The sequence below is a fragment of the Acartia tonsa genome, chromosome 9 (assembly GCF_053477335.1).
Source record: "Acartia tonsa isolate MP-2025a chromosome 9, ASM5347733v1, whole genome shotgun sequence".
Lineage (NCBI taxonomy): Eukaryota > Metazoa > Arthropoda > Copepoda > Calanoida > Acartiidae > Acartia > Acartia tonsa.
In genome coordinates this window covers 22177400-22244464 of record NC_137268.1, presented here as the reverse complement: position 1 = coordinate 22244464, position 67065 = coordinate 22177400, and the positions used below count along the sequence as shown (strand labels likewise).

At 35.3% G+C, this 67065-nt stretch overlaps 4 protein-coding genes across 5 annotated transcripts; 1 reads left to right on the top strand and 3 right to left on the bottom strand.

Moving 5' to 3' along the window:
• Positions 1-8097: 8097 nt before the first annotated feature.
• LOC145327437 (glutamate receptor ionotropic, kainate 4-like) lies at positions 8098-13263 on the bottom strand. The gene is made up of 8 exons (XM_080170987.1): positions 13157-13263; positions 12712-12785; positions 12064-12156; positions 11363-11513; positions 10949-11292; positions 10533-10545; positions 9752-10181; positions 8098-9473 (listed from the first exon to the last, which is right to left on the bottom strand). The coding sequence occupies exons 1-8, from the start codon at positions 13212-13214 to the stop codon at positions 8150-8152; spliced, it is 2487 nt and encodes an 828-aa protein (XP_080027113.1). The 5' UTR covers positions 13215-13263; the 3' UTR covers positions 8098-8149.
• Positions 13264-16528: 3265 nt separating this feature from the next.
• LOC145328508 (transmembrane protein 8B-like) lies at positions 16529-29904 on the bottom strand. The gene is made up of 23 exons (XM_080172218.1): positions 29767-29904; positions 27026-27130; positions 26581-26674; positions 26048-26163; positions 25596-25697; positions 24954-25038; positions 24592-24649; positions 23623-23740; positions 23010-23054; positions 22638-22701; positions 22453-22514; positions 22193-22248; positions 21509-21614; positions 21075-21172; positions 20791-20929; positions 20316-20381; positions 20095-20203; positions 19329-19437; positions 19025-19107; positions 18908-18951; positions 18622-18702; positions 18063-18132; positions 16529-17698 (listed from the first exon to the last, which is right to left on the bottom strand). Exons 1-23 carry the CDS (start codon positions 29887-29889, stop codon positions 17580-17582), a joined length of 2052 nt encoding a protein of 683 aa, XP_080028344.1. The 5' UTR covers positions 29890-29904; the 3' UTR covers positions 16529-17579.
• A 292-nt stretch (positions 29905-30196) lies between these two features.
• On the bottom strand, positions 30197-65150 carry LOC145327773 (uncharacterized). The gene is made up of 17 exons (XM_080171328.1): positions 65027-65150; positions 64873-64913; positions 64027-64141; positions 62171-62295; positions 61832-61937; positions 61651-61704; positions 61338-61461; positions 60944-61054; positions 60588-60703; positions 59898-60068; positions 59441-59532; positions 33847-33895; positions 33395-33495; positions 32875-32987; positions 32368-32444; positions 31897-31959; positions 30197-30384 (listed from the first exon to the last, which is right to left on the bottom strand). The coding sequence occupies exons 1-17, from the start codon at positions 65115-65117 to the stop codon at positions 30272-30274; spliced, it is 1662 nt and encodes a 553-aa protein (XP_080027454.1). The 5' UTR covers positions 65118-65150; the 3' UTR covers positions 30197-30271.
• Positions 46496-58540, top strand: LOC145327772 (uncharacterized). Of its 2 annotated transcripts, none has more exons than XM_080171326.1 (19): positions 46496-46591; positions 47306-47377; positions 50300-50376; positions 50734-50786; positions 51286-51377; positions 51695-51791; positions 52640-52741; positions 53396-53475; positions 53766-53829; positions 54182-54281; positions 54620-54682; positions 55086-55149; positions 55448-55498; positions 55780-55903; positions 56354-56420; positions 56954-57033; positions 57481-57545; positions 57811-57850; positions 58448-58540. In XM_080171326.1, exons 1-19 carry the CDS (start codon positions 46583-46585, stop codon positions 58495-58497), a joined length of 1350 nt encoding a protein of 449 aa, XP_080027452.1. In that variant the 5' UTR covers positions 46496-46582; the 3' UTR covers positions 58498-58540. The 2 variants fall into 2 exon arrangements, with proteins under 2 accessions (XP_080027452.1, XP_080027453.1); XM_080171327.1 differs by lacking the exon at positions 46496-46591 and adding an exon at positions 46698-46774.
• Positions 65151-67065: the final 1915 nt, after the last annotated feature.

Below are 67065 nucleotides of genomic sequence, written 5' to 3'. Positions count from 1 at the left end.
CAAAAATCACACATGGAGGTCCAAAAATTAATATGGGGTAATTTTTTCATGATGGGGTAGCTTCAAGTGCTTATATCTGGAGAACCGTAAGAGATAGAGGCCTAGTTGCTTGACTGTGGTAACTCAGATTTACACAAGGAAGCCATTTATGCACATGGGGTGTCAAAATTTGATATGGGGTATTTTTTTCATGATGGGGTGTCAAAATTTCATATGGGGTATTTTTTTTAAGATGGGGTAGTTTCAAGTGCTTATATCTGGAGAACCATAAGAGATAGAGGCCTAGTTGCTTGACTGTGGTAACTCAGATTTACATAAGGAAGCCATTTATGTACATGGGGGACCAAAATTTGATATGGGGTATTTTTTTCATGATGGGGGTAGTTTTAAGTGCTTATATCTGGAGAACCGTAAGAGATAGAGGCCTAGTTGCTTGACTGTGGTAACTCAGATTTACATAAGGAAGCCATTTATGCACATGGGGGACCAAAATTTGCTATGGGGTATTTTTTTCATGATGGGGGTAGTTTCAAGTGCTTATATCTTGAGAACCGTAAGAGATAGAGGCCTAGTTGCTTGACTGTGGTAACTCAGATTTACACAAGGAAGCCATTTATGCACATGGGGGACCAAAATTTGATATGGGGTATTTTTTTCATGATGGGGGTAGTTTCAAGTGCTTATATCTTGAGAACCGTAAGAGATAGAGGCCTAGTTGCTTGACTGTGGTAACTCAGATTTACACAAGGAAGCCATTTATGCACATGGGGGACCAAAATTTGATATGGGGTATTTTTTTCATGATGGGGGTAGTTTCAAGTGCTTATATCTGGAGAACCGTAAGAGATAGAGGCCTAGTTGCTTGACTGTGGTAACTCAGATTTACATATGGAAGCCATTTATGCACATGGGGGACCAAAATTTGATATGGGGTATTTTTTTCATGATGGGGGTAGTTTCAAGTGCTTATATCTTGAGAACCGTAAGAGATAGAGGCCAAGTTGCTTGATTGTGGTAACTCAGATTTACACAAGGAAGCCATTTATGCACATGGGGGACCAAAATTCGATATGGGGTATTTTTTTCATGATGGGGGTAGTTTCAAGTGCTTATATCTTGAGAACCGTAAGAGATAGAGGCCTAGTTGCTTGACTGTGGTAACACAGATTTACACAAGGAGGCCATTTATGCACATGGGGGACCAAAATTTGATATGGGGTATTTTTTTCATGATGGGGGTAGTTTCAAGTGCTTATATCTTGAGAACCGTAAGAGATAGAGGCCTAGTTGCTTGACTGTGGTAACACAGATTTACATAAGGAGGCCATTTATGCACATGGGGGACCAAAATTTGATATGGGGTATTTTTTTCATGATGGGGGTAGTTTCAAGTGCTTATATCTTGAGAACCGTAAGAGATAGAGGCCTAGTTGCTTGACTGTGGTAACTCAGATTTACACAAGGAAGCCATTTATGCACATGGGGGACCAAAATTTGATATGGGGTATTTTTTTCATGATGGGGGTAGTTTCAAGTGCTTATATCTGGAGGACCGTAAGAGATAGAGGCCTAGTTGCTTGACTGTGGTAACTCAGATTTACATAAGGAAGCCATTTATGCACATGAGGGACCAAAATTTGATATGGGGTATTTTTTTCATGATGGGGGTAGTTTCAAGTGCTTATATCTTGAGAACTATAAGAGATAGAGGCCTAGTTGCTTGACTGTGGTAACTCAGATTTACATAAGGAAGCCATTTATGCACATGGGGGACCACAATTTGATATGGGGTATTTTTTTCATGATGGGGGTAGTTTCAAGTGCTTTTATCTGGAGAACCGTAAGAGATAGAGGCCTAGTTGCTTGGCTGTGGTAACTCAGATTAAATTAAGGAAGCCATTTATGCACATGGGGATACATAAATTAATATCATTTTTCTCTGATGGTGGGTAAAAATTTAATATAGGGGCCAATTTTTTATGATGCAGTTGGGGGGTGAAATCAGGTTAGGTTAGGTCAGATCAGGTCATGTTAGGTAAAGTAATATTAAGGGAAAGGGAAAGGCCCCCTTGCAGGGGTTGGGTTAGGTTGAAATGGGTCAGGTTAGGTTAAGTTAGGTTAGGTTAGGTTAAAATGGGTTAGGTTAGGTTAAGATGGGTTAGGTTAGGTTAAGATGGGTTAGGTTAGGTTAAGATGGGTTAGGTTAGGTTAAGTTAGGTTAGGTTAGGTTAAAATGGTTTAGGTTAGGTTTTGTTGGTTTAGGTTAGTTTAAAATTGGTTAGGTTAGGTTTGGTTGGGTTAGGTTAGGTTAAGTTAGGTTAGTTTAAGATTGAGTAGCCCTGCAGGGCTACTCAATATTACCTAACCTAACCTAATTACCTAGGTTGGGTTTGGTTCGGTTAGGTTAGGTTAGATCAAGTTAGGTTAGTTTAAGATTGAGTAGCCCTATTAAATTTCAATACCCCATGTGCATAAATGGCTTCCTTATGTAAATCTGAGTTACCACAGTCAAGCAACTAGGCCTCTATCTCTCACGGTTCTCCAGATATAAGCACTTGAAACTACCCCCACCATGAAAAAAAATACCCCATATCAAATTTTGGTCCCCCATGTGCATAAATGGCCTCCTTGTGTAAATCTGAGTTACCACAGTCAAGCAACTAGGCCTCTATCTCTTACGGTTCTCCAGATATAAGCACTTGAAACTACCCCCATCATGAAAAAAATACCCCATATCAAATTTTGGTCCCACATGTGCATAAATGGCTTCCTTGTGTAAATCTGAGTTACCACAGTCAAGCAACTAGGCCTCTATCTCTTACGGTTCTCCAGATATAAGCACTTGAAACTACCCCCATCATGAAAAAAATACCCCATATCAAATTTTGGTCCCCCATGTGCATAAATGGCTTCCTTGTGTAAATCTGAGTTACCACAGTCAAGCAACTAGGCCTCTATCTCTTACGGTTCTCCAGATATAAGCACTTGAAACTACCCCCATCATTAAAAAAATACCCCATATCGAATTTTGGTCCCCCATGTGCATAAATGGCTTCCTTGTGTAAATCTGAGTTACCACATTCAAGCAACTAGGCCTCTATCTCTTACGGTTCTCAAGATATAAGCACTTGAAACTACCCCCATCATGAAAAAAATACCCCATATCAAATTTTGGTCCCCCATGTGCATAAATGGCTTCCTTTTGTAAATCTGTGTTACCACAGTCAAGCAACTAGGCCTCTATCTCTTACGGTTCTCAAGATATAAGCACTTGAAACTACCCCCATCATGAAAAAAATACCCCATAGCAAATTTTGGTCCCCCATGTGCATAAATGGCTTCCTTGTGTAAATCTGAGTTACCACATTCAAGCAACTAGGCCTCTATCTCTTACGGTTCTCAAGATATAAGCACTTGAAACTACCCCCATCATGAAAAAAATACCCCATATCAAATTTTGGTCCCCCATGTGCATAAATGGCTTCCTTTTGTAAATCTGTGTTACCAAAGTCAAGCAACTAGGCCTCTATCTCTTACGGTTCTCAAGATATAAGCACTTGAAACTACCCCCATCATGAAAAAAATACCCCATAGCAAATTTTGGTCCCCCATGTGCATAAATGGCTTCCTTATGTAAATCTGAGTTACCACAGTCAAGCAACTAGGCCTCTATCTCTTACGGTTCTCCAGATATAAGCACTTAAAACTACCCCCATCATGAAAAAATACCCCATATCAAATTTTGGTCCCCCATGTGCATAAATGGCTTCCTTATGTAAATCTGAGTTACCACAGTCAAGCAACTAGGCCTCTATCTCTTACGGTTCTCCAGATATAAGCACTTGAAACTACCCCATCATGAAAAAAAATACCCCATATGAAATTTTGACACCCCATCATGAAAAAAATACCCCATATCAAATTTTGACACCCCATGTGCATAAATGGCTTCCTTGTGTAAATCTGAGTTACCACAGTCAAGCAACTAGGCCTCTATCTCTTACGGTTCTCCAGATATAAGCACTTGAAGCTACCCCATCATGAAAAAATGACCCCATATTAATTTTTTGACCTCCATGTGTGAGTTTTAACCCCTTGCTTCAATGTTAATATCATAGCATTGTTTGCTACCCCATCTGTGTTTCTCAACCACTAATTATGTTTGATGACATCCAGAAAAATGTATATTATGTAGTTCAATAATCTGCCACTAGATGTTCCTATTTCAAACAAATTATTGTTTTTTTTTCTTCAATGGAGCCAAATTTTTATCTTAAAATATTAGGTGAAGTAAAGTATTAGAATATGTTGGTGATTTAGTATAAAAAAAGTCTTAAAAGAGAAATAAAAAAAATAAATAGAGGCATTTTTAAATTTTATTCAAAATATAGGAAAATATAGAAGAGTGAAAGGCATAGCTTCACTACAGTGGAGCATGGTAGCTTATGCTACCCTAATATAAATTCTTTCGCGCGAGGCTCACCTCGCAAACCCCTCTAGACTCTCCCCCCCCCCACCCAGATTTTATTTCCCCTTCTGCCAAACATGCCCCCATCTATCAAATCAGACCCCACCTTCCAATTCTGGCCTCATCTTCAAATTTAGACCCCATCCTTCATTTTTGTCCCCTGTTCAATAATTTATCCCTTCTCTAACATTATTTTGTTTCTCTTGGAGAGGAACAAAATATGAAGACGGGGATCAAATTACAAGATGGGGACAAAATCACACGATGGGGTATAAATTTCATGATGCCGGGGGGGGGGGGGTTTATTTTGATAGATGGCGGGGGGGGGGGGGGGGTTATTTTTTCAGATGGGGTAGAATCTCACTCCTCAACTGGGAAATTGCCAAACGGTTATTTTACGAAATATTTTTTAGATATTTTTGATTTTTTTTATATTTTTTTCTATCGAAATACGGCAACCCTGCATTCAAGCCATGAAGAACCTTCCCTTACACGAATTAGAAGGCCAACCTACTTTCACCCAGGGAATACGAATTTTTTCACTTTTGTAATTGTTTATGGTTGATTAAAGCTAGCTTCTAAAAAATAAGTAAATAACTTTGTCAATTTAATAAGGCATTTTTAAGCAATTATAAGAAATCTTTTAATCAACCAGCTAAAAGCTAGCTTTAAAAAAATTGTAAGAAAAAATAAATACCGGTTTAGGAGAACTTTTCCCCCGAATTTTTTAATAATTTTGCATTTAAAGAATAATTGTTAAAAAAGCTCGAACATTCTTTATTATTTGAAAGATATTGTAAATTAAATACAAATTCTACGGGTTAATTTTCGATTTTTCAAGTTTAAAAATCAATAAGAAATGTAAAGATTTGTTTGATTAAAAAATTTGGTAAAATTGCTTCATTTACATGGCCTTCTTCTTCTAACTTGCTATCGAAATCCGGCTTAGCTTAACTAACTGAACTCCCCTCGTAAAACGGGATTCTTTCTCAGGGAGGAGGGGGAGACATCGGGCTGTTTATTCCACTTGTCTCCAATGATATATTAACCGTTTTCTTATTCCTTAGCTTTTCAACTTTGGGAACTTTAATTGAATTTTGATTGCTTGGTGCATAAGTGGAGTGTCTAAACTTTTTACCACTAATTATAATCTGCAGAAGGGGTATCATTAATGCAATATAAAGTACATCGATTTATCGTTCATTATCTTATCCCTTTGGATCCCTGATTTTTTCTCCGTACCATCATATAAATTGGTATGTGGACTAAGGTACGTGTAACATATCCTTAAAAGTGCGCTTTAAATCTTATGCCTTTTCGAGTTATGAGCAAAAAAGTTCAGTTTTTAAACCGCCGCAGGTTGAATTATTTAACAGTTTATTTTATTTAGGCCTTCAAAAATCGGTCAATGTTTTTATAAATAAATTAGTATAAAGGATTTGTTTTGTCTTTAGCTTAAGATCGTTAATTTGGGCATGATAGAATTGACCAATAGATTCAAACTTTGCATGGTGATTTGTACGATTTCGAAGGCGTGGCAACTCTATAATATTGCTACTACCTGATAATCAATATCATCCTATTCATCTACGTTTTTAAATAATGATTTATAGGACAAAGTACTATTAAAAGCATAGCATCTCTTTAATAAAGTCCTTAAATGAAAGTAAATCCTTTAAATATATTCTGTATTTATGCAATTTAGCAACAAATGCATATATACAATTTTTTAAGGCTTATATAAATTTAAATTCTACATGTTAAGTTCTGACACATAAAGTGTTCAAGGCCTTGTCTCCCTTTGCCTTTTTTGAGCTTCGCTTTAATGGAATTTGTCATCCTTATTTTAAGATTAAAGGATTTTTGTTTTGATTTAAGAATAGTTATTTCTCGCATTGTATTATAGACAGCTTTCCGCGGATATAGAATGTACAATTATCTTATGATTTAACATTTTTATATTCGTAGAAAGCTGGATATAATACGATGCTAGACATATTTTTCCGTATGGATGAGAACCGGTTCCTATCCACCGGATTCGAATGAATACGAGAAATATAATTATTAAATATAAGGAATTTTTCTATTTAGTTTATTTACATACAGACTGACACTCTATAATACAAAGTAGCTTGATTCTATCCGTCTATCTGTCCGTCCCTTAAGATCTCGGTAACCACTGAACTAATCAGATTCTACTCTTCAGAGAATATACCTACTGGTCCTGTAGTGGTTCTAGGCTATTTTCTATTTTCCCAAAAAAAAAAAAAAAAAATCCCCTCATTTCTTTTTTTTTGCTGAAGATTTCCTTGGTCCTTTACTTTTTTATACCCCTGTCTACAAAATAATGACTATGGCAGCGCTCGGCCCCCTGGCCTATAACCAAACCTAACTAAGAAAAATAACTGGAACGAGGGGGGAGGGGGTGGATTGTATAAAAAAAAATTTAAAAAAAAAAAAATTGGGACTCCTGTGTTTGTCCACTCCGACGTTTGTCCCAAAAATCCTGCGTTTGTCCACTCAGACGTTTGTCCCACTCCTGCGTTTGTCCACTCCAATGTTTTTCCACTTCTACGTTTGGCGTGAAACCTTTTTTTTGATCACCTCTTGGGGCAAAGCCCCCTAGAGGCTAGGGGCGAAGCCGCTAGTTATCTATAATACAAAGTCAAAGGATGTCTATCTGTCTGTCTGAGAACCGATTCCTATCCATCGGATATGAATGAATACGAGAATAGTTATTTCTCGTATCGTATTATAAACGGCTTTTCGCGGATATAGAATGTACAATTATAAGATTAAAACTAGTTTTTTTAGCCCCGTGGTGCCGAAGGCACCGGCTAAAAAAACTAGTTTTAATCTTATGATTGTACATTTCTATATTCGTAGAAAACTGGATATAATACGATGCTAGACATAGTTTTTTCGTATGGATGAGAACCGGTTCCTATCCACCGGATTCGAATGAATACGAGAAATATAATTATTAAATATAAGTAATTTTTCTAGTTTATTTACAGACTGACACTCTATAATACAAAGTAGCTTAATGTCTATCAGTCTATCCGTCCGTCCCTTAAGATTTCGGTAACCACTGAACCGATTGGATTGTACTCTTTAAATATACATACTGGTCCTGTGGTGGTTTTACGCTATTTTCTATTGGAACACCCCAATCCCCCTCCAAAAAAAACAAACAAAAAATCCCCAATATTTTGTTTATTGTGAAGTCAGTGCCATAAAACTACTGGCAGAACCAGTAGTTCTTATTTTTTTTTGTTTAGAGGCAAGTGGCGAAGCCGCTAGTCTATAATACAAAGTAGAACAACAATGTCTGTCTGTATCCATCCGTCTGTCCCTTAAGATTTCGGTAACCACTGAACCAATTGGATTCTAATCTTCAGGGAATATACATACTGGTCCTGTGGTGGTTTAAAGCTATTTTCTGGGGGGCTGAGACATACCCCAATCCCCCCCCCAAAAAAAAAATTCCCCTCAATTTTTTTTCTTCTCGAAATGGAAGCAGGCTCACCCAATTTTTTATTTATTTTTTTAAAGTACCTCTTGGCGCAAAGCTAGGGGCGAAGCTGCTAGTAGCAAATAAAACATTTATAAAATATGAATGGTTTTATTATTAGTATCATTTTATGTTTTACAAACAACATTATAATTCCCAATCAAAACTTAGATAAACAAATTCTTTTTCTTACAGTGTATCCAAATTAATTCAATACCTAATGCTGCCAGACCTAAGAGAAGGCCCAGAAACAAAACAAGAAAGAGACCTCCCAGACTTCTCAGGCATAAAGTACTCACACCTTCCAATATTGGTTCCATATCATGGGAATGGCCATAATCATGATCTTTGTTATCCTTCCACCATTTCTGCTTGAGCCTGTCCAGTGTGCCATTTTGTCTCAGGTATATTATTGCACTTGTTATTGCTGGCCTCAGTAAAGATCCTTTCTTCATTGCTATACCATAACTAATGGAATTTAGATTTTCTCCAATCTTCACAAGGTTATGATTTCTCTCCGTATGGTATTCTATGCTTGTAGATTCCATGAAGAATGCATATTGACCCTGTTCTTCAAGAACTTTTTCCACGCCATGCTCAGTGGAATCTGGTAGACACTCATCACATTCTTTCATTTTGAAGTACATTCTTTTATAGAATGGATCTGAATGGTCATGAAAAAATTCCAGAGTTGATCCTGATTGTATTGATCCATACATGACATTAGACTTGGCCAGGTCATGGATAGAAGATATTGGCATTTTCATTCTTTCAATTGTTAGAAATGCTGCTAAATTTGCTGTATAGCATTCAATGATTATAACAATAAAGAACCACCAAAAGCATGCAATGGTTCTGGTTGAGAATGCAATGGGCATAAAGTTACATCCTTGTTGGACCCAGCTTGCCATTAGAAACCACATACAATGCCTGAGAGATGCAAAATCACTTTTACCTTCAGCAGAATCTAGTTTAGCTGTTTCAAATGGTGATATGTTGGCTATTAGATACATAATTAATGATACTACCAAGCCACTCACAAGCATCATCCACCATACGGATGATGAAAATGGTGTCAGGAATGAAAATAAATCATGTGACCTAGATTGTTCTTCTGAAACATAAAGTATAGAGATCCCCAGGTCTAGGAAGGGCATGGAAAAGTCAACGACCTTTTCTCTGTCATAATTGATAGTAAGATCAGCAACAGCAAGATCAGCTCTTCCATCTATAACATCTCCAATAATGCCAGACCAGTTACCATTGTCATCAACAACTCCATATTCATTTTTAACAACTATTGTGTACTTAAAGTCAACAAGTTTAGCAACTTCCTCTATTAGATCCATTGCAAAGCCTTTGTAAATGGGCCTTTTCTCCTTAACATCCTTCATCACATATGGATCACTAAGAACTGTTGCAACTACTAGATCAGCTTGGGCATTATTAATCAGAGGTTCAAACCAGTTGTTTAGTTCCACATGATCTGAACTATATGACAAGTTGTGCATTTGTCAACAAAAGATTTTATTTATACCCATGATAATTGTTACAATATTTAAAAGATTTTCATTTAGGAAGTATATAATGAAAACCAGATATGTTTATTTTAACTTATCAAAACTTTTTTTATTTTTATGTCATTTTCAATAAAAATAAGAACAGCTGATTATGAAAATCAAAGGTCTTGGATATCATTAATCACTTAATTTCCTTAATGATCAATATCTTTCATTATTTTAATTTTGCTTGACTTGCACAACCTTTACCTTGACATGTACAATCCTTGTTTTTTGTTCCAAATTCCATCATGGAATCTTTGTCCTAACTTTATATGCAAAATATTAAGATCAAAGTTGGCCCTTTTGCCATTTTCATCAAGTTCTACGATTCCAGACCTGCCCAGAAAAGACGAATTCAGCATTTTCTTCATTAAAGGTTGACCAGATTTCCAATATTGTGGGTTAGAACACGATGACATGTTAATTGGTTCTAGCTGATGAGCTTTTATTACCTTAGCAATTCCTCTTGATAACAATTTGAAGCTATCTGATAGTAGGTTGAAGATCAGATTCGTTGTTTCATTAGTTTTCAGGTTTAAAAGAACAACACTTGCACCAAGTTTTAAGTAATTTCTAATATATCTATCCTTCAAATTTAGACAGGGCAGTATAAATGTTTTGTTTGAAAACACCAAACCTGTTATAGAAAGTACATATTTATTTCAATAGTAAATGATAGCTTACTCCCATATATAAAAAAGTTTTTTCAAAATAACCAAAAAAATTGTTTTTTGACTATCAACAATAATGTATAAACAGCTTGACTTCTAAATACTAATTTTATTCTACAGTATCTATACAGCATAACCTAATCCTAAATACTTTATCTATAAAAGTAAGCTTTAATTTTGAATGATAATTTAATAAAAAAGAAAATAATTTTTTTCATATAAAATGTTAAATACTAAAATTTATGTATATTAATGTATTTTAAACACTCCCCCCTGCTGATATTGTCTCTTGCTAAAAAAAATCCCTTCTAGTTTACTTTTAACATCCAACTAAGCTCAAGGTTGATCATATTATTTTCTTCTTTTTTTAGCAACATTTCTGCCTTTATAGTTCTACAAATTTCTTTATTTCTACCTATCTTTTAATATGTAAATTAAATTAATATAATTTATGTCATTTAGACTGATGAGGGTGCAATGTCCACCGAAATATATTTCAATAAATAGCTGGGAAGTATCAAAGACTTTTTCACTCAGTGAATTTAAAAAATAAAGAATTCCATTTATAGAATTGATTAGGTCAACTAGTTTAAAATATTTCAGGTAATTTCTTATTATGTTTCTTTCATAAAATTACATGACTGTTTTCCATTTTTGGGGGAAAATAAATTTATGAATTTGGCAATATATTACTAGATCCTAAAAGTTTTCAAGAATAAATCACATAATGTACTAGCTTTCCTGCATTCATAGCTTCATCAAGGAACTTCTTCCCAGTTTCTTTATCACATCTACTTAGTATAATATTCTTTATGTGCCTCTCATTAATACTTTTAATTGACAGATTTCTGGCAGACTGGAAAACAAATTGTCTTAGTTTAGTTTTGTGTTCAAGATATGGGTTAATATCAGTTGGATTGTGATAGTAAATTAAGCTTAGATCAGTACTTGATTCCATTTGATCTATCACTGCTTCAGAAATAAATTTTAAGCTTGGAAATAAACTTATTACATTTGTTTGATGAGATTCAGTTTTATCTGAGATTATCAATATCAAAGGTATGCCAAAATTGGACACTAGAAAATAAAACAAATTAAATATTAATATAAAGATTTTTGCATAAAAAAATAATCTAAATGTACAAACCTATAGATTGGATATCATCATTTTCTTGAAGAGTAGATATAACTGCTACCAAGCCATTTTTAAGAGCATAACAGACACTGTTTAGAAGGCCAAGAGTATCATTAGGATCAATTTCTACCACAATAAACTCTAATTTTAATGCTCTGTCAACCTGTAAAATTTAAAAAATCTGTACAGAAATTTTCTAAAATGTACAATTACATTAAAATACTATTTTGCATTAGGAAATCATAAAAATTGCTGTCTTAAGAATGTTAGTGTTAACTGGAAATTGTAATAGCAGAATGCATCAAAATCTATATTAGGAGACATCATTATTTAATTGCATTTGTAATATAACAAGGATGACAGCATCCATATAAGCGAAGCCCTGAAACGGTAGAACAAACAAACATTAACACTTGTAGAGTGTCAGAAGTGAATAAGCATAATATTAATGCATAAGTCCAAACAAATTTGTTGCAAAACTGTACAATATACATATTGTGGTAAGCATGTTTTAAATGGATATAAGTACTTTTTGGTAATAATTATAGAGTTGCTATGTTTCCTAAATCATACCCAATAATTAGAGGAATCATTATGCAAAATTTAAAATCTATAGGACAATTCTAAACTGTTTAAATTAAAGATAAGAGCTAACTGTCCGGAACGGATGGACTGACCAACCCTAATTATAGAAAAGCTATGATAAATAATACCTTATTATAAGCATGTACTGATTCATTCACATGAAATTTCATATTTCGATCATGCTCATCTATCAGAATTCCAATTTGGAATGTTCTATTATCCTAAAATTTTGTTAAATTGTTTTTTTTTATATAATAATCAATAAAAAGCTTTGTTTATTAAACTTTTGTTGATTGTTAGTCTGTAAGCCAATAAGTATGTAAAGTTTGTGTTAAAAAAAAAGGAATCTTAAATCTTATATTGAGAACTCAGTTCAGTAGTTATCGATATCTTAACGGATAAACAAATAAACCTATAACCTTATTACATTTATCATAATTAATGACATCTTGACTTAAGAACAATGTTTAACAAACAAAACAATTTATTCCATTAAAAACAACAAGTTTTTAAAGAAATTGAAACCCCATTATTTTACACGGATTAAAAATAAAGGGGAATTGTCAGTTTTTTTCATGATGCCTAACCCGCAGGGGGGACCTAACCTTGATGGACCAACATGCACCCAATATACTTAACCTAAAGCAAAACATTAACAGACAAAATAAACACTATTTTTCTCCCCTTTTTAAAATTAACTCAAAATAAGAGGAAGAGAGGGGGGGGGTCTAAGATCGTCTAGGAACTTTAAGGGAAACCAACTGAAATTATTTTACCTTGCTAATTGGATAATTTGTTTGGAGACTAGCTCTTACTCCACCAACGTTTTCTCTGTTATTTGATTTAACTCCTGAAATAACATTTAAAACAGTTATAATTATGAAAAAAAAGTATCTATACTAGCCATACTTAAAAGTAGAAGGATAATGGATTTATAATATAAGTGGATGTTATGACAGGTGCAAACTGTCGTCTATTTAGCCTGCCAACATGAAACTCATTTATTGATCAGTTCGTTCATCCATCAGGAGGGAAGGGGTTATTTCACTATTTATCGCGGCAAGTTTTACTATATAAGAATACTTGAAAATATGTTGTAACATGCAAGTAATAATAAATCCATTAACGGGATTTCTGTAGCGTAAAATATATATATAAATATATATGTGTTTCCTAGCAAATTTGATTAGTTTTATATGTAATTTTAACAAATAAACTGACCTTTTAATACGTTGATCAAACAAATAATAAAAAAGATTTTTGTTTTCATGGATAACATTTTCTTATGTTTAGTTTAAACTCACATGTCTTGTCTAACTTGGTCAGTATAACTGAAGCAGTAAATATATACGCCTTGTATAAACAAACTGCCTGTAATTTTTCAGGGAGGGGACATTGGACTGAAAATAATGCTGGTACCCAAAGTTTTATAAAAAAGATATCTTATTAGTTGGATTAAAAACTTTATGTATTTTTATATACAATCATAATTAGTTTAAAAAGTAAAAACCTTTAGAATCCAAGCTTTGGTATAACATTAATATTCAGGAGTATTTTTTTGTTGAGTTTAGACATCAGTTTTTCATCCATTGTCCTTTCCCTTGAAATCCCTGGTGATCCCTTGGTGTGCAGTTAAACTTATCAGAGATCTAAAGGGATAAGACAATGGTCAATAATTAGAAATACATTCCCAATGATGATACACAAATTTACCCCGTCTGTAGGTTACAATTTGTGGTTGAAGCGTTTAGACACTCAACTTAATGAACCAACCAATCAAAATTAAATAAAAGTCCCCAAAGTTGTCGACAAATAAGAAAACAAAATAAGACTAGTGTAATAAACATCCCAATAAACCCTCCCTCCGTGCAATCTTATAAGTCATAATTATTATAGAAATTTAAATAAAATCGAATGAATATGACAAATGAGTTTAGTAGGGCAAAAATAGAATAAAGTATCATAGATTTAAATCTTCGACAGTTTGATTGTCAATAAATCACTAAATATCACATTTTCGTTATAAAGCTGATTTCATTAGATAATTTGTGTTAGGTATAAAATCTAGAATAAAAAAATAGATTTTACTCTAGAGCAGTTCCATATTGACAGGTCCTAACTTTAGAATATCTGCGAAAATTGAAAATTAGTATTTAATATCAAAAATCAAATTACCTGAAAAATTTAAAATTACAATAAACTCATCTAACCAAGATTTGATAGTAAAACCTAAAGTTTTTTGGCCAACGAATGAGAAAATGTGTTTTCAAAATTTACATTCCAATGACCACTAACTCTTGTTTTCAATCTCGAAACTTTTGCTAAAATATTTTAACCCCAACCTTTTACACTTACGAAGGGATACTTTTGTGAAACTCCAAAAGAAAATTTGCTCAAATATAAACGAAAACTATGAGTTTTTGGTCTATTCTATAAGATTAAAATTTTTATTTTGATTTAAAAAGTAAACATTTTGAGTTTTTAAGTAGATTTTTGTTAAAGGGGGGGGGGGGCGAAAGTGACACTTTTTGAAACCAAAACTAAAAGTCAACAAAGGAACTCAACTAAAAAAAGAGTTACAGGTCTGAGATTTTGCATGGCAGTTGCTTTATAGGGGTACACTATGGAACTGTGAAGAAACGGCGGCGCAACCGCCGAAAACCGCCGTTTCCCGCCGAATTTTTTTTTGCTTTTTCTCGGCGGTTTTCGGCGGTTGCGCCGCCGTTTCTTCAGTTCCATATTGTACCCCTATAAAGCAACTACCATGCAAAATGTCAGACCTGTAACTCTTTTTTTAGTTGAGTTCCTTTGACTTTTAGTTTTGGTTTCAAAAAGTGGCACATCCGCCTCCCCTCTTTACTTCATTTTTTGTTTATTTATGTATGATGCAATATTCTATTGCAAAAAATACATCTTGTATATTTAATTTTGACGTAGATAGGTGCAGAATAGACTTCAAGATTCAATTTTAAACATATTTCCCTCTTATTTTCTATATCTAGCTAACATAAACTCTTATTTTTACAAACTTTTTATATTTATCTTTCAGACTTTAAAAATTTTCTGTTTCAAAAAGTTTTGACGTAATAATAAATTTGAAAATATTTAATTTATAACCATGAAGTGACCAGTAGGTACATTCCCTGAAAAGCAGAGCCCAATCGGTTCTGTAAACTATATTGGCCTCCAAAGTTTCAAAACATGTCCCGTCATTCGTTGACTTCAAATTCTTAAGGATCTATGTTGTTTTGTAATAGTTCGCTACAAACTAGTAGTGAGAACCTTATTACAATAGGGGTATTTTTGTTCATCATAATTGAGAGGAGGGGGCAAGGACGTCCAAGGCAGGGAGTGCAGGCAACCCAAAGTTTTAAAATTTTTAGAGTGTCAGAACTTTATAAGCAGACATCGCTTTTGACATTGGACCTCTCGTGTTAAAATTCATCCTTCAAATAATCAGATATATATAAAAATTATATCATACAAAAAGCTGTTCACAAAATAGTTATTTACTAAGTATATTTGCGATTACTTTTATTTAATGAAATCTTCCAATTTTTAACATTTACAAAATGGCCTGCTTTATTGCATCAAGATCCATGACAGATCTATATAGGAAATAAACGTCTATAAATAAGCTCGAGTCTTCCAATGGTAAAGTGTTTAAAACTCATAGTGCTCCAATAATCCATAATAAACTCTCATTGACCAAAGCGATAAGACCTTTATTCTATTTGTTTATGGAATGAAATAAGTTTTTCACTTCATGTAGATATTTGAATTACATTGAAGTATTTAATCCTTATTTCATAAATAAAAAATATACGTTCATAATAGAGTAAATCTAAGAAAACTCTATTTTAAAAGAATTCGATTGTGGCGACACTTCCTTTGTGTTAAAATATTAAAACAAAAATTTTAATCATATTAACCCTTTGGTGATGGTAATGTGAAAAAAATATAATTGAAAAAATCTTTTTAAAATCATTTAAATTAATAAATATTTACTTCTTTCTTTTAGATAGTAATGGCGGGGGAGGAAAATTGATTTATTGAGAAATAGATAAATAGACATGTACTAATAGAAAACTAGCCAATAGCGATATATTTATATTGAGCCAACTCTAGTAATACATATAGAGTTGCTACGCTTCTTAAATCGAAACATCTGTTATAGAAACCATCACTCAAAGTATGAAATAGATAGGACAATTCTAACACGTATAAATTATCAATTAGAGCTGAGCTTCTATTTTAAAGATGTGAATTTTATCTCCTGTGGATATTTTTTTTACCAAATCCAAACAAACAAACGAGAGAAGTATAAACACTTCATGTAAATAGTTATGGGCGGTTTCCCTTAAAGTGAATAGTCGAGCACACAAACACAATAATTTTAAAAAAATGGGAACAAAGAATGGGGGGGGGGGGTGGGTTAGTTTCTTTGGTTAGACCCCTGCAGTGATTAAACATAGGAAAAGAATTACCTCGGTCCCTTATTTTTAATCTATTTAAAAAATTAGGGGGGGGGGGGTTCCTTTTCCTTAAAAGGTTTTTAAAGGGAAATGATCTCGTTTTACATCTTTATAATTATTAACATCTCATAAGCTTTTATTATCTAAAAATACATTTTTAAAAAATATAGTGTCAATTTTAATTACATAACATACATATTATATACAAAGCTATAAAAATATGTCATCTTATATTACATAAAATATTCATTTAATTTTCTCATAGAGATCAATAAAAGGGCAAGAATAAGAAAATATTTTTTGCTGTATAATTTTTCAAAACTTTTTAGGTATAACTAACCTTTTTATTTAAAAATAATTTGGAAGGGGGAAATTAATTTTAATACTGATTATTTAATACATTGCTTTGTTGTTTTAAAGTGACTAAATTCTGAGTATTATAATAGTTTTTGTGAGCTTTCATAATTAACTATATGAATAAAATCTACAATCTACATAGAGAATCTGTAAAAAAATTTTTTGTACAATTAAAAGCTTCCTATTACCTATTTATAGAAATCAATATAAAGTTTTAGCTTTCTAAAATGTTTCTGAATGTACTAAAAACTTTGTTCTACACGATCTCCCCCCCCCCCCCCCCCACCCCCCTTCTAATGTTTGTATCAAATTTTATTGTGAATATATATTGGTAGTTTTCTTACAATTCAATTGTATCTACTTAATGTACTTTGTTTATAATTGAATATCTTATTTGATTGTTGTTTTGGGTTACATTTCTTCTCAAATAACAAAAAAGTCTGGGATCTTGGGAGATAAGTCAATGGACTGTAAATTGATGGAAATCACCAATAATGATGGTCTAAATTAACCCTGCTTCAGATAAAAATTATTGTTTGAAATGTTGGGACACTGTAAGCCTGTACCAACCAATCAGGAATTAACAAAAGAACTAAAATGAGAGAACAAATTTAAAAACTTTGAGCACCAGAATAATTTACAGTCCAATGTCCCCTCCAGGCTCAATATACTTTTACTGTTTTAAAAGAACATGAAAAAATTTGTCTAGACAAAATTTTTGGATTACTAAAGAATTGTAGAGAGAGATTAAAATTTTGTATTATTGTTAATATTTAACTAAGTTGAAATTTCTTGGGTGTCCATCCATACTCCTATTGATTATTTTCAATGTTGTTATCAACAGTGACAGGTGCACTTTGTGTTGTTCCAGCTAATACTGTATTGGTTGTCATAGTTGAGGTAGTGGTTTCAGTTAGATTCATTTCAGTACCTAAACACATTAATATTTAGTCATATGTTCTAAAATATAAATTTATTTTTAATACCATTTTTTATTTATAGAAAGATATAAAAATAACAGGATGTCTGTCAGTCTGTAGCAAAAACTCCATACCACTGAACCAATATGGTTCCTAATGCAATAAACCAGCTTCTGATTTCTCCAGAGACGTTTTATAACTATTATGTGGGAGGGTGTCAGAGTGCCAGTGTCTCTCCCCTTTTCATCGCTTTCTGATTTTAATTGTGAAGACAATTTAAACAAACCAAATCTGTAACAGAAGGAAGGACACACCGACCCCAATTGTAGAAAAGCTTCAATTACAACCATGTTAACCAAAACAAGTTAAGTTTACCTGTTGAACTCATTTGAAGAATTTGAGTCTCAACGCTACTCCGTAATGATGAACCAGCAAGAAAAGTTATCTAAATACACATTAAGATTAGTTTTCAAGTAAAGTGTTGCACCTTTGGCGATAAAAAGCTAAATCTCGCTTCATTTAAGACGTACAAAGCCCATAAGGTCAACCAAACATAAATTTTCAAAACCGATGAAAAATGCTATAACACGCATAGGCAGACAAACAGACATCCTCATACTTTGACACATAAACATCCTATTTCTTGATAAAACGTCTGGAAATATGTAAAAAGATAGACAATAAGTCGTAAAGATTTTTTGAGACCCCTAATTGAAGACCTAGTTGGATACAAACATGAAAGTTATAATTTCGTGGGATCAAAAGCTTTGATTAGGTCTAAATAACATTAAAAAAGAAAACTTAAAATATCTAGTTCATTAGAAGTATAGCCAAAGTAGTGCAGAAGAGGGTAGGGGGGGAAACAACCCCCTTACCCTCCTTGATAACACAATCAAGACAAGACAATTATACCTCACTATTACAGGAATCATACCTTCTGTTTCTCTGTTCTACAATAAGGTAGAAGAAATACCAAGGACATGGAAATCAGACAATGCCATACACTGTGAACATACTAAAGAAAACAATTATTAACAGTTAATCAAAAATTCAATAAAACAAATACTTAAAAAATACACTAGGTAACATATAAGTCTTTGAGTAGCATTTTTTCAATTCTATAAAAATGCATTTAATGCAGAAAACATTAACTTATTTTACTTTTCATGAGAAAGGTAATACACCTACAATGCCCTTATTTTCACTAAAAAATTCATTACCTGGTAATTTGTGGTTGTTTCTACAAAAGCAAACACTAGCACAGCTAAAATAAACAGGATTTTAATTTAGTACTTTTATAATAACAAGGACAAAAACAAAAGCAAATAAATTTTTACCTGAAATGGCAGAAAGAAGAGCTAATGAGAGCCAGATGGTACAGTTTCTGTTGGCCCTTAACATCCTCTTCCGTTGATAACATCTACAGAAAATAAAACCAAGGTTATAAATTAATGTACCCTCAAAATTTGATTACCACAAATTCAAATTAAAATCTAAATTGAATTAAAAAATTATTGGTGGAAACTGTTCCTTTGTACAGGCCTTTTATTAATCAAACTTGACTAGACACTTCAGGGGGGCTAGAGGCAGAGGCCTTTTAGATAAAAATGAAACCAAGAACATATTTTTTTGAAGGCTAACCTGACAAATATAGAAATGATAAGAACAGCGACCCCCAAAGGTATAGGCACTGCGAAAACCTGGATTCCATTCCTATTATACTGTACTAGTACAGCTGTTAACAGTACACCTAGAAAGAAATAAGTATATCAAGTAAATACTAAATACCTATTAGATTTATTTTAAATTTTCTTTGATTTCCTTATAGACTGACAGAAAAAATCTTTATCTTGGCATAGTAAGAGTCGAATAATTCTTTAAACATATGTAGGTTTGTATCCTCTTTTCATGCCCAAATAATCCTACAAATCTTACTCCTATGGACCTCTGGCAAAATCCCACCCATGTAGCTGCCTTCCTCTCCTCCCATCCAAGTTTCACCAGCCTTCCTCCCCTCCAACGCCCCCCTCCAGAGCCCCCACCATAAGCCCACGCCCCCCCCCCTCACCCCACTGATGACTACCCGGACCGGAAACTGACTATGAGCAGCCAAAACAACAACAACAACATATGTAGGTAAAAGTTTCAGGTTTGTCTGGCAACCTCGCTTTAGTACTGAAGTCACTCAAAAGGAAATATGGCACTATTATCTTAAGAATCAATCAACTTAGCAAAAATAAGTCGAAAGTTGACAATTTTGTCTGGCAACATTGCCATAGTAATGATTGTCACCCAGAATGATAATATGGCACAAAAAAAGTCACAAAACTGAACTACCTCCTAAATAAAGGAAATTTGTCATTTAAAGATAATATGGCAACCTTATCTTAAGAATCAAGCAACTTACCAAACATGTGTAGAAAGTTGACAAGTTTGTCTGGCAACCTTGCCATTGTAATGATTGTCACCCAGAATGATAATATGGCACAAAAAAAGTCACAAAACTGAACTACCTCCTAAATAAAGGAAATTTGCAATGAATATTTTTAAATGAGAAAAAAATAATTCAAATTTCTATTTCAGTAAAAACAATAACTGTCTCAAAAAAAACCTGAATTATCTTTTTACCTTTTTGGAGTAAAATTGAGCACAAGCCTTTTCTAACAGCTCAGGTAAATGCTTTTGATTTATTTCCTGAAATAAAAAAAAATGAAATTACACAGTGACAATTTAAATCCCTTAACATTTGGTAATGAAACAATTTATTTTTCATGATCCCCCTTACTTATAATATTCTATTTTAGATAGGAAGTAAACATAGCCAGATTATCGCACAGTTATCTTCTATTATCATTAAAACAAATTGAAAATAAGGGGGTAGTAGTGGTGTTTCTCTATGACAATATAAATTACTAGTGGCTGCGCCCCTAGTAACTAAGGGCTTTGTATTACAATGAGTAAGAATGGGGACAAAATAGATTAAAACCTTCCTGCAACTAGTGAAGATTCCCTAAAAGGAAGAACTCAATAAGTTTTGTAGTTATCGAAATCTTAAGTTTCAGAACAAAAACTATATTATTTTACATAAAACCCTGTATTGTACCTGATCACATGTATGATAGAAGCTGGAGAAGAACATGGTGCTGGTGTACAGCAGAGATTCAGTGTACAGCTTGTACCACAAGGACAACAGGATGGCTGGCAGGAAGGACAGGTTCGATAACGTCAACAGCAGAGTGTTACTAAAATTTTTACAATATATATTAGGTACCTAGAGTAAAACAATACGTGAGGCTGGTAAACAACTGTATGTCTCCACCCCGAGAACCACGTGCTGACTTGTAATTGTGTCTTTGAAAATCAATCAATAGCTAAACTAAACATTACCTTTGATGAGTAGCTGCAGGATTATCCAGCTTTGTCTGATCACATGTCCAGCCCCGGTATCCGCTCGCACAACGACAGGACGTGTACAGAAAGTTACCCTGAAAATATTAAAATCAAAATTTTGTTAAAAAGATTGTTCCATTTAGTTTCAGAAAACCGAATAGGTAATATTTATGTAATTCATTATACATACAATTTTTGTAATTTTATAAGTTTTCATGTATCCTCAAAACTATACGGTAGAAAAGAAGGGCAGAAAAATAACATTAAACCAGTCCCAGAATTATTCAAAAAAGCAAAATAGCATAAAACCATCTTAGAGCCGATAAAAATCTTACTGTAAAGGAGAACTTTATCGGTTCAGCGGTTAGCGAGATCCTTCGGTACAGACAGACAGACATCCTGGTACTTTACTATAAGGATAATATTAGCACCTTATGTGATCTAACACAAACGCCAAAGTCTCCGCAGATCTGATCCTGTTCCCGGTACCCACAGGGCTGCAGGTGAATGTTTAGAGAGGTCATCATGGAACTATACCTGGATCATAGTTTTATATAATGAATACTTTTAATGTCATACAGTTATAAATTTGACTTCATTTAAAACCTACTTCCCCTTTCAGTTTAAAGAAGTCGACAGCAGGGATCTAAAGGGATAAGACAATGGCCGATAAATTGATGTACAAACCCAATGATGATAAACAAAATTAACCTTTCTGTAGATTACAATCAGTGGTTGAAACGTTTGGATACTTAATTTAATGAAACAACAAATAAAAATTCACAAAAAGTCCCCAAGAGTTGTTGGGCCAAAAAATAAGAAAACGTTATTCTAAAACTTTGGGGACTAGTGTAAACACTAAAAATTCCAATGTCCACTCCCCCCCTAGGTCGAATGGTACTCTAAGGTTAAAGTAACAAAACTTGAATTGATCTCGCTTTCAAAAGTAAGCAAGTAAGTGTTCTTATTTAATGATTAGGTAAATGGCAGCAGAGAATTTCTCAAAATCCAAAAAAGGAACAAAGTTAGAGACACTCCCCCCCCCCCCTCCCCTCCCGTCAAAATGGAAAGACCATCCAACCATAAAATCTCCTAAAATAACAAAAGAAAATGACCTTCTATCACCCCAACAATCCTCTCTTGATCTTGTTTCTGGATTTATACATTCAACCTGAAAGTAAACAGCTGATTAATGGACATTGGCAAATTAGTTCTATAAATAAAATGTTTAAAAATAAAATTCACGTTTCCTCCAAATCGTTTTTAACAAACTGGCGGACATATCGAATTGTATAGTAGCTTCTAAAAAACCTACAAGAAATCAATTTCTAATACTGAAATAGTAGTATGATTCATTTATCATAATTTTAATTACCTGTATTCCAACAAACCATAGTCCCGGCTTCGGAAATGGTATCATCCTTGTTACATTACCAACTGAAAATTTTAAATACATATGTATATAATTATACAGCAATATTTTTTTCTTTAAATTTAAATTCGCTAATCAAAACAATTTAACTTATTTAACTATAGGTCAAAAAAATAACTTATTTTCACCTGGTATATCGGTATCTATTTTAATTTTTTCACCATCCTCACATTCAAGTATTCCATCTTTAGTCTAAAATACAAATTAAATTGGTCTAAAAAAGCAATTAAATTGGATTGTTAAGAAGAATGGGTGCTTTCCCTCACAGTTCCCAGTGAGGACAGAAACCCCACTGTTGTTTTTTTAAAAGGGCCTAACCCTGCGGGGCTACCCTGTACCCAATACAACCTAACCTGACCTAAAATAAAATACAAACAAACAAAATCTAACCCTTTACCTCCTACTACCCCCAAACTTTTAAAATCAATCTAAAATAAGGAGTGTTAATATGTTCAACAAGGCACTTTAAGGGAAACTATATGTTTCATGGTATTGCCTACCTCTGGATACCGTCCATAACTTACACAGGCAAACACCCGCAGAACCTGAAATATTAAAAACTTTTTTTTTATTCTAGAGACCACAATATTTTGAGAGGCGAATCTACTGTACAAATCGAAATGTCCGTATGTCAGTCTGTGAGAAACAGGATTGTGGAAACTTGAATTCTAATTACAGCCAATTTTCTTCTTTACATTTCCTGTAACAATGAACAAACAGTATGTAATTTACTAGGTCCATCTGTCATGCTAAATAGACAATAAACAGGTACTATTAGGTTTTCATTTTCAACAAAGCTTCCTATAAGTCCCAGGCAGGTTTTAATCTATATTGAACAAGAAATGGCACTTAGAGAAATTTAGAAACAAATTTTTTTATCATGTTAAAACGAGCTGTAACCAAAAACTGAATATGACAAAAATATATATCGTAATTTCAGCTGTTTTGAAGAGGATCTTGGTATTTAGGTACAACGATAGCCCTTCAAAAATAGCTAAAATATATATTTTTCGAATTTATTTAGTTATATGTCATACCTTCGTATTTTAGTATTAAAATAAGCACAAGGTAAAATTTGGAAGAGACGTATTGACAAAGAAAACAAAGTGTCACCTGTCCTTGACCCCCATCCTCATCTAGCTGGCGCTGTGCCTCGGCCACGCCAAGGTCATCCAGGCGCATCACAAGGTTCAGTGTTCCGCCAATATCTGTGTATTCGTGGGTTTCGAACCTGACATTATATTGAGATTACCAATACACCAAAAAAAGGTTTTTTTTGTAACAAATCCTCATTTCTTTTGGTTTATAATGGCTTTTTAATTTAGTCATTGGAAAAAGGACGTTAGCAGAAACAGGCCAAAAGGCCTTTTTTAATAAGTTAAATAACATAGTAGTGCAAAACAATTTAAATGAAGTTGTTAATCCTACTTAAAAGTTCCGGGTATGATCCTGAAAGCCCTGGAAACATTAAACAGAACATTAACCTGGATGGATAATAGGATATATAAGTTGGAAGGAATTTTAATGTTAGGGGGAGATTTGAAATCTGCATCAAATTTTAAGAATTTTTTTTTATAAAATTCGTTTTTTGTAAAATTCTTTATCTAAAAGCACAAATACAATTTAAGTTAATTAAATTTGACCAATAGGATGGGTGGATAGAAACTACCTGCGCTCTAATTGGGTGAATGATGTACGACACTTAAGATTCTCCAATCAGAGCACAGATAGTTTTTAATCCACCAATCACAGATGTCAAAATTAATTAACTTAGATTGTATTACCGCTTTCAGATAAAAAATTATACAAAAAAACGAATTTTATAAAAAAAATCCTTAAAATTTTATGCAATTTTCAAATCTCCCCCTAACATTAAAATTCCTTCCAACTTGTATATCCTAATGGATAACCTTTAGATTACGGGATACACCATGAGTAATTATTTTGTTGCATCTCTGAACCAAATCTTGCCATTAAAGTTTATGAATATTTACGCGTCCCAATGTCCTACAGACAACCAAACCTTTTATTGCACGAACTTTGTCTGTAAGTCCTAGCTGAATCCTAGTAAAGAAAGTTTACCTTGTAATTATTGGAAATCTATTAGAGACTGACATCCATTTGGTATACCAGGTTTTACCTGAAATATATACAACATTTAGAAACATTTGTCTTGGTGGATTGTCTGTCAGTATGTTAGCTGTATAAGGATTCACCTATAATTTTCTGCCTTCTGAGGGATCTTTACAGCTACTTTAAAAGAAATGTAGATTCAGTTTTTTACGGTACTTTCCCAAAAAGTGCCTGTCAAGCACTGAAAATCAACCCCCTTACATAAACTGACCTAAAGCAATACCCCCCCCCCCCTTATTTTCAAAGTAAAAAATATGGAAAGGGGAGTACTGTGCCCAATAAGACACTTTCGAGGGAACAAGCTGTTTTACCTTGCAGTATGAACTTTACAGAAAAATCCTCTACCATATCAACTCTGTTAAATTGAAACTCAGAAAAACAATTATTGTAACTTTCCTAAAAATAGATTTGGGGTTACTGCTACCTTTGTATTTTTAGTTTTCTGTCCGTCCGTACATTATATTGGTACTCAAAGTTTTAAAAATACGCTCTCTCATTCTTAGATCAAAAACTTTGGATACTTTTAATAAATCTTAATTGGTTGGTAAAAACTAGCAGAGTCCAAACTTTTCAACCTATGCTTTCAACCTACAAGGGGAAATTATAATTGGGAGTGTACATCAATTCATCGTCCAATGACTTTTTCAGAGAGGTAGGTAGGACACATTGAGCTGTTTATTTCACTAAACTATTCCCAAAATTTTAAAATAACGTTTTCTTAATCGTTGGCTTAACAACTTTGGGGACTAATACCATATTTTGATTGGATGGCTCATTAGGTTGAGTGTCCAAACGTTTCAACCACTAATTTTAATCTACAGATGGGTAATTTTGTGTATTAACATTGGAGATGTAATTTGATTTATCGGCCATTGTCTTATCCCTTTAGAACCCTGATGTTTTCACTTATTATTCAATTCTTAAAACCTCTAATTATTAATACCAATCACTACCTGCAAAGCGTTTTCCAGATCATAATTATCCTGAGTATCATTGCTAGCAGCTTCACTTGCTGACGTGTCAATGGCAAACAAATTAAACACATCTTCTGGTTCCTAAATAGTAATTATTTCTGAATTTTATAAAAAAAAAATAGGTACCTATCATTTTTAAAAATCTTAGTGGAATTTAAGAATGTTTAGCTTAAAGATTTTAATCTATTGCACTACTATTATTTGTACTTCTACTCAAAGCACATTTGTTTTTTTCTCTAGGAGATTGACCTTTCTTCAAATAGGTACCCTTGAAAGAATAAAAAAAGGCTAGCTGTTTTTGAGATCTTATAAAGAAAACAATCATTTTACCAGCATTTATAGAAGGACGAAATGAGCCTCATAGTAAACCAAAGCCATGGATTTGAAACTTAAAAATATATTAAAATCCTTTTAGATTTTCCTAAGCATACCTTTGTGAATTTAGCATCGGCAGAGTCATTAAACTTGAGTCCCTGCTCTGTGAGGTACCAGCTTTGTTGATTGCCACCATACAGACCTATCTCTCCACAATCTGATGTCTTCACCTCTAGATAGATAATGAGATGGATAGATAGATAGATGGGTAAACCACAATATGATAGCTTAACCTCTAGATAGATAAGATAGAAAATAAGAGAGATAGATGGTTAGTAAATAGCATTACAAGTTAAATTGATAGGTTGATCAACTAATACATCAAAGAACACCTACTTTTGCAAAGCAACTTTTTAAGGTATGATTTATCAATAACTGTGTACCTAATATTTTTTTTGTGTTGTAAAACCTCCCAAGTAAATAAACAAGAATGACAACATCCATAAGTAGCAAAGCACAGAATATCATGGATGGGAAAACGAGATTTAAAGAGCATTTGTTAAAATCAAGAATGGGTTATTGCAGAAAATATCACGAAACCTTACATATTTCAAAAGATATTACATAATTAAATAAAAAATGATATTACCTAAGCTAAAGTTGATAACAGCAGTGCTGACAACTAATAGGTAGTATGTTGCTCCTCTGAAGGGCCGAGACTCTGAAAACACAACTCCGCCCCCCTTAAATAAACAAATAGATATATAGCCTAACGGAAAAATAAAAAAAAAGACAAAAACTAGAAGGTAGTATGTTGCTCCTCTGAAAGGCCGAGACTCTGTAAATACAACTCCGCCCCCCTTAATCAAATTAATAGATATTGATTAATAAATAGAATTATAAATAGACTTAACTGCAGATCTATTCATTATTCAACCTCCATGAGACTAGAAGTGATATTTCATTGTTTTAACTAAAACCTATTTCTTAACTACCGAACCCTCCCCATTTAAAAGACTTTTTTAGGCCCTGTGAAAAGCCCCCCCCCCCCCCCACGACTAGTAGACATTCTGTTACTTTATAATACATGATACCTTAGAAATATTTTGATATCCTTGAATTCCCGGATCATGACGTGGCAGGGCATTTGCTCGGAGATTCACATACTCCATACAATTGTTCTTGCCGTGGATACTTTCCTATACAAAAAACAAAAAGCTCTTTATAGTGCCTATAAAAAATGACGTCATACAATATAAATGATAGGCAAATACATAGATTAAATATCCAAAGGCAGGCCAGTAAAATTTAAATTGACAAATTATATGACATGAAGTTTTATAGATACATAAAAAGCAGTGGCGTGCGAAGCACTTTGTCTAGGGGGGGGGCATTTTGAAGATTTTGTAAAACTTTGCCCCCCCCCCCCTAAATCAAAGTGTTAATTTTCAAACTTTTATGGGATATCAGTATCAAAATAATTTTTCTCATTGTTATGAGCATCTTTAATATAATTTACTTTGACCATCGTCATCATACAAAATAAAACAAGGTTTCATATTTATTTTATCCAATAAATCTATTCTTGATTTTAGTAAAAACCTTTTAAATCTACCTGTACGTATTCCCATCTACGATTTTTGTGCTTCGCTACTTATGGATGTTGTCATCCTTGTTTCTTCTATAATCCACTTACATAAACGTTGTCGTTATGTATAATAATTGAATTTGAAATAGGTATACATATACATACATACATACAAGTAGATTTGAAGAGCATGAATGAAATGAATATATATTTTAGGTAGAAAAAGTCACAAATCCTTTTTCCTGTATGTTGTGTGATGACAGTCAAAGTAAATTACATACTGGATGCTCGAAACAGCGAGAAATTTCATTTTTTTTAAAATTATAATCCACAAAAAAAATTTTCGTACCATAAAAACCAAAGATATAAAGAACTATGTAAAAAATAAAAAAAATTACTTGTCCTTTCATCTACAGATATAAAAATCTCTTAGAAATATGGAAAACTTTGGGGTATAGTCTCTTTTGTGGCAATGCCTCTTAAAGGGCATTTCATCATATTTTCATAGTAGCTTTTAATAGGTTATTCTAGGTTAAGTTAGGTCTGGTGATTTCCCCGCAGAGTTAGGCAATTGGCCCCACGGGAGCTATAAATAGGTGAAAAGCTACTGTGAAAATACGACGAAATGCATCTTAAGAGGCAATGTCACAAAAGGGACTATACCCGAAATTTAAAAGATACAAAAATAGCCAAAAACATCCTGAAAAGCAGTCCGACCTCCATGAACTTTTAATAGTTAATTATACTCCATAATGATGGGAATGTTAACATTAAGTTTTAGCCTTCTATCTTTAATTGCAGTAGAAAAAATCACATTTCCCCCTTAGCATTACGTACTGACAGCCATAGTGAATTATAGAGAAGCTAAAAAGTTATATCAACATATCCTACCCTCTTTAAATGGCACTTTAAAACTCTATTCATTTTTGATTAAGGGGTGTTTCCAAGGATTTATAAGGGCGGTGCGTGAAGCGCACCAAAAAATATTTACTCCCCCTTTGAACTAAAATCAATTAAAGACAACAAGAGTGGCGTATTTGATCAAGTTAGGAATATAGAGTGTAGTTAGTTTTAATGAAAATTGCCATAAAAAAACATGTCTTTTTGTAAGGGTATGTAAACAAAAAAAATGATAAACTTATCCTGAAAATAAAATGACATCATACATAGTTATTCATTTAGACAGACATACAGTGTTGAGAAAAAGGCTTAAATAAATATCAACGCTGTTTCTTTTTTATATAAAATAACTTTTTGAATAAATATTTGTTGTTTACACATGTTTTTATAGAAATAAAAACAAAATATACAATGTGATAAAAAGCAGAAACCATTTGGAAGGGCGCGAAGCGCAATTTTTTTCTTCAAATATGCAGGGAGGGAGGGGTTTTTGGGCTATTTATTACACTAGTCCCCAATATTTCATATAAAATTTTTTTATTCGTTGGCTCAACAACTTTGGGGACTTTAATGGAATTTTGATTGGTTGGTTAATTAAGTCGAGTTTCCATACATTTCATCCACTAATTGTAATCTATATAAGGGGTAATTTTGTGTATCATCATTGGGGATGTACAAAATTTCTTTAGTAAAAAGTTTATATTATACAAAATAAAATATATACTTCCTATTACCTGGTTTGTTATGTTCAATGAAAAAAGATGATAACCTAATTTCTACACTAATTTAAAAAATTTGGTAAGGTTAAATGAATAGCAACTGTCTGTTTGGCGCGAAGCGCCAAAATTTTTTTGTTGAGTTTTTCTTGATCTTTTTTTTGGAAACTGGGATAGTTTTGCTTTTTGTAGGGTAGGGGGCAAAAAGGGGCATTTTTGTTGACCAGGGGGGGGGGCAAAATGGGGCATTTTTCCACATTTAGGGGGGGGCGGTGGCTAGGGGGGGGCAGGGGGAGGCGTTTTGGTCGCTAGGGGGGGGCAATTGCCCCAAATGCCCCCTTCGGTTCGAACGCCACTGATAAAAAGCTTCTACAAACAATGTAGCTGTAATAGATTTATAAACCTAGATGGTCAATAAGACATGATATTTCGTCTAAATTAAAATGGAATTTCCAGTCGACAATGATTTTTGTCACGTTTGATTGAATCTACCCATCCCCCATATTTTTATTTTTTTTTCAAAATAAGTGGGAGGGGTTCTTATCGACCAGGTACTTTGAAGGAAACCATCGTTTATGGTGTATGGATCATCTCTTAATTTTTCAGAGCATCTAAAACCGTATCAATTTACCTGTATTTTATGGACCACCTGACAGGCAGACAGTTCCAGCCTAAAGCTGGCCACGTTTTCAGGAAGATGAAATTTAAAGTAGGAGAAATGCTTCTTTGTAGAATAGCTTTTCCTGTTCAACATAAATAGACTTTAAGTACTCTTTTGTTTTGGAGCATATTGCTTATTTCATTCAGCGGATTTAAAGTCATAAATGCAAATTAAAACATTGTTAGCTAGCACTACTATGAATTTTAAAAGTTGTTCTTCTAAAATATATCTTGATACTAATAATCAAATTATTGCGATTGCGTTGTTTAGTGTCTATGCGCCCGATGGGTATAAGGTTTAGGTAACAACTCTTTGATTGTATCACCTTAGTCTGAGAGTCCGAACTGTGCTTGGTAATCAGTTGCATCTGTTTAAGGACCAGGCAATACCCTCACTCTTACTATTTGTGTAACGTGCCTGATATAGCAGCATTAGATACCATTTTATCCCCTCTTATGGTAACCGACAAGTTATGTTAAAAATTCATTGCAAGTCTATTCCTTTGAAATGGTATGATGGATTCTACTTGATCTGCTTTGGTCCAGAGTGCTATAGATCCCAATGAATATCGGCACTTGTGTAACAGCCCTATAAAACAAAAATTTTCATAAAAGTTCTCCTTGTATATAACAGAGGTAATATGCTAGTCTGTCTGGGCCAAAAGATCTCGCTAACTTTTGACAAATATGGTTCCTATACACAGAAGTTTTTTCATATACAGGGTGCGCCACATAAATCCGGACTTTTTCTTATTTAAAAAAAAATGAACATAAAATCGTCAATTTTAAAGATTTTATTGAATTTTAAAAACTGGGAAGCAAACTAGGTATATGACTATTAGATTATTCAATAAAATCGCCACCAGCCTCAATCGCCCCCAGATCCTGGTCACCATGTCCCTGTCCAAGCTGGCGAAGTTCTCCTTGATAGTGGCAATGAGGGAGGTCTTTGTGGTATGGGCGCGTCTATTGGTTCGTGCTTAAGTGGCGCTCCAGGCCAAAAGTCAATTAGATGAAGATCGGGGCGCTGGGAGGCCATATCTCCTTAGGGACGTGAGAAACTGCAGGATCCAAATTCACCCATCTTTCAAGCTACCTCTCAACACGGCGGCTCTCATTTGGGCCACAATTAAGCTAGAACAACGTTTAATACCTTTTTGGAAATGGCGTAAAGATTAAGCTAGGGTTATCATCGCAACACATAGTCTAAAACGAGTTTTAAGGTTACAAATGGGTCTTTGTAGTCGAGAACTGAGAAATTTTCACGAATTTTCACAATTTTTGACGTTTTCGACATCTCAAAATCTGCCACGTTTCACTTTGAAGGAGTACTACGGCCAAGCCATTTCAGATAGAGAGCTTTAGTCTTTTCTACTGTCTTACTTATGTATCTAACAGTATCCCCAGCAAGTTGCATAACTCTACCTCACCTACAGATGGGCTGAGGTCAGATTTTGTGGGCCCTAGTCGAGAATCCAGGGTAAACTATCAGCGCAATTCGATTCTGCCATCTTAAACATAAGCGCTGCCAGCTCGGAGAACACGTCCTCCATCGTCCAAAAATTTTTATGGGCAAAAAGGTAATTACCTAAGCTTTTAGTGTGGTCAAGCGTCATGATTGGTCAAGTGGTTTTGGTGCTATGGCCGTTTGAAAAATGTCCGGATTTATGTGGCGCACCCTGTATATTAGGAAGAGTACCTCAACCCTCGCGAGGTTATCGTTTTTACTTTAGCCGTTAGTCGAGCGATTAAGACGCGCTTCTATGCAAAGTTGAAATATCCCAAAAAAAATTGCCTACAGTAGTAAGTCCATTTTTTTTTTTTGGGGGGGGGGGTCTTTGAAGCATAAAATGGAGCTAAGCGATCGTAATCCCCCCCTCCCCCCCAATTTCCCCATGGGATAAAATTTACATAGAGGTGTTTTTACCCCCCTAAATATTTTTGGCGTATATGAGGGGGACCGGGTAAATCATAAATTTGTTTTGTGATTTGTCAAGGGCTTTGAACCATGGCGCTAAAATTTTTGAGCGATTTAGAAGTAATGGGAAAGGGGGAGGGAGAACTCCCCACCCCAAAAAAAAACATTTTAAGAAAATTTTACCTTGTTGGGTTATCTTTTCTTCATATGGAGACAGAAAGGCGAATGCAAACCACGAACCTGGCTCTTAATAATAAAAGGGGTATTTAAAATGAAATTATATTGAAATTATTGGTTGAAAAGTTTAAATAATGCAAGTTTTCACCAGACAGTCAAGATTTTTCAACATTACCCAGGCAAACGTGTTTGAAAAACTTTGGTTACCAGTTTAAATTACAGTCCCTCTTCCTCACGGAAATTTTCAGACTTGCAAATAGTAATATATTTCATATAATAAAACATTTCATCATTAATACCTAAGAAAATAAAGAAGTCAGTTTCTCTGTCTGTAGTATTTCCCGGCAACATATTTGAATTACCAGAATGTTCCATATAGATTTAGAATAGGATTCAGTCTAATATCCACAAGGGGAGGTTACCCATCTCAATGATTAATTTGTAAATGATTAAAAACTTAGAATGTGTGTCGTATACCTGGATTATAAATTGGAAATACAGTGGAATCATGGGGTTGGTAGGAACTAACTGTTGATATATAATGCATGTCATCTCTGAAATGATATAGTTCAAAATCACACCAACAGATGGCGACATAAGAGACAGGAAAATTAATCCAACCCATCAACCCCCGAAAAAAGTGCCAATAAGAAAAGAGGTGTTTTATCTCAAAGTGCATGTTGAGCCCTGAAACCCTCCTCCCTCCTTATTTTTTAAATGAATTTTAAACAAAGGGGGAGGGAAAGAAGAAAGAGGATTGCCAGTTTTTTTCCCTATCCCCAAACCTATACTGCAGTGGACCCTAACCCGATAGACCCTATATAACCTAACCCAACCCTAAGTAATGAACAATCAAGCGAAAAACTAATCCCCCCGCCAATTTGCTTTTTAATCTATATTTCAAAAAATGGGGGAAAAGTGCTCGACTAGGCACTTTTTAGGAAAACCGCCAAAATGATGTTGCTTTTTCATTTTTGTACCTACCTGAGGTGTAAAAACCTATCAGAGCTAAAGGTTGCATTATCTGGTGAAATAACTGGGAAACTTGAATGTCTCAGATAGATCATCACCTCTCTACTGGGACAACCAGGTTCATCCTGTACAACAATAGTTTAGTATTATCTGGTGAAATAACTGGGAAACTTGAATGTCTCAGGTAGATCATCACCTCTCTACTGGGACAACCAGGTTCGTCCTGTACAACAACATCATTAGTATTGTGTAAACGTTCAAATGGTTTGCATGTAGGACTTGAGTTCGAGTCCAAATAAAAACTTTTCATTGCGAAAAAAGTGCAACTTCTAGTTAATTTAAAGTAATGGCTTATTAAAGGAAGAAATAAAAACAAGATATAATTTCCATATACCGACCTACTTGCTAATATATGCTGGTCTAAAAGTTCTTGAGATCTTATCCCACACAATTATTAACATCTAATTAATACCTTAATATTGTATTTTGGACTCCTTAAAAAAGCTACCTGTCCCTACTTATATATTTATACCTGAAAACTTGCAAACTCCCAGGTAGCTCTTGTGGTATCAGGAGGCACAGTGTAATGAAACAGGGACATATCATCCAGGGATGTAAACTGCTTCAGAATACCTTCAAAGCAGAAAAATATAAATGACAGATAATGTCCCACATTAATAGCAAGCTTATTCTAGTTGGATTTTAAGCAGCTTATACCATTAAATAAAAAAATACGAAACCTATACGTGATTTTAAGCTGTCGTTGGGGGGCTACACGTACACATAGTAAAATTGACTACCTTTTTACCTGCCCCCAAATATAATTTTAGATTTTTCGCTTGTTGGCTAGGTATACCTTATTCCTGGGTGTAACAAATGCTAAGGAGAATCATAACGGTTTAGCGGTTAGCGATATCCATCTCTAAAGACATACAGATAGACTTTATGTTGCTTTAATATAGGAATAAATGAAGAATATCTTACCTTCCTGGCTGGCATCTGGTAAACGGCCGATTCCATCTGATTTTAAAACCTAAATGTGATAATTAAAGTGAACATAGTTAAAGCATTTGGAAAAATTTTTAATCAGTAAGTATCATTGGTCCAAGGAAAGTTTTCGACTGTTGGGCAAAATGTAACAACTTTTTGCCGACTCCGAATTTGGCTCCGGCTCCGACCTAAAATCAAGAAAAACTCGACATTTTTTTCCCACGTCTATTTTAGACTTTTGAAGGTTTTAAAAGTTCAATTTTTGATAAAAATGGACTTGAAAACTTAAAAAGGGCATTTGCACATGACAAAACAGAGTTACCAAATTATAATTTTATTATTTCTACCTAAAAAATCTCTTTATTTATCTGGTCCGGTGCTGGAGCCGTTTTTTGACGAAAATTACGGCTCCAGCAAAATATGGCGGCTCCACGGCTCCCGGCTCCGCAACACTGCTCAAAAGTGCCTTGTCGAACAGATATCCTCACAATTATTTTGAAAAATATTGAAGAGCGGGGATGAGGGGAGTGTAACCTCGAATAGCCCACACAGAAGACAGTATACACCACGAGATCTTTTATGGTGTAAGTCTAAACCAAATCTTGCTTATAATTATAAGCATAATTATAGGGTCAAACGCCCGTCAGACATCGATCGTTCTATCTAGAAGTTCTATCTTTATATGGTATATAATGAATTGCGCCAGTTTTGGGCCAAGACATTATAAACATTAAATAAAGTTAAACTTACCAAAAAACTTAATAATAAGTATAGCATTTTTCCTTCATCCATTTTAATCATATTTTATTGTTTTTCATTAAAAACAAAAATTAGTATAAATATTTTTTTATAAGATACAAAAGGACACATTGTCCTATTTTAATAAAAATAATTATTTTTAAGAAAACATGTTTTATCTGAAAATAAATTGGAACAGTTAGTATATTTCAGTACCCATGACCCAAAAACGTATCTATAAACACATTTTCTCATTCAATGGCTAAAATACTTTATATTTAATCATGGTTGGTTAATCCAAATTAGAAGTGTTTACGAAGCTTTCTACTTTCAAAAATAATTTTATTTACCTAAGGAAAGGGGTAATTTTGTTTATCATTATTGTGGGATCTGTTGACTTATACATTAAGAACCCTCTGGGTATTTAAAACATTATTTAAATCATAATTATAAGTTTTTAAAATCTATTTTTCCTTTTTTTGCATCAAATTTTTAAAGAATGGTTATTATTGTTTTGTTTTTCACTTTTCCCCAAAGCAGACAATAAAAACAACCAAATCAGCTGATCTTCAGGTTCGGTCTTTAAATAATACCCTTTTATGGTTTCCTTTGTTAAAATGAAACGCATTTCATTTTTCCTTATACAAAAGTAACAGGATGTTTGTAAGTCTTTGTGTTACGAAGGTTTTCGCTAACCGCTCGACTGGTATGGTTCTCCTTTACAAAATATAGATTTTTTTATAGAAAAAAAAGATAATATTTTATCATAACTGACCCAGGTAAAACCATTTTTAAATTTCGGCATCTAGATAATTTAGGATATTTCATGGGCGCATGGACGCGTTTCGTCGCAGTTTCTCGCAAGCGATAAATGGACCAAGGTGAAGCTGAAGGACTCAAGCCTAAGGCAACACCTCGCCCCCATGAGGTATTTTACAGGTATCTAAATAATTTAAACCCCTCGGTAAATTTCGGTATCTAGGTCATTTTTTAAAAAAAAAGGTTTTATTGCAAGATTGGGTTGGGGTCAATTTGACTCCTCCACTTTGATGGTACCCAATATATAATTAATTGGTAGATTATATTATTTTGCAAGAGAGATTGGGGACACTGGGCAGTTAGTCCCCAAAGTTTTATAATAACGTTTTCTTATTTGTTGGCTTACCAATTTTGGGAACTTTAGTGATTTTTGATTGGTTGCTTAATTAGGTTGAGTGTTCAAACGTTTGAACCTTTAAATTTAATCTACAGAAGGGGAATTTTGTTCATCATCATTTAGGAGTTCTTAATTTCTCGGTCAAATTGTCTTATCCCTTTGAATCCCTGATTATTTAGAGTAGTTCGTTTTCTTGTTCGAATCCATTAAAAGATATCTTTGAGGTGGACCCCCCCCCCCCTTAAATGTTTTTGGTGATTATTTTCATTTGCCCTATCTCCGCCTAGGGCAATTTCATAATGGGGTGACTTCTTACAAAGATAGAATTGTCAGTCATTGTTTGAACTTTAACATTTTTATTTGTTGAAAGCAGGAAAAAACAAGTTACCAAAATCAAGGACAACTAAATACATAATTTGTGCAACAACCAACACTTTGTATTAAAAAAAGCCAATAAAGCAAATTCAAATCACTGATTAAGATTTTAAGCATATTTATTTTAGCTTTTAAATTCTATAATTCTGAGCAATAGCTATAAAACAACACAAGATAAGAATGAAGCTTCTCTGAAAATCAGATAAAAACATAAGTTACAAACATTACATAAAGTTTAGGTATAAAAAAAACAAGATATTCATCTTTTTTCGTCACTAGCAGCTGTGACCCTAGAGGCCTTAATGAGTGCTGGGGGGAGGGGGGGGGGAAGGGCTGCTCCTACCCCCATTTTAAATTTTATTTTTAGAAAATGTATGCTAATGCTGATGCTAATGCTAATGTCGTATGGGTGAGTTGCACCTGGACTGAACAGTCAACTTGTCAACTCAAGGCCAGACTCTTGGTCCTTCACCTCATACCCGTGGTACAGTACATTACAGACAACCAACTCTCTGTGATGCACGACCTTTGTCTGAGAAGTCCTAACTGTGCATGGTAACGAGTTGCGCCTGTTTTGGGCCAAGGCATTCCCCCCACTCTAACTATTTACGTCGCGCATCTGACATAGTAGCAGTGGGAACCATTTTTAACGTTTTTAGTTATGACGCGGTGTCGGACCGAGATTCGAACCTAACACCTTCCCGACGACGAGCGGATGCGCTACGTGTTGAGCCATTTAGAAAATGTAAAAAAGAATTCTCTTTTGAGGATGGTGATACCCTACCCAAAAATAGTTAGAAATCTTCCTAGGATCTTTGAGAAGCTCTATTGTGAAGGAGAACCATATTGGTTCAGCGGTTAGCATGATCCTTCGCTACAAACATACACACAGACAGATAGACATTCTCAGAGACATCTAGTTACTTTTATATAAGGATGCTTAATGTTCAAAGAGACTTTTTTTCATGTTATTCTATTCATCTTTCTAAAAAATGTTTAAAATGCCTGAGTGTAAAAGCAAAAAGGGCAAATGGCACGAACAGGGATAGGCCAATTGAAAGAAAAAAAGCATTGTTAATTCCAGCTGAATATCTACACTTTTACAATTGAGGACGGCTTTAATATATTGAGAAAATAATTAAATAAACATGTTACATAAAGTAATTTATCTCGCATTGATATACCCCTAATTCCTGACGAATAGATTACAAGATAAACCATGTACAAACTAAAAATGCAAAATCTATCTAATCATCATATTTGCATTCAAACCCCTCTACCCATCTAACAATCATTATTTCATTTTTAACTTTTTGTTTAGATTAGGTTTAAGTAAAGTTAAGTAGATCCTCATATTACTAGGACAATACATGATTAGGTCATGGGTTTTCAGTCACAGGTTGTGAAAGCAAAGGGTTAATTTTCTGAAGAAAAAAAAATGAGTTAATAAGGCCTCCCACATCTTATTGTTATCAACATTCATAAAAGCGAAGCACTGAAAAGGTAGGACAAACGGACATTAACACTTTTATAGTGTCAGAAATGCAAAATCAGAATATAAATGTACAAGAGTCGAAGCAAAATTGTAAGTAAATTTGTTGAAAAACTGCTTGATACAGAATAATGTTTATGGACATACTTACATTTTTAGGACTTGATTATAGAGTTGCTTAGCTTATAATAATGTATAGTGTTGTCCCAGGAAACAATATACAAAAAAATCAGATCAATCGGATAATTAGATCATATAAAAATTGGTTGTTAAAAAAAGTAAAAAAATCAACATGTTAAAATAGACGTACGGACATTCTGATAATGATTATAGAGTTGCTACGTTTTCTAAATCGTACTAACTACTACAGGAATCACCATGCAAAGTATCCGTTACGGACGGACCGACCCTAATTATAGGAAAGCTTCAATTTAAAAATTTGTTTTAATATTGGTTAGGTAAGATTAATTAAGGAATAGTAAAGATCTGAGTGACTAGTGTAATTTGCCTACAGCAACCCCAAATTCGTTTAGGGGGACCCTTTATCCCCCCCCCCCCATTGGACGTCTTTGATGAGGGGTGTTCAAAGGTTCACTCGTAGTAAAAGTGATTCTGCTATAAGCTTTTTGTTGATAGGCTTTTTCTTTTAAAAAATATAGTGCCTATAAAAATGACGTCATACTGTGGTATCCGCCGAGGATAAATGGCAGACACCGGAGTTCAATTAGATTACGGCAGTGTGACAGACGTGAACACCTTACTATAGAGAAGCTACGCTTCTCTAGCTTTCACTAGATAATGATCAACATCTATTTTCAGTTGTCACTTTATTGAAGGTTTAAAAGATACTGAAGCTATATACAACAAACAATAATTACATGGATAGGAATAAGTAATCATAACATAAAAGCATAAATAATACATATACAATGGTCAGTTTGGGCAATAATGATTCCCCCATCCCTGGAAAGGGTGGGGGAGAATTAAGAATACAGTTAACCATAATAAACATGACAGATTCAATCATTAATTCTAAGCGTAGGGAGGGGGTCACTAGACCCCTTCCCCAGGACTCGGGGGAGGGCCATTGACCCTCCACCGAACCCCAGATCAGGGGTGCCATAGGCATGGCTCACGGTTGCCGAATACCACAACTCTCCCCTCGGAAGGCTGGGAGGTGGTTTCCCTACCAGACTTCCGACAGTGGTTGAGGCCTTCGGTCCGCTCCTTAGGGCTAAAATATATACAAACGATAATGATTCAATGGAATCCTAGTGGTGAGTATCTTCTTAGGGTTGATGGGCTCCCAATGTGGGATAGAAGGCAGAGGCTGACTTGGGTTGGACACGTTGGTCAGCGCCGGCAGGTATCAGGTTTGCTGGTGGCACAGTTGTTGCTGGAACAGTCAGCAGTGGGGCCTGCTGGTTGTTGTTGGCAGCGGCTGGGGCACTGGCTGCCAGGTTGATCGTCTGAGCAGCGGCCTGTCCTCCTGAGGGGCCGCGGGGTCTGCCAGAGGGCGGTCCTGGCCTACCTGGGCGGTCATGCCCGCTGTCAGTTGATTTCATAGACACCATTTCCTCGGCTGCTTCCCTGCCGATGGGAATGGCATCCCAGTCCACTGAATAGTCCCGGGACTTGGCATGGTTGAGCCTGGCTCTAGCCAGCGCTTTCCTATATAAAGCTGGATGGTACAGGAACACTTGTGATATCGCATTCAGGGCTGCCCGGACTCCTCCCTGTGCTGCTGCCAGGGAAATGATGGTTAGGTCCCCCAGCAGTTTGAGGATCAACAACAGCAAACACAGTATGGCTGCGCCATCTCCCCACTCGTGGATGGCTTGTCTAAATCCTGCCCAGACATCCAGGGCTGCCTCTCCTTCCTCCGCCAGTCGGTCAATGTTGTAGGACACTATCCCATGGTCTCCTGTGGCCGAACAGCTGCCTTGCTGAACGCAGGAGCCATAGGATAGGCCGGTCAGCATGGCACTCTTGTATGCTGGGAACGCCAGCAGTTGTTGCCAGTCGTTCAACTCAGCCTGCGAATACAAGCCACCTGAACTGAAGTCATCTAAGGGTTCTGTCAACAACTGCTTAGGCGTATCCAGCGGGGGTGGCCTCTTCTTGGGAGCAGGGGTTAACTCTATCCAGCCTTCCTCCGCGTGCACAGTCAGGGGGTAGGTGGAGGAGCAGGGAATCTTGGTGGCGTGTTCACTGTATACCCGTGTCACAGCGTCTACAAAACCTGTGGGCTCTACTGGCACTTTGTCCCAACACTCCTTGTGTTCGCGGACAACGTACTTGTGACGTTGGCAGGTCAGCTGCAGCAGGATGTCTCCCCTCAGTACCGAGAACGTGCTCCCCTGGACACGCACCGGGTGGGCCGGGTCTAGTTGCTGGAGCTTCCAGCAGTTGGCCGCTACTTCTTCTGCTGCGGTGCTTTTCATGCGCGTTTCCAGGGTAAACCCAATATAACCTGCATGTATCTGTGCTTGAAGGGGAACGTCAACATCCCTGGCCGACACTCTGGGCAGCGCAGCCGCGGCTGGGTCAGCTGCCACGAACAACGCTGGATGGTTTGTGGCATGGGCCTCGAAGTCGCAGTTCACAATCGAGGTGGGGTTGGTCATGTTGATGAAAAACTGGGCCTGATGGTCAACCAGATATGCATCCATCACCAGGCTGGGCTGGAGGCTGCGGATCAGCCTCAAGGGGCAATCTCTTCCCAGGTGGTCCCACACGTAGGTTGCTTCCCCAGTGATGCAGGACAGCTCAGAATGGGGACACTCTAGGGTCAGGTGGTCAGACTGGGACTCCACCCGTCCATCCTCCACCACATAGGTCTCCTCCTTGACCAGCAGCCGCCGCTCCTGGAGCACTAATTCGTTGCGGTATAGCTGGCCCTCAAAGTGGACGTCCTCCCCCTCGCAACCCACCCCCTCGGGGCTGTTGACGAGGGCGCCCACCATGTTGATGGTGAAGAACAGGGGGTGGTTCAGCTGGAACGTCAGTGGCTGGGTCTTGCCTGGCAACGTGTAGACTCGGTTCCTGGCCAGGTCTTGGCACGCTTCTGGGTCTATCTTGGTTGGCCTCATGAGGGTGGGGACCGAGGTCACCTTGAGGTGACCCCATACCCCACACCTGAATGTCCACTGGGACACGGTGAGCTGACAGCTGTACCCAGTGGTTTCCCTCACCTTGACTTGCTGCAGGACGTGCACTTCATGGCCCAGGGGCACCTCCTGGTGTAGGGGCTCCGTGTTACACATCTTTTCTTTATTGTAAGACGTGACATGGGTGGGGTTGGCACAGTCCCACCCCACCAGGACGTAGCTGGTTGTAGGCCACACGGCTGCCAGCAGGAGGCCCCACAGGACCATCCACCAATGGGAGAGGCTTCCAGGTAACCATCTTCCTCGTACACGCGGCTGGGGATCTTCAGCTCTGGTCACGGCTGCTTCTTGGGACTGGACACGGCTGGGCTGCTCCTGGCTAGATACAAGTTTCCATTGAGCGTTATCTGTATGCGGCCGAGGCACCCCGATACCCTCCCCAATGACAGACTGGCAAGCGACTGGCACTTGCCTGGGTGTCGGCTCCCCTAGCCCTAAGTGCTCCCTTCCCTTGTCCAAAGCATGCCCAGTGGCATGGGGCTGAAGTGCATGTGGCACAGGCTCGCCCTTACTCACTGCCCTCCCCTGCCCTAGGAACTCAGGTGCATGTGGCACAGGCAAGTCCTTATTTTCCCAAATTTCAATCTCCCCAGCCTCAGGTGCAGGGGGCACAGGCAAGGCTGGGTGTTTACAATATTTTGGATACAACACATTTAACAAATTCAACTTATCCTGATGTTGAGCAGCTGGGTTCCCTTGGCTGGCGGGGGGCTCTGGATGGCATGTAGCTGGGCTCTCCCTGCAGGCTGGTGGCGCTGGCTGGCATGTAGCTGGGCTCTCCCTGCAGGCTGGTGGCGCTGGCTGACTGGGGGTGACGGGTGTCACCCCTTCCTCTGGGACCGCTGGCTCGTTCCAGGACTCAGGTCTCTCGGTGGCGGCGACGGTTGTCGCCCCAGACATCAGGTTGGAGGCTGGCTCGTTCCAGGATCCAGGTATCTCGGTGGCGGCGACGGTTGTCGCCCCAGGCACCAGGTGGGAGGCGCTGGATAGCACCCCCCCATCATCCCAGGTGGCGACGCCGGGTGGCGTCCCATACATCGATGCAGAGGTGCTGGCTAGCACCTCCTGCCTCTCTCGTTCGGCGGCTGCCAGGACCTCCCCATACACCGTCTCAGGGACGCTGGGCAGCGCCCCTCCACTCTTGCTGGGTAGGCTCAGTCGGGCAGGTTCCATCATGTTGAGGCTAAAAGGCTGGGGCCTCAGCACCTCTGGCTCGGCTATGTTGTTGGGCTGTATCAGCTCTGGCCCCAGATGGTTAAGACGGTTGGGTTCAGCCGCGCCGCCCAGTACGTTGATCCTAGCTGGGACAGTCCCAAACTGCGGCATCCCATCGGCTCGGTCCGCAGCTCTGGGGGCGGCTGCTTGCTGTGGTGGTGCTGGGGGCGCGCTCCCTTCCATATGGGCCACTCTGCTGGGCTTCCCTGGAGGGGCACCCTTGTCGGCGGTGCGCCTGCGGCTGGCTACCTGGGCCCAGTCAGCTCTACAATCGGCCGCCGTGTGACCGTCATAGTGGCAACGCTCACACTTGGCAGAACGGTCACGGCGTGGCTGGGTGCGTCTCTCCTCTAGGCTAACTTCCACAGGCGTTGGGCAGTCTCGAGCTCGGTGGCCTCTCCCCTGGCAGCGGTAGCAGCGGCCTGGAACCTTGTCATCTGGAGCGACCTTCCCCATCTGGTGGAGACCCGGAGCCAAGGAGCCAATCTCCATTGGCTCCGACTCGTCATATTGGGGCAACTGGATGCAGGCAGATCCAGTCAGCCCGTCGGTCGAGTCCACTAAGCACACACCTTCCTTCAGCTGCTTAGTAACCATGGTCACGGTGAACATGGCCTTACGAGTGTACTCAGGTACACTCGTAATTTCATGGTTCATCATGAGGCGTTTTACATTGGCGTTACGAATTCCACGATTTAATTCGTCCACCAACAACTCAAGATCCTCATGGTTGTAGGCGTCCCTATACAAGGCGCACTTAGTTGATATGTACGCTTGTATAGGTTCTGTCGAGTGTTGCTTGTAATCCCTAAACGCTTGTTTAAGCGTTTGGGATTCAAAAGCAGGGCGAAATAGCAATTCACACTCGGTCTTGACCTGTTCGTAGGTCAAGGCTTGGCCTGCCTCGCCAAACAGATGGGACGCCATTTCCGCCGCTTGCCCTTCCAGTGACAGTAGTAGGGCGTTGCGGCGGTTGAGGGAATCATGAGGTGGCACGCGGTAAGCCGCCCATGACATCTCAAGTCTGCGGATATGTGCCGACCAGGATTGCTTGGGCGGCCCTCTAAACTCCGGCAGATTGCTCAGCATCAGCTTGCGGTACTCGGCTGGGGCCGGTTGAGGGTCATCCTGGAGCCATCCTGGGGCTTGGTCACCTCCTGGGGCTTGATGCTGGTCCATTGGGTCAACGGTGAAACGGCGGGCACAAAGTTATACAAAACTAAAATGAATGGTTTGTCACTTGAGGCTTCCTAGCCTAACAGCCAACACTGTTTGTATCACTAGGTTGGGAGTTTAGTTGCAAAGATATAACTTAGCTGTACTTATCACTAGTTAGGTGTTGAGGTTGTAGGGTAGGCTGGTAGAGGTAGATAGATGTTGAGGGTCTGAACTGCTGTCAGGAACTGATTGGGTTTTCCTTTATCACACTAGAGCTAGAAGGAAAGAAACTTGCAATTCTTTATTTGCTAAAAATACCCCTGTTAAATGCTATGGAGTAGCTCCGCTCCGGTGTGAGTGTGTGTGTGTGTGTGTGCGTGGAATCTCCTGTCCTTGTAACGCGCGTCCGTGCCGTCAAATCCGCGCACACGGGGAAAACGCGCTCTCACCCCTCAACTCGCTCTCTCATTGGTCCGCTTCGTCCGTTGGATTTATGATATTTTCCGCACTCTGTTGCGCTACCCGTGAATGGCGCTCTGTGTGTCCGATCGCTAGCCCCACACTACAGACGGACTTAGTCTAGTGTGGGTAGGAAGGGGGAAGCGCGTGAGGGGACGGGGGTAACTCCGTCTGTTCCCCCTGTGAGGGAGGGGGGTAACTGTGTGCTGGTGTAATAGGGCCTTTTCTTCTTAATCCTAGGCTTATCTATTATATCACCCTGATTGTATTTGCCTTCAATGGAGAGGGGCCCCTCCCTTTCCCTTGGAATAAGGGGTGTATTGTTGTTGTGCTGTGGGCTTGAGATTGTTTTGATTGTATATCAGGGTCTTTATTATATTACATCTAGCTTCTATTTTTGTCCTTATCACAATTGCATAACAGATTTGTTTACCAACTCTGTTCTATTTTTAGCTGTTATCACAATACACAATAATCCAAGCCTGTTCTATTCTTAGATTTATCACAACACAACAATTTGTTTGCCAAGCTTTGCTCATAAATCTATTGTTTGGCCATCACACTAGGGTGGTAATCCCTGCAAATGTGATATAATATCTGTTTTCTAGATGGGTGGCTGCGTTGTAGCTTCTCAGGATACTCGGAGTTGACGTAGTTTTTCTCTGTTCTGGTGCACTACACTCGTATGTTAGCTCGCAGCTTGCAGCTATGTGGCATGTTTCAGCCTATCGGCGGCAGGGAATGTCCCGTCCTGCTAGCGCCGCTGATCCAAATCCGGCTGATGGCGGCAGGGAATGTCCCGTCCTGCTAGCGCCACTGGTTCGGATCCTGCTATTTCTTGCAGTAAAGTTGGCCTATTTCCAGCCGTTTACACTTATTTGGCTTGTTTCAGCCGGTCCGCAGGCCTGTTTCAGCCCTTTTGGCGCTCAATTCTCCGTTAGATATCAGCGCTGCTCGCGGTTATTCGTCAAATTTCGCTGTCTCGCTTCCACAACTGCCGGATGCAGAGTTAAACTTTGCTGTCCAGGGTGGGTAATTCAGGTTGCTTGCATCAGTTTTGCCAGATTCACTGCTGGGAGTACCTTAGCCTCAGATGCGCGTCTGCTCTACACTTGTGGTTCGCCGTAATCTCACACAGCTGTCACCAAAGTTGTGGTATCCGCCGAGGATAAATGGCAGACACCGGAGTTCAATTAGATTACGGCAGTGTGACAGACGTGGACACCTTACTATAGAGAAGCTACGCTTCTCTAGCTTTCACTAGATAATGATCAACATCTATTTTCAGTTGTCACTTTATTGAAGGTTTAAAAGATACTGAAGCTATATACAACAAACAATAATTACATGGATAGGAATAAGTAATCATAACATAAAAGCATAAATAATACATATACAATGGTCAGTTTGGGCAATAATGATTCCCCCATCCCTGGAAAGGGTGGGGGAGAATTAAGAATACAGTTAACCATAATAAACATGACAGATTCAATCATTAATTCTAAGCGTAGGGAGGGGGTCACTAGACCCCTTCCCCAGGACTCGGGGGAGGGCCATTGACCCTCCACCGAACCCCAGATCAGGGGTGCCATAGGCATGGCTCACGGTTGCCGAATACCACAATACGATACAAATGATAGACCAGTATTGACCAATGGTAAAATGTATGCTGGTCAATTATTGATCATTTGTATTATATGACGTCATTTTATATAGGCACTATAAGCTGCTTCCCAGCAAATTTTTAGAGCAAATTTTATTTCTTTTGTTGGAACACTATATATAGCTTAAATGTCAACCGTTTGAAGGGAGGCAAGGGACATTGAAACCTATATTAGAAATACAAAATATATACAAAAATAATCCTTGGATAAAAAACTGAGGGAGCTGTTTAATTGAATTAGAAAATAATTTTGATCTACAGAAGGGGTATGCCTTTACCGTTTTAGGGGTAATCATAAATTTTTGTCCATTGTCTTATCCTTTACGATCATTGAGTGGCATATTTGCAAGGAAAAAAAGAAAAGAAAATTGTTCTATGCTTTTGTAAAGTCCATCAACACCCCCCCCCCCCCTCCACAAATATTACTTTTAGAATACATATAACTTCTTTTTTTAAATTTTCATTTCTAACAAGGACATTAATTTTCACAAAGAGCGCAACATTTAAAAAATCTTATCGGGAAGGGGAGGGGGGGCTGTTGTAATTTTATTGAAGGGTGTTAAACTGAAAAAGGAGCATAAAATGTAAATGAAAGGTAAATCAAAATCATCCATCCTATACAATAAAATTCTGATTTTGATACCTCTAAACCTTTCTCTTAAAATTAACAAAGTTTTTAAAAAGTATTCTTTGACGACAACTTATTTTAAATTTCATGTGGTTCACCAAATAAAATCAGGTTTAATTTGTTAAAAGATATATAATAGGTTTACTAAAGCAATCTTTTTCATTGCATTAAACCCCAAGATTCTGGGATAAGTAAATAGCAGATTCAGATAGAAAAAAGCGCTCAAATTAATCGGTGCCATTTCATTACTCTAAATATACAGGGATCTTAAGACGAAGGACGATAAATTAATGAATAATATCAAGGTTTATATTAAAGTCCTAAAAGTTTTTCAGCCGACAAATGAGAGAACTTGTTAATATAACTTTAGATATATAACAATGCCTCTAAAGGTTAAATATCAAATAGAAAAATTAATGACTTATTATTAACCATTTAAATATCTGTTTAACCTAATGTATGATTATATAATAAAAATGAATATATCTTTCACTGACCTATACCTCCACCCCTGGTCTACTCCTCAACCCCCCACCCCACCCTCCTTGCATTACTAGCGTATTTTTGTGAACTTTCTGGCGAAGAAGAAAAAACTACTTCTCAGTTTTTAGTTGGTCTTACATGGTTTGGCAATAGTACTTAGTTGTGATATATAGTGCAGTGGTTAGGCTTTAACATGGTTTTGGTAATTAAATCTTGTCAGTAGCGCAGCTCCTTTATAGTTAGGTTATGTCCGAACGTTTTTATACTTGTATAGTTGTGATAGCGCAGCTACTCTATAAATAGGATATGTCCGCACGTCCAAGTGCTTTAGTAGTTGTGATTTTGTGGTTTAAAAGTGCAGTGAGCCGTTTTTAACATGGTTTTGGTAATTATATCTTTTTAGTAGCAAAGCTACTCTGTAACTAATGGTATGTCCACGTATGTCAGTGATTTATGGACAAGGGATGAAAAAATTATGATGAAAATAAGTCTCTTCTGTCGATTAATGTCATTGTTAGAAAAGTTTATAAAATGCTACTTTGAACCAACCAATCAAATTATAAAAAGATTTCCTAAATTTCTTCAACCTACAATTAAGAATACATACGTATAAAACCTTTGATACCGACTTATCATTTACAGTCCAATGTCCCCCTCCTTCCTGCACTTAATAGAGAAGCTTTGCTTACTGACAAGTTTATTTAAAATTAATTACATCTAGCTTTTATATTTTGTAGCTGTTGCTAAAAAAACGACTGGATCATTTAATTGAACTAAGCAATTTTCGTAAATGTCATGAAAATCTAAGTTTTCATTTATGATTATTTTTATATAATGTTATAAGTATTATGCTATTAAAGCATCAAATATGCTATACTATTTTGCTGTATAACAGTTTATTGTTCTTCTTCTCTAGATAGTTCTGGTACCCTTGGTGGTCCTGTTATCCGTACAGGAAGCTCCAGCTCTTCCAGTTTTTTCATTCCAGGTAAAAAATGACAAAAGATAGATTGTTTCCCCCCACCCCTCCTCTCTTAAAAAACCAAGAATAACATCATCCATAATAGCGAATATTAACAAATCAAGAAAAAAGAATTATTATCTCATTTGACATATATCATTATGGTTGAAGCTAAATAAATGACGTCATACAATACAAATGACCAATGATAGGCCAGTATAGATTTTACCATTTGTCAATCAAATTTTTACTGGCCTATCGTTGTTCATTTGTATTGTATGACATCATGGCGTTATCCTCTTAGAAATTTTTTTTTCAATTTTTTTCAATTTTGTACCCCCCCCCCCCCCCCTCCGACTACCGACGAACAACTATTTTAGGTTAGGTTAGGTTTTAGGCTAGGGAGCCGAGCGCTGCGGCTAGGCAGGCAAGGGGGCCGAGCGCTGCGGCTAGGCAGGCTAGGGAGCCGAGCGCTGCGGCTAGGCAGGCTAGGGAGCCGAGCGCTGCGGCCAGAGTTCATAGTTCGCTGTCGGGGGGGGGGGGGGGGGGTACTCAAATTTTCAATATTGAAAAAAAAATTTCTAAGAGGATAATACCGACATCATTTTTCATAGGCACTGTAAGCTGCTTCAACATTATGTAGAAGCTTCAACAAAAATCTGTATATATATCTTTACCGAAATTATTTAATACTAATGTTTATTATGAACCATGACATACTTACATATGAGAACTAGATTATATATATACCTATTGGTCTTAGGAAATCCATATTAAAAAATCAAGTAAATATGATGATCATAAAAATTTGTATACCCTATTGAAAACGAAAAGGTTAGGGAAAGATTAGATATGACATTTGATTAAGTCTCATTAATTCTATTTAAAATATAGTTCTATTTATCAAACTAGCGGTTTCGCCCCTAGCCTCTAGGGGCTATGTCCCAAGAGGTTTGATCAAACCAATTTTTCGTATTTTAGATTTAAAAGAAAATTAAAAAAAAAAAATTAGGGGGGGGGGAGGGGAATTTTTGGGGGGGTATTCGACCCCACTATTTTAATTTTAGTTTTAAAAAGAATTTTTTTTTTTTTTTGGGGGGGGGTATTTTTCATTTTTTGGGAGGTTGGGGGTGTCCCAACTCCCAAGAAAATAGTTATAAACCTTCCCGGGACCTACGAGAAGCTACCATGTAAAGGAGAACCCGATCGGTTCAACGGTTAGAGAGATCCTTCGCTACAAACAGACAGACAAACAAAGAGACAGACAGACATCGTTCTACTTTGTATTATAGATATTAGAAAGACCATCTATATGTATATTGTATATAAGTAATTTTGAAGAACTAGAATGAAAAAAAAAATGTTTTATGTGGAAACTTAATATAAAATGTCACCAAAACATTTTGAGGCGGAAAATTTCACCCTACCTTCCACCCCCCCCCCCCCCCTATTCAAAGCATACTAAAAAGGTCATATCATAGATAACATGGCATTTTAGGTTGTCCTTTAGTTTGCATTCAAGCAACAAGAACAATTGCATACATAGAAGTTTCAAAAACCTCTTTTTAAAACCTTACTCTTTTCCATTTAAATATGAAAATCTTGTTTTTTTTTGTAGGGCGCCAAATTTAAATAAAATGTAAAAGTAATTTTAATTCAATATAATTTTCTGAACTTAACGATTTGAGTCATCGGTTACGGATGTATGGACAGACCAATCAAAAAAGTATAAAAGTTTTGCGTTTGATAAAAAAATGGGATCATCATGACGCGATGCAATGCATTTGAAAACGTGCAGCTTCTTTATAAGTAGTATATCAGATAGTCAATGTCTATGTATCATAAAATAAAAGTTTGGCTGTTTTTATTTAAGCAATTTTGCAATCTATCTATTAAATTTTGTTAGACTTATTAAGCTCTCACACTCTACAATGTTCGTTTGTCCCCGCAACGTAATAGATATTGTCAATCTTATTTCATTATAAAAAGAGACAAAAATAAGATCTTAGATTTTTATAGAATGGAAAAACCATTCTATGAATTAACCTTTAACTTTCAAAAGAATCGCTTGCTATGCAGGGATCTAACAGGATAAGACTATCGCCGTTTTCGATGTACATCCCAAATGACGATACACAAAATTACAAAATAGATTAAAATTAGTAGTTGAAAAGTTAAACTTAATTAAGCAACCAATCAAAATTCAATTAAGTCCCCAAAGTTGTTAAGCCAAAATAAGAAAACGTTATTATAAAACTTCGGGGACTAGTGTAATAAACAGGCCATTGTACCCTCTCTCTCTCTGCTTGCTATGTCTTTCATAACCTTGGAGTATTTATTTTCCAATATTATGGAAAACTTTTTTTCGTATTTCTACAAGATTCCTTTTCCCTCACTGACTGACCAACTGACTCTTTCACTCCTCTGATCATTAAAAATATATATATAATTGTTAATACTTTATATAAAAAAAGACGTCATACCCTTGGTCAATTATAAAGTATACTGGCCTGACATTGGTAAGGGGTAGTTTCACGAAATGCATTTGAACTTAATTTAGTGAACCGCATATTTTTTGCTAGTTAATGGGTTTAACTATATTTATATGGCATATATTTGAAAGAATTTCAATTTTCTACCACGTAGTTTTTTAAATATCAAGAATTGAAAATCGTCTTTTTAAATTGCATATATCACAAAAAGACGATTTTCAAGTCTTGATATTTGCAAAACTACGTGCACGTAGAAAATTAAAATTCTTTCAAATATATGCCATATAAATGTAGTTTAACCAATTAACCAGGAAAAAATATGCGGTTCACTAAATTAAGTTCAAATGCATTTCGTGAAACTACCCCTTTAGACTATTTATGTATTGGCCTATCATTGGTCATTTGTAATGTATGACGTACTTTTATTATAGCACTATAAACATCTTCATAATTTCAGTATGAGCCCGCCAGGTACGTTCCAGTCCAGTATTTTCCCTTCAAGCAATCATCAGGACGTTTCCAGCCAGCCCCAAGGCAGGATGTTCTTACAGTCATACAATTTTGTAAAATATTTTATAATTATTTGATCTAAAATAGTCATCAGGTTCTTCAAATTTCGACAACTACTGAACCAATTGAGTTCTCCATTTTAGTGAGGCTTTCTATAGATTCCCGGTTTATTTTAAAACTTAAGTCTTGGTATGGTGCGAATACAGAGCCCCTAGATGTTAGGGGACATTTGCTATGCCTTTGTACATATCAACCTATCAACTTCAGATCTTAGATTATGATTCCTGCAATAATTAGGTATAATCTAGAATTAAATTTAATAGAACTGGATTTTTTTTGTAATATTAAGTTCCCATTATTGTATGAACTAAACATTCATAGGTTCGAACCCCAACAAACTAGAGCCTCTAGACAATTGGCCTTTCAGCCCATAGGTAAGTAGAACTAATTATGCAAAAGTTTGCATTATTTTTTTCATGAATAATAAGTTAGAATTATATTTTAGTGTAATCCCGTCTTCCTAAGTTAAAATGGTTTGATCATCTACGAAACTTTACAAATTTTAAGCTGTTTTTACAGAAAGTTCATATTTTCTTGAAATAAAAATTTTGGTTGGTAAGATAATGAAAATACAAAGCATTTAAGATATTGACCTGAAGTAGTAAAACAAAGGTTAATAAATAAATTAATGAAAATCCACAATTAATCAAACAAAATTACCCCTTCTGTAGATAAAAATTATTAGTTGAAGTTAGGTCACTGCTAGTTGGAATCAACAAATCAAGTACCCAATGCCAACGAACGAGAGAACGTGACTAGTTAAATTTACAGTCCAATGTCTACTCCCTACCTGTTTTCAACGGAATTTTTCCTCTGGCCATATTTTAAGATCATCCCCCGCCAAATAGACTAAAGCCTGACTTATTATCTTAGAAGCAGTGCCTGGTATAGAAGATGCTTTCAAAGACTTTACTGAGGAGTTAGACAATGCTGTGGACAATCTTATTGAAGACATCACTGGAGATGTAAGTAATAATTTATATTTCCAGTATTGGAATTTTTTTATGGTCTTAGTGATGCTTTTAGGTAATCTTTTAGTAATTTAAATTTGTCTGTGTTTAAAATCATTCTTCATCTGATTTTTAAAAATCTAAGTATATTCCTAAACAGCCTTATGTATTCGCAATTTTGCAAATAAGAAATAAAACGTAATTTTGTTTAGACATATAAATTTATATTCTGACACTCTACACAAGAATTAATGTTTCTTTGCACTACTGTCTGATTTTAGAGATTCTCTTTTATGGCTGTTGTCATTCTTGTTTATATTTTATTATTTCAGTCCAGCCAAGGTGACTCCAAAGTTGAGGAGGTAAAGTCTGAATTTATGGCTGAGTTCACCAAATCTTTCCAGGGTTTTGTCAGCTCTGTTCTACAAGGTAATGATCACTCAGGTTTAGGCTCCGCAGGGTTAGCCCTTTGTAGAGGTTTGACATAATGACCCCTTCCCTATATTTTCAATTCATTTTAAAAATTATGTGAATTTTCTGTTCGTTTTCTCTTCGTACTCACTTTCCAAATTATCAACAAAAAAAATCTTCACAGACAGATTGACCAATAAAAATGTAGATTTTACAAGGGAAGGAGAGAACATTGGGCTGTTTATTAGACACAATACAATCTTTCCCGATTTTGTATTAATTTTGCGGAACATGATTCCAGTTACGTCATATTTTTCTTTCCCGAAAAAGGGAAGGGGGGAAGAAAATCTTTTCAAAAAAGATGGGGAAAACCCCCTTTTCTCCCATCTCTTTTTTTCTTCCCCCTTCCCTTTTTCGGGAAAGAAAAATATAACGTAACTGGAATCATGTTCCGCAAAATTAATACAAAATCGGGAAAGATTGTATTGTGTCTGTTTATTACACTAGTCCTCAAAGTCTTAAAATAAAATTTTATATTCGTTGTCTTAACAACCTTGGTGACTTGTATTGCATTTTGATTGGTTGGTTTATTTAGTTGAGTGTCCAAATGTTTCAACTATTAATTGTAATCTACAGAAAGGATCAATTTATAAGCCAATGATATCTCTTTAGGTCCATGAGATTTTCCAAATACAATATTGAAAAGGAGCACTGCATTAACGTAAAAATCATCAGATTAGACTAGACATAGAAAAAACAAACATTACATAACAAGTATCTTATTTTAATTTGTTTACAGACAAGGTGACGCATGGACAGACATTGGTTATTTGTAGAGTAGCTGAGCTATATTAAAAATATTTCAGATGACACTTCCGAAGTGAGGCAAGCTAAAGCCGAGTTCTTTAAGACCTTTGAAGCTGCAAGTAATGGACTTATCAATACAATTGAAAACTTCTATATTGAAGGTGAGTTTATTAAATGTTTTTAAAAATTTATTACACTAATTTCTACGCCCCTAGCCTCTAGCAGAGGTAGGGGGCCGGTAAATAGCCCTAAACCACCCTTGACATTTATAAAGCTTCCCCTAAAAGCACAACTTCTCTAGACCAATATTTCCTGAGGTCTTTAGCTCCAGACAAAAATACCTACTTTATATGATTATAAAGTCTATTAAAAGGATTCAAAATGAAAGGACATAATTTTTTTTAACTCTTATTTTATACATCTTAATTGGAACTGATGATCTATTTAATAGTGAAACAATTGTCTTCCATTAATAAAAAGTTAAGGAAATAACCTGTGTTTATATATATAACAAAAAATACTTCATATAATAGGATGAAAATATAATGAAAATTTTTGGCGTTATCCTCTTAGAAAATTTTATATACCCCCCCGACAACGATGAACAACTATTTTAGGTTAGGTTAGGTTTTAGGCTAGGGAGCTGAGCGCTGCGGCTAGGGAGGCAAGGGGGCCGAGCGCTGCGGCTAGGCAGGCTAGGGAGCCGAGCGCTGCGGCCAGAGTTCATAGTTCGCAGTCGGGGGGGGGGGGGGGGGTCACTGGATCCAGTCAGTAATCTGGATTATACATCCATACTTATACATTTAATATTATAGATACGGTAGAGGTTAGAGATGCCAGGTCAATGTTCCAAAAAGCTTTCAAAGATGCTCAAAACGGCATTGTTGGGTCGCAGGTCTTCATACAATCCTTACATAAAATTAACAGGATGTCTTATTGTCTGTGTTTAGCAATGGATCTGTTTTACCACTGGACGGATATAATTATACTTTACAGTGAAGCTTCTTAGAGGTCCAAGGAAGCTTTATCGCTATTAGGGGAAGGGTATCTTTACCCTTCAGTATCTTTACCCCTCAGTATGTGTTTAAGGGTTTTGGGCTAATTCAAATATTTAGAAATGTTAAAATGATATATGTTTTAAGCATATGAAATAACTGAAACATAATGATTTATCTATAATTTTAGTATATTCCCTACACACCAGAGGTTCAGAAGGCAAGAGATGAATTTTTAAGATTTTTTCAACTAGGTAAAATATAACAAAAATAAGGGTGATAACATCCATAAATGCGAAGCTCTAAAATCAGAAGGAAGGACAAACAAGCAATTTTATTTAATTTGTAAGTCTAATATATAATTATATTATACAGAAAGTTGTTGCCAAAAAAGTTAAAAATCTTCATGTTTTGACTGGACGTACGGACCGACCCTAATTATAGGAAAGCTTCGCTTTTAAAAAATATTTTGAAAGAAAAATTTGCTGCATGCTACCCCCTCCTATCCTCCCATTAAGAAATTTTCACCATTTATTAAATTTTTTGTTGTTACAGAATAGTTTCATTTATATGTTTTTTTAAAAAGAAATATTTTTTATATTTTAGTTACTGACGGTTTATTGTACAAACTGGCGCCTAAACCGGTTTCCATCCCAGACACAAGAGAAGTTAATTCCGCCAAAAAACAGCTGTTAGAAATTTACAGGCATTTCTTCTTTTTTTGGCATGTCAATTAGTCTGTAATACTGTGAGTCAGTCAGTTAGTGAGGGAAGAGATTACTAATAGAGATACTACGCATCTAATTAATTATGGATATATCAAAGAAGAATAGGACGGAGAATTTAAGAGAAAACTAGAAAGGGTGAGAAAATTTAAATGAAATTTAAAGAGAAACTAAGTTTTATTAAAAGATAACATGGAAAAAAATTAGTTTTTGTTTGTAACGCCTAAAAAATTAGACTCCATTTCAGAAATTATTTTTTTGGGGTTTTGAATTTGTCAAATTTTCCTGAATCTAATTTAAAATCAACTTTATGGTGTAGATTGGCTGAAGAAGGAGACCTGGAAGCTTCCCTGACAATTCTAGCTCTTGAAGATGCTATTAAGTAAATGCTTTGATTATTTAATTACTGTTCAGTACATAACAAGGAACATATTGTCTGTAAATAGGGCAGCAGTAAAAATATCATTAAACTAACAAAATGTATACCTAGAGAAGGTAAATCATAAATTTCGAAATTTTCATTTAACACTGACTACTACTGCTAACTAACAATACTAACTGCTGCGCCCCTAGTTTCTAGGGGATCTATATTGAACGGGGAGCAGAAAAGTTGCCTTAAAACTATCCAAAGAGATAATCAAATAGCCTTAAACCATCCTAGTATCTGAAAATGAAAAAATTCAATTAATTTCTGTGGTTAGTGAGATCTTAAAAAAACATTATTACTCTATAATACAGAATACTTAATTAGAATATTATTATGTATACGTCGTTATTTTGTTTAGGAATAATGAAGATAATTTTGATCGTGCATTGGATGAGTTTGTTCAGAGTGCCACTGATCTTCAGGTTGGTTTGTCTGTCTGTCTGTCTTTTTGTCTGTGTAATTGTCTGTCTGTCTTTTTGTCTGTCTGTTTGTTTGTCTGTTTGTCTGTTTGTCTGTCTGTTTGTCTGTCTATTTGTCTGTCTGATTGTCTGTCTGATTGTCTGTCTGATTGTCTGTCTGATTGTCTGTCTTGTTGTCTGTTTGTCTGTCTGTCTGATTATCTGTTTGTCTGTTCTTCTGTCTGTTTTTTTTCTGTATGTCTGTCTTTTTATTCTAAAGAAACATTTCATAAAAATATGAAGTAAAAAACTTATTTTTCAGTCAATGATCAGAATCCTAGAATCAGGAGAGAGTAATGGTAATGGAAGACTGGTAATTTTTTTCTCAAAATATTTCTATATTTTTAAGTATCTTTAACAATTAAAACGCAGCAATACCATTTCCTCCCAAAAATATTAAAATGAAATATTGGATTTAATAATATTTTATAAGATCTTCAAAAAAATTAGAAGTTTTGATCACTCTGATAGAGCTAAAAATCATAGCATGTTAGAAAAAGTAACAATAACAGAAATATTATGGAATTTGATGATATTGCTTTGTGGTTCTGACAAAATTCTATGCAAAATTCTAATTTATATTTAAATAATTAGATTCCTATTCAAACAACTGAAAGTAGCACCGAAGTAACAGATAGTGATGATCCCTCTGATAGTTCTTCAGAAGCTCCTGAATATGATTATGATGAGCCTGATAATAAGGAGAATAGTAACCAAGGTGACTTTTATGTTATAGGAAGTTTTTGATGCAAAGGATCTATAAAACGGCTGAAAAAAATAGCTTGGAATAGTTATTTCTCGCATCGTATTATAAACGGCTTTCCGCGGATATAGTTCCGGTTCCTATTCACCGGATTCGAATGAATACGAGAAAATTTTGTACTAGTCCTTTGAGATTCATAGGGCTGTTTATTACACTAGTCCCTAAAGTCTTGTAATAACATTTTCTTATTCGCAGTATTAACAAATTTATTTTTTTTCTTGAAATTTGATTGGTTGGTTCATTTAACTAAGTGCAGTGTTCAAACGTTTCCACCACGAATTGTAATCAACATAAGGGGTAATTTTGTGTATCATCATTGGATCATTGGGGATGAACATAAATTTATCGATCCCTGTTTAAAGGGTCTGTCTTTCAGAAAAGCTTACACCAGTATATATACTTTAGATGATGGTGGTTCAGATTATTCTGATTATGAAAATAAAGATGAACCTGAAACCTCTTCTATTGACAGGAATTATTCAATATTAATTTAATATTTGATGAACAGTGCCTAAGGGGTTAGAGATTTTTAAAATCGCCGTTTGTGATTTTAAGTAACCTTATTTGGTATATTGATAGCAGTTAAACTTGACACAAATCACATACCCTTACACTTGCCAGCGCGGCTTTGGAAAAGCTGCAAATACCGCCGCTATATACTAATTTAATTTAGTGGATACATTTTTCTGGAATTTCAAGACGATTTTACAAAGCGGTGTTTTAAGATGAATCTTTTTTTTGGAAATCAATATATTATTAAAGTTATGTTGCACCAAATTTTCATGTACTCTGATAGATGCTCGTAGCTAGCCAAAATAACGATACCCCACACCCACCCCCTTTACCCCATCCCCTCCCCTCCTACTAGATGAACATACTAACCAATAAATTAGGTCCTTTAGCAATCTAAATTGACAACAACTTTTCCCCTGTCAATATATCCAAGTATATTATATACCCATTGATTTGTTTGACTAAAAATTGTATGGATAATGTTGATTAAAGTGGGTCTGACTATGATTATAATACATCAGATGACAAGACCATCGAAACACCCTCGGAATTTCCTATTTATGGTGCAGTGGGTAAGTACAGCTTTATAGTAGCATCGCTTCTAAGATCTAAAAGTACCAGAGGTCTCAATAGATTCATGGGGTATAGTCCCTTTCGTGACAACGCCTCTTAAGGGGCGTTTCGTCGAATTTTCACAGTAGATTTTTCTCTTATTTCTAGCCTCTGTGGGGGGCTCTAACCCTGTGGGCGAATCACCTAAACCAACATGTAACCTCCAATTAAGATTATATTTTTGGAAGAAACGGCTAGTTTGTGCCACCCAAACATGATTGAATAAAAGTCCCCAAAGACAAACGGACAGACAGTCATCATTATACTTTGTTTTATATGTAAATACATATAATATTGCCATATTGAAGGTGCTACAAGATTTTCTTAAACTTTCCTGTATAATAATTTACTGTTTTTAGACGAATTTCAGAGCTTCGCAACAAATGAACTCAATCATTTTTGTTTAGATAGTGAAGGAGATATAGAGGAAGATTTAGATGATCTTAACAACAAACTTGATGAAGTTTTAGAGGTAAATACACACTGTACAATACATAAATTCGACAGATATAAATTTCCCCAATGATGATAAACTATACCTTATGCAGATAGAAATTATTGTCTACATAAAATACGATGCAATAACTAATACGTTTCATATAATTTTTTCAATATATTTCTTTTTTTAAACTTAATGTTTTTTCTTTAATAATAGTTTATTGTTCTTTTTTATCCAAGCTTTTGCTCAATTCAACCAATGCTGCGCTACTTATGGATATAATTTAATTTATATTTAGAGTTATGATGACACTGAAAGTGAAATTACTGAGGAAAAAGGTAAAATAAAATCTATGACACATTCACAAAACATTCATTTTAAGGGGGAGGGGGGGGGGGGTTACTAACCATTTAATCCTTCGTAAATAGCCTTAAAACTACCCTAGACCTAAAAAACTACTCTGAAAATTATGGAACAATCGGTCCAGCCGTTTAGAAGATCTTACTGGTCAAACAGACTCAAATCTTAATTGATCTCGCTAATTGCTGAACCGATATGCTTCTCCTTTACAGTGAAGTTTCTGATAGGTCCAGAAAGGGTTTATAACTATTTTGGGAGAGGATACAATCAACCTCCCAAGTAAAATTTATAAAGAAATAACTTCTTTTACTTTTAAAAATTAAAATCATAATAGGAGTGTTACCTCCCACCCCCCCCCCCCCCCTCCTTCATGTTCCCCTAGAGACTTCTGCTGTTCTTTGTAATGAAAAGGAAAGATGTCTAAATATCAGTCTGTCTGTATGTTTGTAAGTTCTCGCGTATGCACTTGAACTACATGGTTCTCCTTACTTTAAAAATATTAGCTGCTAAATTACTTTAAAACGAGGGAATAATAAGTAATGGGCAAAATATAGTTTAAATAGAATTTTTTTCAGAACCAGCTGAAGATGAAAGTTCAAATGACGATTATGATTATGATTATTAACTCATTTTATAAAAATTGTTATACAAATAAATATTCAATATAATTTTAGTTATTACATATTAAGTAAAAAGTGTATCACACCTAAACCAGAGAGTTAAAATATTTATCGCATTGTATTGTAGACAGCTTTCCACTATAAATTCTTATTTAAAACAACTAGATGCAATTTTGTATTTAATTAAATATTTATTAAACAAACTTTGCTGTCATAATTTATTAACTTTTTTGAGGCACAATATAAATAACTATCTTAAATCTAAGGTACAAGGTTGTTGTTTTCATTTAATACTCTTAAAACAAATTTTATCTAACAGGACACCTAAAAAGAGAGTTAACATTTAAAAAAAGAATATTTCATTAGTATTAGTTTTACTTTTTTTTCTAAAAAGTTTAGATTATTAAGGATGACAACATCCATAAAAGCGAAGCCCTAAAATCAGAAGGAAGGACAAACACGCAATAACCCTTGTAAAGTGTCAGAACTTAATAATCAGAACATAGATTCCAAAGTCTAACATGCCTAAATTAACGAAAAGAGCTAACCGTTACATACGGACGTACGAACTGCACCTATTTATAGAAAAGCTTTGCCTTGAAAAAGAATATTTGATTGTGATAAGTTTTACTTTATTCTAAAAAAACTAATCTCTTAAGATGCAATCAATAAACTGTTAGCTGTTTTCTTTAAACTTTTTATTACAATAGTCCCCAAAGTTTTATAATAACGTTTTCTTATTCATTGGCATAACAACTTTGGGACTATTGAGTGAATTTTGATTGGTTAATTAATTTTTTTGTTCAAACGTCTCAATGTTATCGAAAAAGGGATAATTCTTTGTATCATTATTAAGGATGTACATCAATCTATCGAGCATTGCAGTCTTAACCCTTTAGATCCCCGCATGAAAAGTCTTCAGAGTATGGACCAAATAAAAAAGTTTACCTGTGTATAATCCAGGTTGAATCCTGTGCTTGGAGCTGTTATAGTTCCAGCTGGAGAGGTCAACACATGGATACCAAATGGTTTCTGCACAGCTAAAAATCAAAATTTGCTATAATAAGAGTTTTGTTTCAAAATTTTTCTTTTTTTACTTTCTATGAATTTTTCACACAGAATTAGCCACTTTAAAACCAAGCAATGGAAATGAAGAATTGAATACATGGATCAAGTTAAGCAGAGTGTGCCAATACCTTGCTTTGGCATATGAAATATTGGCATATTCTGCTTTACTTGGCGAAATTTTTGTATACTCTGGTTTACTTGATGAATTATTTGCATATTCTGCTTTCTTTGACAAAATATTGGCACATTCTGCATTACTTGTTGTATTTAGCATACTCTGCTTAACATGATCCAAATACATTAATTCCAACAAAAAAGAATGGTAAATCCTGCTTACTTGTAAGCCTAGTAGAAGAAGCAGCCCCATCCACTCCAAAAAATCCCCCACAGAATTCATTTGGGAATGGAATGAGACCAGGGGAGCTTGATCCTTGCTGGGTGAATCCCACCACTCCATCAGCACTCGTCATTGGAATGGTTATCAGAATACCTTGGGGTGAACATGTACCTAAAGTAATAAGTTATATTAGCATAGTCAGTTTCTATCAGTATGCCATAATCAGATTCAATTATGTCCAGAAACATAATGCACTTCTTTCTACACAAGTTTATCTGTCTCTCTATTCTTAAAGATATTTAGTAATCTATACTAATCTTGTTTATCCATAATTAGGTGTAATAACTGATTAATCTATTCTCTCTCATTCTTAATTTTTAAAATGAAGTACTCTTTAATGTCAAGAAACATTGTCAAAATAAACTTCAGTGATTTGTGATTTCCCTTTATGAAGAACATATACTTTTTGCCTGCTGTTATGTCTATTCCAATTTCCCAATTGTATTTTTTTTGTAATGTTTGTCCTTCCATTCAGCAGTGATTTTATATTTATTGATTTTATCACTCTCTCTAGCTCTCTCTCTCTCTCTCTCTCTCTCTCTCTCTCTCTCTCTCTCTCTCTCTCTCTATCTCTCTCTCTATCCTTCCATCTATCCTACCATCTATCTAATTAAACAACCATTGGCCAACCTGTGGTAGATTCAGCAGCTGCTGTTCCAGTGGCTACAGGTGAAAGCATAGAAAATGTATCAATACTCTGACCACTGGCTTCTACATAGCTGATACCACAATATCCTTTCTCATCCCTTGTACAATTTTCAAATATTAAAACTGTGTTTAATATTCATTATCTTTGTAGTAATTATTAACAAATACAGTTTGAAACATCAATTAATATTTATGATTGAATAAGATTGGTAACATGAAATTTTAGTTTAGTTCTAATTTTAGAATAAGGATGTCTTTCAAGAACAAATTTTAAACTAATCTGAATTAGAAAAGACACATAATTAAACTTATGTGTAAAGATCCTAGTTCATGTTTACCTGATACAAATTTCATAGTCCATTCCCTGAATAAGCTGAGAGCCCTTGTGTCCATAGCTCTGAAGATTGCCTGCTGCTCCTGTATACCATTGCACACAATCTCTGGGGGCTCTAAACACATATAATGTAAGCAATATCCTAATTCAAATATTATATTTATTTTGAAGTGTTTCATAATATGTATTACTTTAACTAAACTCCATTCTAAAGAAAATTTACATTGTTATTTTCCTCTTTAATTTAGTATATTATAAATTCTTTAAAATATTACCCACTTAGCAAAATTGCATTAATGAACAACCAGCAATATATGCCAGTATTAAAAAATCTAATAGAATAAGTGTTTTTATTTGTATGTTTTGTGATTCCCCTTTTAAAATTAATAATTTAATACCTGTTAGGATTATCACATTCAATCTGTCTGATGAGAATAAAGAAGTTTTTGGCAGTAGAAGTATCTCCATAGGTTATGGTAACAGTTGCTGTATCACTAGAAGCTTCACCAACCTCAAGATACACTTAACATTAACAATATTTAAATACTCAAATTATTACCCACAGGAGATTGTAAATAACTTAGCATTAAACAAAGAATTAGGCTTTTTTCTATCTTTGAGGATTAAACTGATAGCTATAAGTTATTTAGTTTAAATTTAGTATTTTGGTACAAAAATTTAGCAACTTCAATGGTTATAATTGTCACTTACTGTGATAACCAGTATTTGTTCCACATATGGATGGTGGATTCAATCCTGTTTGGCCTGGAATAAAAACATTTCTAATGTGTAATTCTTTTATCTGATTCATTATTATACTATAAAGAAGGAAAAAGACTGGAACTCTCAGAATTGATCTACTTAATGTTAAAATAGCTGTTTAACACTATACCTGAGACAGCAAAAGTATCAGAACAGACTCCAGCAGTGCTCACTGTAAATCCATTAAATGTTGGAAAGTCAAATCTCATCTGACAGATTTTATCAGAGCTACTACTCTACAATTAAAGTTTTTTTTTATTAGGAAACAGATCTAATAGTATCAGAAAATGATTTAGTTATCTATCACATTGTATTATAAACAGTTTTCCGCGGATATTTTTATATTTATTAAATACTGGATATAATACAATAAGATACATAATTTTTCAGTGTTACTGAGAACTGGTTTTTATCCACCAGATATTAATCGGTTTCAAAGCCATACTGGAAAGATGATTTAAGATTTAACCTTGCTGACAGTAAAGGTACAGGTTCCAGTTGATGAAGGAGTGTAGGAACTCGGATAGTTTGGATTTGTTATATAGGTATTGTTAGATTTTATAGTATCACCACAGGTTGAAGTTGCCACATAACCTATATATTACAGTGAATTTCATGATTATGAAAATCAATTATTTTTTACATAATTTGAAAACAAGGGCATTATGTATTGATGAATCTTACAAATAATGAATCTATCTATTGATAAATGTTTTTACTAATGATAAGTATGTTTTTTGATAAATCTTTTCATAAGTTGATCTATCTAAGTTGAAACTTTCTATCAATAAATCTACCTGATCATGAATCTATTATTCAAAAAATCTATATTAAGAAATGAATCTAAAGACAAATCTATCTTTTAGTAAATCTTTCATTTGATGAATATATCCTTTGATGAATCTATTCTTTGATGAATATATTCTTTGATTAATCTATCCTTTGATTAATCTATCCTTTGATGAATCTAGCCTTTGAGGAATCTATCCTTTGATAAATCTATCCTTTCATGAATCTATCCCTTGATGAATCTATTCTTTGATAAATCTATCCTTTGATGAATCTATTCTTTGAAGAATATATCCTTTGATGGATCTATCTTTTGATAAATCTATCCTTTGATAAATATATCTTTTTATAAATCTATCTTTTTATAAATCTATACTTTGATAAATCTATCCTTTGATGAATCTATCCTTTGATGAATCTATCCTGTGATGAATCTATCTTTTAATGAATCTGTCCTTTGTTGAATATATCCTTTGATGAATATATCTTTTGATAAATCTATCTTTTGATAAATCTATCCTTTGATGAATCTATCCTTTTTTGAATATATCCTTTGATGAATCTATCCTTTGATGAATCTATCCTGTGATGAATCTATCTTTTGATAAATCTATCCTTTGTTGAATATATCCTTTGATAAATCTATCCTTTGATAAATCTATTCTTTGATGAAATTATCCTTTGATAAATCTATCCTTTGATAAATCTATCCTTTGATGAATATATCCTTTGATGAATCTTTTCTTTGATGAAATTATCCTTTGATGAATCTATTCTATGATGAATCTATCCTTTGATAAATCTATCCTTTGGTGAAATTATTCTTTGATAAATCTATCCTTTGATGAATCTATCCTTTGATGAAACTATCTTTAGATAAATCTATCCTTTGATGAATATATCCTTTGATGAATCTATCCTTTGATAAATCTATCCTTTGATGAATATATCCTTTGATAAATCTATCCTTTGATGAATCTATTCTATGATGAATCTATCCTTTGATGAATATATCCTTTGATGAATCTATCCTTTGATAAATCTATCCTTTGATGAATATATCCTTTGATAAATCTATCCTTTGATGAATCTATTCTATGATGAATCTATCTTTTGATAAATCTATCCTTTGATAAATCTATTCTTTGATGAATCTATTCTTTGATTAATCTATCCTTTGATTAATCTATCCTTTGATTAATATATCCTTTGATGAATCTAGCCTTTGAGAAATCTATCCCTTTATGAATCTATCCTTAGATAAATCTATCCTTTGATGAATCAATTCTATTATGAATATATCCTTTGATGAATGTATTCTTTGATGAATCTATCCTTTGATGAATATATCCTTAGATGAATCTATTTTTTTATATAAATCTATCCTAATCTATATCTTAATAAATATATCCATCACTGAATCTTTCTATTAATAAATAAATCCTTCAATGATTGTACTAATGAATGAATCAATCTATCTAGGATTCTTTATGAATCATGCTGAAAATCTATTTAATTTTCTAAAACTGAACTTACAGCATATTCCAAAGCCAGCAGCACAGGAACCAGAATTGGAACCACCAGCAGCATTACACTCTGTGTTGGTCAGGCAGGTTCCCATCACTGCACTGTTAGAGGAGGATGTACAGGCCTAGGATAATAATAATTACACTCTGTGTTGGTCAGGCAGGTTCCCATCACTGCACTGTTAGAGGAGGATGTACAGGCCTAGGATAATAATAATTACACTCTGTGTTGGTCAGGCAGGTTCCCATCACTGCACTGTTAGAGGAGGATGTACAGGCCTAGGATAATAATAATTACACTCTGTGTTGGTCAGACAGGTTCCAATCACTGCACTGTTATAGGAGGATGTACAGGCCTAGGATAATAATAATTACACTCTGTGTTGGTCAGACAGGTTCCCATCACTGCACTGTTAGAGGAGGAGGTACAGGCCTAGGATAATAATAATTACACTCTGTGTTGGTCAGGCAGGTTCCCATCACTGCACTGTTAGAGGAGGATGTACAGGCCTAAGATAGTCATGTTTTAATTTTAAAAAGTAACAGGATGTCTATCTGTTTGAAGCTTTATATCTCGGTATACACTGAACTGATTGGGCTCTACTGTTTAGGGTATATTCATACTTAGAAGTTTGGGACACTTCTCTCATTGAAGAATTGCACACCCCTGCATTTTTTTGTGTTTTTGAAAACAAAAATAATTAGAGAGGAAAGGGGGCTCATATCTTAGGATATATCCCACAGAGGCCAGGAGGGAAGCCACAAGAATGGATGTGGATTAAAGACACTTTTTAAAATTTTAAGGTCTGATTTGAGTGATAATGTAATAAGAATTTAAAATTTAGAAAATACTCACATCATTTGCAAACTGAACCAAGGAAAACAATGACAAAACCTCTGAAATATTTACCAATTAGATAAATACAGATCAATTAATTTGGATTTTTTGTATTCTATTTCAAAGATATTGTAATCTATTTTTTGGGTATAACTGAACTAAAACAACTTACTATCTTTTCTGTGTTTATCATAAAAACTTTTAGAACATACTATAGACATTGATATCAGTATCAGCCATACCAAACATTTTCTGTATTCCATTATTTCTGAAAAGACTTTAACAAAAATTTAAGTTTTTTTTTTTACAAACAAAAGTTTAAATGGGTACATGGCGGATCTACGACTAGCAAAAATACTGTCATGCTACTGTCATAAACACAGCTTTATTGTCAAATTTTATGGGTGTGACAATAATGACAATAAAACTGCATATATGAAAGTGATAAGAGTGTAATTTTGACAGAAAACATTGCCAAAAATACTGAAAATAACTAAATTGACAAAAACACACCCACTTTTTGTCAAGTAAGTGTATGTTTGCTCGTGGTAGAATTTGCAGCAATTTGAATAATCACACAACTTACCAATCCCCTCAGCCTAAATAAGGAAATCCTTTTGTTGTAATAAGAAGACCTATAAGCTTTACAATAGAAAAGGATAATTAATTTGCATTAAGATAAAATAGAAAAAAAACTAGTATAGTTGAAAAATGTGGAAAAAAAACTTGAGACCCTTATGAAAAAGTTATCTTACTGAAACCTTTGTAAACACTGAAGGATAAAAATTGAACAGGTGAACAAACCAAGAAAAAATATGTTTACATAAAGCAGCTAATAAATCTTAGAAATTATGAAAAGGAAGATTTTTTACAGTTAAAGACTTATCTCGAATCTGTATTACTATCAATGTGATGAGGAAGGGTTACTTCGCCCCTAGCAACTAGGGAAAATTTGGAGGTAGGTTAAATAGCCTAAAACCACCCACCCTATATTCATTAGGTTTTCCTAAAATTTACAAACTATATGTCAGGCAATTTTCGAGGTCTTTAGCTTCAGACAGGAAAATCTTAACTACTTTATTATGTAGGATATAAAGATTTTTTTTGTGAAAATTTTCAAGAATGTAAATGATCTACTCTATAACTCGCTATTTATTATTATCATATTAGTGATTATTATAATTTTTACAAACAGGATTAATCCTATAATTTACTATTTTTAAAACTGCTATTCTAAATATTTGCTGTATTGTATGGTGAATAATAAAGAAGAAGAGCATAAAGGCATAAAACCACTGACCAAAATCAGCTGCTCGACAAACACACACACACACATATGTATGCTTTATTACTTGTCATTTCGGACAATGTTCTACCCTATATTCTTCTGTATATTATCTTGTAACTATACGGTTGAATCAATGATGAAGTTTCATGCAGGGCTCGGCATCCAGGTGTCAGCCTATGTTGAAAATTTGCAAATATGAAGTATTTGCCATTTGCTTTTTCCGACTAAGAATAATCTGAAATCTTTGGAAATTACTACCAAATCAATCCAGCCTTAAATTTTTTTAAAAATTGCACTCAACAAATATTTCAAGTTTCGGCAGGTTTCAACTAAATGCCTAGATTCGTGTGGTATTGTTATTTTAGGTTAGGTTATACAGGGTAGCCCCGAAGGGTTAGGGATATGCATAAATAGAAAAACACTCCCTCTCCTATTACTTCCAAAATTAAGAATGAGGGGGGGGGGGGGGCTGAGCTCGAGAGGTACTTTGAGGGAAAGCACCAAGTTTCCTAACTGATCTGCATTAAAATACTCTAATTTCCCTATATATTAACTTTCTTTGCACATAAAGAGAGCGCAGTCGTCATTTTAAATGGTACTTAAATATTGATTTTTATTTAAATCTTTTAATTAAAAGTAAGGAAAAGTTATTTATTGCATCGCATTATTGACAGCATTAGCACCGTGTGGTTGATGGCCCGGATATTATGATTTTGTTCATTTTACTCTTCATATAAAATGATATAATAATATAATATGATACGATGCATGATTTTTAAGTATGGCTTAGAACCGGTTCTAATCCAGCGGATATTAATCAGTTTCGAAGACATACTGGAAAACATATTTCTTATGAGTTTAGAAAAAGTACAATTTCCAGTTTCAAAGTATTTTTGTATGTTTAAGCTATAATATTTTTTAGT

Coding starts and splice junctions, on each gene's coding strand:
- LOC145327772 (XM_080171326.1), top strand. Junction 54,282..54,619: donor CAGCTGTTAGAAATTTACAG/GCATTTCTTCTT, acceptor TTTATGGTGTAG/ATTGGCTGAAGAAGGAGACC. Junction 57,546..57,810: donor AACTTGATGAAGTTTTAGAG/GTAAATACACAC, acceptor ATTTATATTTAG/AGTTATGATGACACTGAAAG.
- LOC145328508 (XM_080172218.1), bottom strand. CDS start 29,889: ATGTTGAACAGGAAAAGCTATTCTACAAAGAAGCATTTCTCCTACTTT. Junction 21,173..21,508: donor TTTGTGTTAGATCACATAAG/GTGCTAATATTA, acceptor TAATATTTTCAG/GGTAACTTTCTGTACACGTC. Junction 18,952..19,024: donor TCTTCTTTCTGCCATTTCAG/GTAAAAATTTAT, acceptor TGTTTATTTTAG/CTGTGCTAGTGTTTGCTTTT.
- LOC145327437 (XM_080170987.1), bottom strand. CDS start 13,214: ATGTTATCCATGAAAACAAAAATCTTTTTTATTATTTGTTTGATCAAC. Junction 11,514..12,063: donor CAGTACATGCTTATAATAAG/GTATTATTTATC, acceptor TAAATTTTACAG/GTTGACAGAGCATTAAAATT. Junction 9,474..9,751: donor CAAGGATTGTACATGTCAAG/GTAAAGGTTGTG, acceptor CTTGTCATATAG/TTCAGATCATGTGGAACTAA.
- LOC145327773 (XM_080171328.1), bottom strand. CDS start 65,117: ATGGAATACAGAAAATGTTTGGTATGGCTGATACTGATATCAATGTCT. Junction 59,533..59,897: donor TTCTTCTACTAGGCTTACAA/GTAAGCAGGATT, acceptor TTTGATTTTTAG/CTGTGCAGAAACCATTTGGT. Junction 33,496..33,846: donor ACCAGATGCCAGCCAGGAAG/GTAAGATATTCT, acceptor TCTGCTTTGAAG/GTATTCTGAAGCAGTTTACA.